At 46.0% G+C, this 72,089-nt stretch overlaps 1 protein-coding gene across 1 annotated transcript; it reads left to right on the top strand.

Annotated features, from left to right (window-relative positions):
- The first annotated feature begins 25,926 nt into the window (after nucleotides 1-25,926).
- On the top strand, nucleotides 25,927-69,796 carry LOC120027426 (E3 ubiquitin-protein ligase TRIM71-like). Its single transcript, XM_038972359.1, has 9 exons — nucleotides 25,927-27,842; nucleotides 56,284-56,451; nucleotides 63,588-63,722; nucleotides 66,126-66,230; nucleotides 66,374-66,511; nucleotides 66,989-67,324; nucleotides 67,486-67,647; nucleotides 68,460-68,654; nucleotides 68,758-69,796. Exons 1-9 carry the CDS (start codon nucleotides 27,111-27,113, stop codon nucleotides 69,274-69,276), a joined length of 2,490 nt encoding a protein of 829 aa, XP_038828287.1. The 5' UTR covers nucleotides 25,927-27,110; the 3' UTR covers nucleotides 69,277-69,796.
- Nucleotides 69,797-72,089: the final 2,293 nt, after the last annotated feature.

Below are 72,089 nucleotides of genomic sequence, written 5' to 3'. Positions count from 1 at the left end.
GGGGGTATACATAGGGGTATATTTAGGAGGGTGTATATATAGGAGTGTATATATAGGGGTGTATACATAGGGGCATATACATAGGGGTGTATACATAGGGGTATATGTAGGGTTATATATAGGGGTGTATACATAGGGGTATATATATATATGGGTAGATACAGGGATATAGGGGTATGTATAGGGGTATATATAGGGTAGAAATGGGGGTATGTGATATATGGGTATGTATAGGGGTAGATAAAAAGGTAGCTATAGGGGTAGGTAATAGGGGTAGGTATATAGTGATATGTATAGGAGTAGATATAGGGGTAGGTAATAGGGGTAGGTATATAGTGATAGTGGTAGGGGCAGATATAGGGTTATGTATAGGGGTAGATATGGTGGTAGATATGAAGGTGTAGGTATAGGGGTAGGTATAAAGGTAGGTATAGGGGTAGATATAGGGGTAGGTATAAAGGTAGATATAGGGGTAGATATAGGAGTATTTATAGGGATAGGTATAAAGGTAGGTATAAAGGTAGGTATAAAGGTAGGTATAGGGGTAGATATAGGGGTAGGTATAGGGGTAGATATAGGAGTATGTATAGGGGTAGATATAAAGGTAGGTATAGGGGTAGATATAGGGGTAGGTATAAAGGTAGGTATAGGGGTAGATATAGGGGTAGGTATAAAGGTAGGTATAGGGGTAGGTATAGGGGTAGATATAAAGGTAGGTATAGGGGTAGATATAAAGGTAGATATAAAGGTAGGTATAGGGGTAGATATAAAGGTAGATATAGGAGTATGTATAGGGGTAGGTATAGGGGTAGATATAGGAGTATGTATAGGGGTAGATATAAAGGTAGATATAGGGGTAGATATAAAGGTAGATATAGGGAATTTTGAGACAGGGAATTTTTACTAGGATTAAATGTCAGGAATTGTGAAAAACTGAGTTTAAATGTATTTGGCTCAGGTGTATGTAAACTTCTGACTTCAACTGTAAATGGGGGTATATGTATATAAGGGTAGATGTCGGGTTATATAAGGTATATATAGGGGTATACAGTGTACATGTAAATATATATGGGTAGCAGTGTCACAAACAATGTAATATATGTAGGGGTGGTAGGATGTCCTATATGTAGGGGTGGTGTGATGTACTATATGTAGGGGTGGTGTGATGTACTATATGTAGGGGTGATGTGATGTCCTATATGTAGGGGTGATGTGATGTACTATATGTCGGGGTGGTATGATGTACTATATGTAGGGGTGGTGTGATGTACTATATGTAGGGGTGATGTGATGTACTATATGTAGGGGTGGTGTGATGTACTATATGTAGGGGTGGTGTGATGTGAAGGGTTTGTATGAACATGTATATTCTCCATGTTCTCCATATTCTCCTGACTCAGATCCCTGTACGCCCTTTGGTTAATCCTGTCTATACGACACAGCATACACATAATATCGTTATTATGACTAGATAACGTGTGATACAGTATATGTTTGACGTGTCTGGGCTTGGGAACGTCATGGGAACGACATGAGAATGTCATAGGAATGACATAGCAAAGCAGGGACTCGATTTAATAAACGGGAGAATTCAGTATTATGTATAGGCTAGCTTCCGAAAGGAAGTATTCGATATTCAAAGGACATTAAATGTATATTTTGTATTTTTATATTATTCTGTACCTGAAGACTGAGAATAGCTGCAGAGACGGAGAGAGATACAGAGGGAGACGGGGAGAGAGAGAGTGAGAGAGGAGGAGAAAGGGAGGGGGAGAGAGGGAGAGGAGAGAGAAGAGAGACAGAAGGCCTAGTCTATGTTTAAAGATGGAGGCAACTATAACAAGCTGTGATTCTCTCCCTCCCTCTATGTATCAATCAATCAATCAAGTTTATTTTATATAGCCCTTCGTACATCAGCTAATATCTCGAAGTGCTGTACAGAAACCCAGCCTAAAACCCCAAACAGCAAGCAATGCAGGTGTAGAAGCACGGTGGCTAGGAAAAACTCCCTAGAAAGGCCAAAACCTAGGAAGAAACCTAGAGAGGAACCAGGCTATGAGGGGTGGCCAGTCCTCTTCTGGCTGTGCCGGGTGGAGATTATAACAGAACTATGCCAAGATGTTCAAAATGTTCATAAGTGACAAGCATGGTCAAATAATAATCATGAATAATTTTCAGTTGGCTTTTCATAGCCGATCATTAAGAGTTGAAAACAGCAGGTCTGGGACAGGTGGCGGTTCCATAACCGCAGGCAGAACAGTTGAAACTGGAATAGCAGCAAGGCCAGGTGGACTGGGGACAGCAAGGAGTCATCATGCCCGGTAGTCCTGACGTATGGTCCTAGGGCTCAGGTCCTCCGAGAGAGAGAAAGAAAGAGAGAAGGAGAAAATTAGAGAGAGCCAAGATTTTCAAAATGTTCATGAATGACAAGCATGGTCAAATAATAATCAGGAATAAATGTCAGTTGGCTTTTCATAGCCGATCATTAAGAGTTGAAAACAGCAGGTCTGGGACAGGTAGGGGTTCCGTAACCGCAGGCAGAACAGTTGAAACTGGAATAGCAGCAAGGCCAGGCGGACTGGGGACAGCAAGGAGTCATCATGCCCGGTAGTCCTGACGTATGGTCCTAGGGCTCAGGTCCTCCGAGAGAGAGAAAGAAAGAGAGAAGGAGAGAATTAGAGAGAGCCAAGATTTTCAAAATGTTCATAAATGACAAGCATGGTCAAATAATAATCAGGAATAAAAGTCAGTTGGCTTTTCATAGCCGATCATTAAGAGTTGAAAGCAGCAGGTCTGGGACAGGTAGGGGTTCCATAACCGCAGGCAGAGCAGTTGAAACTGGAACCGCAGCAAGGCCAGGTGGACTGGGGACAGCAAGGAGTCATCATGCCCGGTTTGCCGTGATGTATGGTCCTAGGGCTCAGGTTCTCAGAGAGAGAGAAAGAAAGAGAGAACGAGAGAATTAGAGAGAGCATACTTAAATTCACACAGGACACTGGATAAGACAGGAGAAGTACTCCAGGTATAACCAACTGACCCTAGCCCCCCGACACATAAACTACTGCAGCATAAATACTGGAGGCTGAGACAGGAGCGGTCAGGAGACACTGTGGACCCATCCGAAGATACCCCCGGACAGGGCCAAACAGGAAGGATATAACCCCACCCACTTTGCCAAAGCACAGCCCCCGCACCACTGGAGGGATATCTTCAACCACCAACTTACAATCCTGAGACAAGGCCGAGTATAGCCCACAAAGATCTCCACCACAGCACAAACCAAGGGGGGGGCGCCAACCCAGACAGGAAGATCACGTCAGTAACTCAACCCACTCAAGTGACGCACCCCTCCTAGGGACGGCAAGAAAGAGCACCAGTAAGCCAGTGACTCAGCCCCTGTAATAGGGTTAGAGGCAGAGAATCCCAGTGGAGAGAGGGGAACCGGCCAGGCAGAGACAGCAAGGGCGGTTCGTTGCTCCAGAGCCTTTCCGTTCACCTTCACACTCCTGGGCCAGACTACACTCAATCATATGACCTACTGAAGAGATAAGTCTTCAGTAAAGACTTAAAGGTTGAGACCGAGTCTGCGTCTCTCACATGGGTAGGCAGACCGTTCCATAAAAATGGAGATCTATAGGAGAAAGCCCTGCCTCCCGCTGTTTGCTTAGAAATTCTAGGGACAATTAGGAGGCCTGCGTCTTGTGACCGTAGCGTACGTATAGGTATGTACGGCAGGACCAACTCGGAAAGATAGGTAGGAGCAAGCCCATGTAACGCTTTATAGGTTAACAGTAAAACCTTGAAATCAGCCCTTGCCTTAACAGGAAGCCAGTGTAGGGAAGCTAGCACTGGAGTAATATGATCAAAATTCTTGGTTCTAGTCAGGATTCTAGCAGCCGTATTTAGCACTAACTGAAGTTTATTTAGTGCTTTATCCGGGTAGCCGGAAAGTAGAGCATTGCAGTAGTCTAACCTAGAAGTAACAAATGCATGGATTAATTTTTCTGCATCATTTTTGGACAGAAAATGTCTGATTTTTGCAATGTTACGTAGATGGAAAAAAGCTGTCCTTGAAACAGTCTTGATATGTTCGTCAAAAGAGAGATCAGGGTCAAGAGTAACGCCGAGGTCCTTCACAGTTTTATTTGAGACGACTTTACAACCATCAAGATTAATTGTCAGATTTAACAGAAGATCTCTTTGTTTCTTGGGACCTAGAACAAGCATCTCTGTTTTGTCCGAGTTTAAAAGTAGAAAGTTTTCAGCCATCCTGTAACGGCTTTCTTCCTGGGATGAAGGAGAGGACCAAAATGCAGTGCAGTTAGTGTTCAACATGTTTAATCAGACGTTACACGGTGAACATTAACACATAACAAAATAACAAAACGTGAAAGCCGAAACAGTCCTATCTGGTGCAGAACACAAACACAGAGACAGGAAACAACCACCCACAATCCCCAACACAAAACAAGCCACCTATATATGATTCTCAATCAGGGACAACGATTGACAGCTGTCTCTGATTGAGAACCATATTAGGCTGGACACAGAAACAGACGAACTAGACACACAACATAGAATTCCCACCCAGCTCACGTCCTGACCAACACTAAACAAGCAAAACACATAAGAACTCTGGTCAGGACGTTACACATCCACTTCCTTGTGTCTGAAACACAGGCTTCTAGCGAGGGCAATTTTGGGGCTTCACCATGTTTCATTGAAATGTACAGCTGTGTGTCATCCGCATAGCAGTGAAAGTTAACATTATGTTTTCGAATAACATCCCCAAGAGGTAAAATATATAGTGAAAACAATAGTGGTCCTAAAACGGAACCTTGAGGAACACCGAAATGTACAGTTGATTTGTCAGAGGACAAACCATTCACAGAGACAAACTGATATCTTTCCGACAGGTAAGATCTAAACCAGGCCAGAACTTGTCCGTGTAGACCAATTTGGGTTTCCAGTCTCTCCAAAAGAATGTGGTGATCGATGGTGTCAAAGGCAGCACTAAGGTCTAGTAGCACGAGGACAGATGCAGAGCCTCGGTCTGACGCCATTAAAAGGTAATTTACCACCTTCACAAGTGCAGTCTCAGTGCTATGATGGGGTCTAAAACCAGACTGAAGCATTTCGTATACATTGTTTGTTTTCAGGAAGGCAGGGAGTTGCTGCGCAACAGCTTTTTCTAAAATTTTTGAGAGGAATGGAAGATTCGATATAGGCCGATAGTTTTTTATATTTTCCGGGTCAAGGTTTGGCTTTTTCAAGAGAGGCTTTATTACTGCCACTTTTAGTGAGTTTGGTACACATCCGGTGGATAGAGAGCTGTTTATTATGTTCAACATAGGAGGGCCAAGCACAGGAAGCAGCTCTTTCAGTAGTTTAGTAGGAATAGGATCCAGTATGCAGCTTGAAGGTTTAGAGGCCATGATTATTTTCATCATTGTGTCAAGAGATATAGTACTAAAACACTTAAGTGTCTCTCCCGATCCCAGGCCCTGGCAGAGCTGTGCAGATCCAGGACAGCTAAGCCCTGGAGGAATACGCAGATTCAAAGAGGAGTCCGTAATTTGCTTTCTAATGGTCATGATCTTTTCCTCAAAGAAGTTCATGAATTTATTACTGCTGAAGTGAAAGCCATCCTCTCTTGGGGAATGCTGCTTTTTAGTTAGCTTTGCAACAGTATCAAAAAGAAATTTTGGATTGTTCTTATTTTCCTCGATTAAGTTGGAAAAGTAGGATGATCGAGCAGCAGTGAGGGCTCTTCGGTACTGCACGGTACTGTCTTTCCAAGCTAGTCGGAAGACTTCCAGTTTGGTGTGGCGCCATTTCCGTTCCAATTTTCTGGAAGCTTGCTTCAAAGCTAACCAGGAGGTGAGAGAGAGAGAGAGAGAGAGAGAGAGAGAGAGAGAGAGAGATGTGAGCGTGTGTTCATGCATGTCTGTGTTCTGTCTGGAATGTGTGGTCCTGTGCAGGTTTGTGGAGATCTGATGAGAAATAATGGAAAGTCTACTCTGACATCCGTAGGCCTACAAATCAGTCTAGCAGCAGTGTGAGTGAATTGCCACGTTGTTTAGTACATAATGCTCGGGAACACTAAGAACCGTCGTCGTAAGCAACAATTACACTATTAAACATTCCGGAACATCCCTGTAAAATGGACGCCGTGCAGACACACAGTCTGTGATGGCAGCCGGGAAGTTTCCAGTATTCTTGTCTCCCTCTTTCTCTACGTCTATCTCTCCATCTCTTTCTCTATCTATGAACGCCAGATCCGCTGTTCATCAAATATAACTTTTATGTTAAAATACATTTTCCCAATATAATGTATAAATACAATGTGCACATCTCTTGAGAATAAGATAGTCACTGTTAGCCAAAAAGTGCCACTGTATTTTTCCAGAAAACAACCTGTATTGCTGTCTGGGTTATGTTAAAGAGCTGACCTGGTAGGTTATTTAGAGCTTTACTCACACACACACACGCACACACACACACGCACGCACGCGCGTGCAGCGTTTTGCTATTAAGGAAAATACTGTGACTTTTGAAGTAGTTCATCAGGAAACCTCAGTCTACACTGAACTAAATGACTCTCCAACCTGGAAACCTCAGTTTACACTGAACTGAACTAAATGACTCTCCAACCTGGAAACCTCAGTTTACACTGAACTGAACTAAATGACTCTCCAACCTGGAAACCTCAGTTTACACTGAACTGAACTAAATGACTCTCCAACCTGGGAACCTCAGTTTACACTGAACTGAACTAAATAACTCTCCAACCTGGAAACCTCAGTTTACACTGAACTGAACTAAATGACTCTCCAACCTGGGAACCTCAGTCTACACTGAACTGAACTAAATGACTCTCCAACCTGATAACCTCAGTCTACACTGAACTGAACTAAATGACTCTCCAACCTGGGAACCTCAGATGACTCTGAGCTGAACTAAATGACTCCAACCTGGGAACCTCAGTCTACACTGAACTGAACTAAATGACTCTCCAACCTGGAAACCTCAGTCTACACTGAACTGAACTAAATGACTCTCCAACCTGGAAACCTCAGATGACTCTGAGCTGACCTAAATGACTCTCCAAACTGGGAACCTCAGATGACTCTGAGCTGAACTAAATGACTCCAACCTGGGAACCTCAGATGACTCTGAGCTAAACTAAATGACTCCAACCTGGGAACCTCAGATGACTCTGAGCTAAACTAAATGACTCCAACCTGGGAACCTCAGATGACTCTGAGCTGAACTAAATGACTCCAACCTGGGAACCTCAGATGACTCTGAGCTGAACTAAATGACTCTCCAAACTGGAAACCTCAGATGACTGAGCTGAACTAAATGACTGAGCTGAACTAAATGACTCTCCAACCTTAGCCCTTATCCTTTCTGCCACGATGCATTGTGGTGTGTTTTTATTTTATTGATTAGACTCCTCTTCCTCTGGATTGAATAATGCATGGAAGGAAATAAAGAATCTCTCTTTCTCTCTCTCTTTATCTCATGATTCTTCCAATATGGCTGAGTTCAATGGATACATTAGTTCACTATCTATTAATAGAGAGAGAGAGAGAGAGAGAGAGAGAGAGAGAGAGAGAGAGAGAGAGAGAGAGAGAGAGAGAGCAGGTGGGTTCCCTATGGAGATGTATCTTTAGCCAGTCTGACCTCTCTCTGTCTTTTTCTTTGTCTCTCCAGTTTTCTCTGGAGGGGACATGAGGACAGCAGGGGTCATGAGTCAGCTATAACTGTCTGTGTGTGTGTGTGTGTGTGTGTGTGTGTGTGTGTGTGTGTGTGTGTGTGTGTGTGTGTGTGTGTGTGTGTGTGTGTGTGTGTGTGTGTGTGTGTGTGTGTGTGTGTGCTCTGAGGGTGTGTGTGTGTGTGTGTGTGTGTGTGTGTGTGTGTGTGTGTGTGTGTGTGTGTGTGTGTGTGTGTGTGTGCTGAGGGTGTGTGTGTGTGTGTGTGTGTGTGTGTGTAAAGTGCATCAAGGTTATTATATTATTATAGGATTGTTATTATATTAATTTTTAGATTTTTATTTATAAATTCAGTTTTTTCCCCCAGTTAGTTTTCAGTTTGATTAAAAAAAAATGTTGATATTATTTTGTATAAGTTTTAGTGTCTTCGAGACAGAAAGTAGCCTTATATGTGATGTCAGGTTCTACTTCTCAGAGTAAAAAACTCTATGGACGCTATGAAAGCTTAACCAAGTTAATTCTTCCCAGAAGGTCAATACATTAGACAAAGACATTGTTCACACAAGCACTGATATTTAACCGCTCCTCCTAGACTGAGTCTCCTCCTACCCATCTGAACCAACATTGTATCTTTACTGCTAGGCAGCAAACTAAGTAATACGGCCATAAACTTTTATTTCTCCCTTAACGTGACCTCGACCCCCTTCATCACTAATCCATGGCTCTCTCCCCTTATCAATGCCTGCCACATGTGATCGCTTCCCTGCACTCAGTGCATCCCAAGATGAATTGTACCCGCTATATACCTTCCTCCTACAGATACCCATTAACTTCTGGTGTAGCCCCTCTAAACCTAAGCACTTCATATTTCAATAGAACACCTGATATCATGTAAACGCTAAACATTACCCTCTCTCCCTCAGGTAAAAAAATAAATAAAATGTTTGTACCTTTATTTAACTAGGCAAGTCAGTTAAGAACAAATTCTTATTTTCAATGACGACCTACAAACAGTGGGGTTAACTGCCTTGTTCAGGGGAACAGTGGGGTTAACTGCCTTGTTCAGGGGAACAGTGGGGTTAACTGCCTTGTTCAGGGGAACAGTGGGGTTAACTGCCTTGTTCAGGGGAACAGTGGGGTTAACTGCCTTGTTCAGGAGCAGAACGACAGATTTTTACCTTGTCAGCTCGGGGATTTGATCTTGCAACCTCCAACAGTGGGAGACTAGGAGACATTATGTGTTGTAGGCCTATAGCAGGGGTACTCTAGTACTATTTGAGATGGTCCGGTCACTCAAATGTCCAGATGGATATTGTCCTTTATCGATGTTGTAATAAACCCCCACCTCACAACCCATGAGACACCAACCTGTTCACACTGTTCACACCCTTTCTGGCAGAGAGAATCATTTGCAGTTTTAAATATCATCTTCAACAATTCAAAACAAAATGTACGTCTTATGTGTGTTCCTATGATACCAGGAGTCGAATCGCGACTGTATTCCAACACTAAAAGAATAGCTGTCTTACCTCGTCTTCATCCTGAAACGGTTTGTGGTGCTGTTCAGATTGAACTGTGAGGTTGGATGGGTTTTCCCTTTTACCTCTGTTCCACACGCTGCCATCTTTTGACACTACAATACATTTGCTTTTGTACATTCCAGCAATGTACTCAAATGAATCACGACCTCAGATTTCTTCCCTGTTAGCTACTGATAGCTGGTGATAGTGACGCACCAGTTAGGCCTTTCTGAAACATCGCCATCTAGTGGCAGCATTTACCTGCCTGATTCAGAAGCTCGAAAACCCCATTAGAAAAAAAGCTTTAAAACCCTGTTAGATTTTTGCCTAAAGTTTAGAAGGGAAATATAACTACAACTAAGCATATGATGGTTTTTATTTTAGTTTAGTAGTTTTGCAGTCAAAATACTAGTTTCAGTATAGTTTTTGTTTTTCAAGTGTTTTTCTTAATTATTAAAATTTTCTAACTTGTTTTAACCAATTGTATTTTTTATTTTATTTTTACGTTTCGTGTACTATAATAACCTTGGCGTGCATGCATGTGCATCTTTAGCTGAGAGTGCAACCTAGTCACCACTCTCCCCCCTCTACTCTGACACACCGAACACTTGAGATTGCTTTCTGCATTAAAAAGGTTTTGGCTCTCTAGCTCGCTCCCAGCTTCGACATCTCTGTTTTACAACTCAATCTACAGCAGCATTAGTGTTGAGGCGCGCCCAATGCAATCACCCTGTCTGTCTGTCTGTCTGTCTGTCTGTCTGTCTGTCTGTCTGTCTGTCTGTCTGTCTGTCTGTCTGTCTGTCTGTCTGTCTGTCTGTCTGTCTGTCTGTCTGTCTGTCTGTCTGTCTGTCTGTCTGTCTGTCTGTCTGTCTGTCTGTCTGTCTGTCTGTCTCTGAGTGTTTGAAGGGAAAATACAAAGTGCATCTCAATATTATAAAGTGCCTTCGTCTCCTCGTCTCATCTTTTTCATCTGGACTGAACGTTTACCAGATAGAACTGAATGTTACCAGATAGAACTATCGTTTTACCAGATAGGACTGAAGGTATACCAGATAGGACTATCATTTTACCAGATAGAACTGAATGTTTATCAGATAGGACTGAATGTTTACCAGATAGGACTGAATGTTTACCAGATAGAACTGAATGTTTACCAGACAGGACTGAATGTTTACCAGATAGAACTGAATGTTTACCAGACAGGACTGAATGTTTACCAGATAGAACTGAATGTTTACCAGATAGAACTGAATGTTTACCACACAGGACTGAATGTTTACCAGACAGGACTGAATGTTTACCAGATAGAACTGAATGTTTACCAGACAGGACTGAATGTTTACCAGATAGGACTGAATGTTTACCAGATAGAACTATCGTTTTACCAGATAGGACTGAAGGTATACCAGACAGGACTGAATGTTTACCAGATAGAACTGAATGTTTACCAGATAGAACTGAATGTTTACCAGATAGGACTGAATGTTTACCAGATAGGACTGAATGTTTACCAGACAGGACTGAATGTTTACCAGATAGGACTGAATGAACACCAGATAGAACTGAATGTTTACCAGATAGAACTGAATGTTTACCAGATAGGACTGAATGTTTACCAGACAGGACTGAATGTTTACCAGATAGAACTGAATGTTTACCAGATAGAACTGAATGTTTACCACACAGGACTGAATGTTTACCAGATAGGACTGAATGTTTACCAGATAGAACTGAATGTTTACCAGATAGAACTGAATGTTTACCAGACAGGACTGAATGTTTACCAGATAGAACTGAATGTTTACCAGATAGAACTGAATGTTTACCACACAGGACTGAATGTTTACCAGATAGAACTGAATGTTTACCAGACAGGACTGAATGTTTACCAGATAGAACTGAATGTTTACCAGACAGGACTGAATGTTTACCAGATAGGACTATCATTTTACCAGATAGGACTGAATGTTTACCAGATAGAACTGAATGTTTACCAGATAGGACTGAATGTTTACCAGACAGGACTGAATGTTTACCAGATAGAACTGAATGTTTACCAGATAGAACTGAATGTTTACCAGACAGGACTGAATGTTTACCAGACAGGACTGAATGTTTACCAGATAGGACTGAATGTTTACCAGATAGGACTGAATGTTTACCAGATAGGACTGAATGTTTACCAGATAGGACTGAATGTTTACCAGACAGGACTGAATGTTTACCAGACAGAACTGAATGTTTACCAGATAGAACTGAATGTTTACCAGACAGGACTGAATGTTTACCAGATAGGACTGAATGTTTACCAGATAGAACTGAATGTTTACCAGATAGAACTGAATGTTTACCAGACAGGACTGAATGTTTACCAGATAGAACTGAATGTTTACCAGATAGAACTGAATGTTTACCAGATAGAACTGAATGTTTACCAGATAGAACTGAATGTTTACCAGACAGGACTGAATGTTTACCAGATAGAACTGAATGTTTACCAGATAGAACTGAATGTTTACCACACAGGACTGAATGTTTACCAGACAGGACTGAATGTTTACCAGATAGGACTGAATGAACACCAGATAGAACTGAATGTTTACCAGATAGAACTGAATGTTTACCAGATAGAACTGAATGTTTACCAGACAGGACTGAATGTTTACCAGACAGGACTGAATGTTTACCAGATAGGACTGAATGAACACCAGATAGAACTGAATGTTTACCAGATAGGACTGAATGTTTACCAGATAGGACTGAATGTTTACCAGATAGAACTGAATGTTTACCAGACAGGACTGAATGTTTACCAGACAGGACTGAATGTTTACCAGATAGGACTGAATGAACACCAGATAGAACTGAATGTTTACCAGATAGGACTGAATGTTTACCAGATAGGACTGAATGTTTACCAGATAGGACTGAATGTTTACCAGATAGAACTGAATGTTTACCAGATAGAACTGAATGTTTACCAGATAGGACTGAAGGTTTACCAGATAGAACTGAATGTTTACCAGACAGGACTGAATGTTTACCAGACAGGACTGAATGAACACCAGACAGGACTGAATGTTTACCAGATAGGACTGAATGTTTACCAGATAGAACTGAATGTTTACCAGACAGGACTGAATGTTTACCAGACAGAACTGAATGTTTACCAGATAGAACTGAATGTATACTAGTTATGACTGAATGTATACCAGATAGGTAAAGGAAATGTCCTAGTAAATCACGCAATGCCTGAGACCTGAAGACTTGAGGAAGGTCCTAGATCCATTGCGTAGGGCTTTAGCTCAGTGGGCTAACACACTCTTATTTTGTGCAGAATGTGTCAAACCCAGTCAGTATGAGATCTAGGTGAAAGATTATGGAGAGTTTTATAACAGGAAGTTGCTCTCTCTCTCTCTCTCTCTCTCGCACTCTCTCTCTCTGTCTTTCTCTCGCTCTCTCTCTTAATTCCATTCAAAGAGCTTTATTGGCATGGGAAACATATGTTTACATCTCTGTCTCGCTCTCTTTCACACACAGACAAATTGATTTCACACCTACAGATGTAGGATCTTATTTTGAGACAGTTAATTTGAAAATAATCTTTCAGCAACAATAAATGTGAAATATTATGTGGATTATTTTTGTAGGCGTTGATACATTTTTCGTAAGGGAAAATCAACTCTGAAATTGGTGTGGAAATTACAAACTTCAGAAGCCTTTTTTAAACCTCAAATACACTACAAGTTTAAAATGTCCTGCATTGCAGGAAGGTTATTAGGAGATATTCAGGACAAACTTGGCATGAGAGAAACACACAAACACACACACAAACACACACACACACAGTCCAGACATATTCTGTCTATATGCACCCTGAAATTATAGATTGTTCATCCCCTATTCACCTCTTCAGAAGAAGAGGGAGGGAGAGAGAGAGAGAGAGAACACACACACACACACACACACACACACACACACACACACACACACACACACACACACACACACACACACACACACACACACACACACACACACACACACACACACACACACACACACACACACAATGACCAAAAACATCAATGTACGCATTAAACCAGCATCACCACCGGTGTGATTCTATACAGTACAAGTCAATATTTCTAAAAGCTCGAGGACATTCTCTTGAAGCTGGAGCCATGGCAACCATAGGATGTGGAAGGCAGGGCTATTTAAGGAATTCTATAACAACCATAGAATATGGAATCCAGGATGATTGAATGGAATTCCAGAACTGGTCCTTGTCTGTTCCATTTCTCTCCTGCCCTACACTGGCCAAGTATAGAACAGAATCAAATTCAATTGAATTACATTTAATTGAACTGAATGAAATATAATAAAATGCAGTATGCAATATGATATGATACAATACAATAAATGGAATGCAGGGAAAATATGTCCTTGGTCTGTTTCTCACCCTGGCTACAGGGTGTGTGAGCGATCGTTACAGTCCATTCCTCACTGAGACAGCTGCAGTTATCTGATCTCCTGTGTCTCCATCCCTCCGTTTAACACAATACCGATGATCAACTCTGTCTCTCCATCAGCTGTCCCTCCCTCTCTTTCTACTCGGCTCCTATGACCTTTCATCTTGACTTTGTGTTATTCTGATTTCATGGAATTTATTTCCATTTCGTTATCTGTTTAATCATTCTGTCCTCTCTGTCATTATAATATTCTTGTCTGTCTTATGACCATTCTCTGTTGTTTCAGACAGTGCTCAGGTCCTCAGGTCTTAGGCAAGGTTAGTGGTCATTATACGAGCATGGTCGCTTCCTACACACTGAAAACAGTCTGTGTGTGTGAATCAGAATATATGTGTTGTTCAGATCGGATTCATCTTAAGACAAGACTGTCAACATACAAAAGGAATAGCAGGAAGTTCCCTGATTGATTCTGCTTCCTGAGAGGAGAGCAGAGATGTTATGGTCCCCCTTTATAGAAACACAAGTCATCATTCACATGGTGCTACTCTGCAATACCCTGCAGCTCTGTTGCTCTTTAAATTAGGGAGTGTCTTTCTAGTGGGTCAACTCTGCAGCTCTGTAAATTAGAGCCACTCGACCTGAATAGGAACCTCCGGGCCCTAGTTATAATATGTGAAGGTTCTATGACAGCCTCCCCTTTAAGACTGTAACATTTACAAAGCACCAAGACCAATCCGTTTACATCCAACAATGTTAGGGACCTCATTGTGGACAGGTTGAGAAGTGCTTGAGGAAGAGAAAGACAGAAAGAGGAGAATGTAAGACAGGAGGTTGGGGGGCACCTTAATAGGGGAGGGTGGGCTCATGGTAATGACTGGAGCGGAATCAGTAGAATTGTATCAAATACATCAAAAACGTGGTTTCCATGGTTTCCAGGTGTTTGATGCCGTTCCATTTGCTCCGTTCCGGACATTATTATGAGCCGGTCTCCCCTCAGCAGATCCACTGGAACGTAAGGATGGTGGAACATAAAAATATATATTTATGAGAACTTAACTACCATTAACTAAGTTTAAGGACTCTTGGAAGATTAGTCCAAATGGGGACTAAAAGAGAATCAAATCAAATCAAACTAAGTTTCTCCCCGTCCGACAAAAACTGCCCCACTGGGAACAGACGTGAGTTCAACGTCTACTTTTGATTTACATTTGGTTGAGTTGTCAACTAACGTGAATCCAATGTGAAACCAACAACAAATGTCACCATCTCATTGGTTTTAGGTGAAAAGTTGGGTGAATAAAAGATGTAATGCCTTTATGTTGATGACTTTTCTGCAAATTCAATCCGTTTTTTCACGTTGATTCAACGTCTTCACATTTAATTTTGGTTGAAATGACGTGGAAACAACGTTGATAGAACCAGTTTTTTGGCCCAGTGGCAGCTGCTTTGCTTGTCCTTTAAGTCATGAGATTAGAAATGGTGCATGAAATGGTGCATGAAATGGTGCATGAAATGGTGCATGAAATGATGCATGAAATGGTGCATGAAATGGTGCATGAAATTGTGCATGAAATGATGCATGAAATGGTGCATGAAATGGTGCATGAAATGGTGGATGAAATGGTGCATGAAAGTCAGCCACAAAGACGAGTGACTGACTGACTTGTGTCTTTGACTCTGACTCTCTTCCCATTTATCTCAAACGAGTAGCTTACTAATCCCCAATCGTTTGAAATGCAAAGTAAAAGCTTATGTTCCCCTATAAACCTCTCCCACGCACACACAGGAACCTCTGTACCCTGATTATAAAATCTGCATAGGGAGCGGTGGGTGTCGTTTCGGCCTCAGAGTGTGATGGCACTACAGCAAGGGGTTGTAGGTCCCTCTCTGTCTTCCCCCCCCCCCCTCTCTCTCTCTCTCTCTCTCTCTCTCTCTCTCTCTCTCTCTCTCTCTCTCTCTCTCTGTCTTCCCCCCTCTCTCTCTCTCTCTCTCTCTCTCTCTCTCTCTCTCTCTCTCTCTCTCTCTGTCTTCCCCTCTCTCTCTCTCTCTCTCTCTCTCTCTCTCTGTCTTCCCCTCTCTCTCTCTCTCTCTCTCTCTCTCTCTCTCTCTCTCTCTCTCTCTCTCTCTCTCTCTCTCTCTCTCTCTGTCTTCCCCTCTCTCTCTCTCTCTCTCTCTCTCTGTCTCTCTCTGTCTCTCTGTCTCTCTGTCTCTCTCTCTCTCTCTCTCTCTCTCTCTGTCTCTCTCTCTCTCTCTCTCTCTCTCTGTCTCTCTCTCTCTGTCTCTCTCTCTCTGTCTCTCTCTCTCTCGCTCTCTCAGAGCACCACTTTATCCCTATCCCTATTTTCTTCTCTCTCTCTTCCTCAGGACAGAAGACCACCGTGTTTGGAGCTGGATCACCATCTACTGGTCAGGTCTGGTAGGGCGGAGCAGCTGGATCACCATCTACTGGTCAGGTCTGGTAGGGCGGGGCAGCTGGATCACCATCTACTGGTCAGGTCTGGTAGGGCGGAGCAGCTGGATCACCATCTACTGGTCAGGTCTAGTAGGGCGGAGCAGCTGGATCACCATCTACTGGGCAGGTCTAGTAGGGCGGGGCAGCTGGATCACCATCTACTGGTCAGGTCTGGTAGGGCGGGGCAGCTGGATCACCATCTACTGGTCAGGTCTGGTAGGGCGGAGCAGCTGGATCACCATCTACTGGTCAGGTCCGGTAGGGCGGAGCAGCTGGATCACCATCTACTGGTCAGGTCCGGTAGGGCGGAGCAGCTGGATCACCATCTACTGGTCAGGTCTGGTAGGGCGGGGCAGCTGGATCACCATCTACTGGGCAGGTCTGGTAGGACGGGGCAGCTGGATCACCATCTACTGGTCAGGTCTAGTAGGGCGGAGCAGCTGGATCACCATCTACTGGTCAGGTCTAGTAGGGCGGGGCAGCTGGATCACCATCTACTGGTCAGGTCTGGTAGGGCGGGGCAGGTGGATCACCATCTACTGGTCAGGTCTGGTAGGGTGGGGCAGCTGGATCACCATCTACTGGTCAGGTCTGGTAGGGCGGGGCAGCTGGTGTTGTGAATCAGGCCGCTGTGGTGTTGAGACCGGCTACTTCCCAACACCAGGGTCTCTCCTTCACATCTCACCTACGACCCTCAACTTAACCCCTGACCTCCAAAGCTGTGTCTACATTTTTTGTCAAATACCCTTACCCCCGCAGTGAAGGAGCTGGCGGCTACTTCCCAACACAAGGGGATCTCCCTATCCCTGACCTCTGGTGTTGTGTAATGCATGTTGTGGTTATACGTAATGAAAAGGAATGCAATTTAATTACTAAACACTTTAATTGTCAGCTATTGCTACCCTAGTGCTACTTGTTGTTTTCCAATGGTCTTGTAAATTGCCTTCGATGGACAATAAATACAGTATATACTGAATTGTAGTAATATTCCTGTGTCTATTTTTGTCTTTATACCATGTTATCAATATGAGGTGTTAAAAACCTACTAGGTTGTAAGGTTGGGGCTTTAACATGCAACATTCTAACAACATTTGAACAACATTTGAATAATGAATAATCCTCAGCATTCAAACGGTATCTTCTCTGTTGTTTTATCACCTCATATGTTTTACTTGGTCTTGATAGCGTGGCGTGAGCGGGTCCACTCCTTAGCTAGCTAACTAACTAGAACAGGGACGGGCAACTTTGATGTGGGTGAGAGCCACGAAAAAATCTGAACTCATGAGTGGCCGCAGTGGCTCGCAAGTCTGTGTACCCACATTCGTACCCACATCCGTACCCACATCTGTACCCACATCTGTACCCACATCCGTCCCCACATCCATACCCCCACCCGTACCCCCACCCGTACCCCCATCCGTACCCACATCCGTACCCGCATCCGTACCCACATCCGTACCCACATCCGTACCCACATCTATACCCGCATCTGTACCGCCATTCATACCCACATCTGTACCCACATCTGTACCCACATCCGTCCCCACATCTGTACCCACATCCGTACCCACATCTGTACCGCCATCCGTACCAACATCCGTACCCACATCTGTACCCACATCCGTACCGCCATCCGTACCGCCATCCGTACCCACATCTGTACCCACATCCGTACCGCCATCCGTACCGCCATCCGTACCCACATCTGTACCCACATCCGTACCGCCATCCGTACCGCCACCCGTACCGCCACCCGTACCCACATCCGTACCCACATCCGTACCCACATCTGTACCGCCATCCGTAACCACATCCGTACCCACATCCGTACCCACATCTATAACCACATCTATACCGCCATCCGCACCCACATCTATAACCACATCTATACCGCCATCCGTACCCACATCTATAACCACATCTATACCGCCATCCATACCCATATCTATACCCACATCTATACCCCATCCACATCCATACCCACATCTATATCCACATCTATACCCACATCTATACCCACATCCATACCCACATCCGTACCCACTTCCATACCCAAATCCATACCCACATCTATACCCGCACCTGTACCCGCATCTATACCCACATCTATACCCACATCTATACCCACATCTATACCCGCACCTGTACCCGCATCTATACCCACATCTATACCCACATCTATACCCACATCTATACCCACACCTGTACCCACATCCATACCCACATATATACCCACATCTGTACCCGCATCTATACCCACATCTATACCCACATCTATACCCGCATCTGTACCCGCATCTATACCCACATCTATACCCACATCTGTACCCACATCCATACCCACATGTATACCCACATCTGTACCCAAATCTATACCCGCATATATACCTGCATCTGTACCCGCATCTATACCCACATCTATACCCACATCTGTACCCACATCTATACCCAAATCTATATCCACATCTATACCCACATCTGTACCCACATCCATACCCACATATATACCCACATCTGTACCCACATCTATACCCACATCTATACCCACATCTGTACCCACATCCATACCCACATATATACCCACATCTATACCCAAATCTATACCCACATCCATACCCACACATGCGGGCCATTGCCTTTTGGGGGCCCTAAGCGAAATGTTGTTTTTAATATGATGTCTGAGTGACTAACAAAATCAATTTGGGCCCCACGGTCGGTAATTCAACCGTGATTACTACAAGTTTAGATAGCTGGCCGTTAGACTAATTTACCAATCTAGAAAATGTTAGCTGCATTGAGTGACTGTCAGTGACTGACATATAAAGAGAGTGACTGTCAGTGACTGGCATATAAAGAGAGTGACTGTCAGAGACTGACATATAAAGAGAGTGACTGTCAGAGACTGACATATAAAGAGAGTGACTGTCAGAGACTGACATATAAAGAGAGTGACTGTCAGAGACTGACATATAAAGAGAGTGACTGTCAGTGACTGACATATAAAGAGAGTGACTGTCAGTGACTGACATATAAAGAGAGTGACTGTCAGTGACTGACATATAAAGAGAGTGACTGTCAGTGACTGACATATAAAGAGAGTGACTGTCAGTGACTGACATATAAAGAGAGTGACTGTCAGTGACTGACATATAAAGAGAGTGACTGTCAGTGACTGACATATAAAGAGAGTGACTGTCAGTGACTGACATATAAAGAGAAAAACTGCTGCTGCACAACCACATTTCAAAATGGCACACCTTGTGAAGGTAAATTGCTACGTCCTCTGACCATCACCTGGGTCCTGTTCAGGGCCTAAAATTAACATCCACCACCTGCCAAATGCGGGTAGATTTTGGCCCACTCACACATCGTTTCTTTCACACTGTAAACTTTGCTCAGCTGTCATTTTTTCTTTTGAATTCTCATTCGATTTTTCCATTTTGATATCGTTTGCTCTATTTCACTTCTTGTTGCCTGTAATATTTGTCATTCAAAATAAAGCTGTGATAGAGAATCGCCTATAGACTGACTTTCACAATTGTTCCCATTTAAAAGCTGCAACTTTAGGACATTAAACACTTAATTAGAATAGCCTATTTGGGAAATACTTGTAATTATTTTAACTTGTCTTTATGCTTTTGATAGGCTATTTTAATGAGTAAGATTAGGCTTTTTTGCCGTTTGGTTTTCAACGGCATGGAGGGGGATGCATACGTCATCACACTAAACTTTGCTCAACTGTAAGGTTTGTTCAAACTACTCCTTCGATTTTTCTGTATTGCTATTGCTTGTTATATCTCTCATTATTACATAAGGGCCTATCATGTTTTAAGATGATTAAAAAACATTTAGGTAACTTCGTTAGATGCATTCATTGTTTAATTATAAAGTAGTGTGGCGGGAGAATGCCAGAAGCCAGGCACTCTAATGTACTTGTTCTCTTGCTCAGTTGTGCACCGGGGCCTCCCACTCCTCTTTCTATTCTGGTTAGAGCCAGTTTGTGCAGTTCTGTGAAGGGAGTAATACACAGCGTTGTACGAGATCTTTGGTTTCTTGGCAATTTCTCGCATGGAATAGCCTTCATTTCTCAGAACAAGAATACACTGACAAGTTTCAGAAGGAAGTTCTTTGTTTCTAGACATTTTGAGCCTGTAATCGAACCCACAAATGTTGATGCTCCAGATACTCAACTAGTCTAAAGAAGGCCAGTTTTATTGCTTCTTTAATCAGAACAACAGTTTTCAGCTGTGCTAAAATAATTGCTAAAGGGTTTTATAATGATCAATTAGCCTTTTAAAATTATAAACTTGGATTAGCTAACACAATGTGCCATTGGAACACAGGAGTGATGGTTGCTGATAATGGGCCTCTGTACGCCTATGTAGATATTCCATTAAAATCAGCCGTTTCCAGCTACAATAGTAATTTACATTAACAATGTCTGCACTGTATTTCTGAGCAATTTGATGTTATATTAATGGACAAAAAATGTGCTTTTCTTTCAAAAACAAGGACATTTCTAAGTGACCTCAAACTTTTGAACGGTAGTGTATATATACAGTGGGGAGAACAAGTATTTGAAACACTGCCGATTTTGCAGGTTTTCCTACTTACAAAGCATGTAGAGGTCTGTAATTTTTATCATAGGTACACCTCAACTGTGAGAGACGGAATCAAAACAAAAATCCAGAAAATCACATTGTATATTTTTAAGTAATTAATTTGCATTTTATTGCATGACATAAATTTTGATACATCAGAAAAGCAGAACTATATTTGGTACAAAACACTTTGTTTGCAATTACAGAGATCATACGTTTCCTGTAGTTCTTGACCAGGTTTGCACACACTGCAGCAGGGATTTTGGCCCACTCCTCCATAACGAACCTTCTCCAGATCCTCAGGTTCTGGGGCTGTCGCTGGGCAATACGGACTTTCAGCTCCCTCCAAAGATTTTCTATTGGGTTCAGGTCTTGAGACTGGCTAGGCCACTCCAGGACCTTGAGATGTTTCTTACGGAGCCACTCCTTAGTTGCCCTGGCTGTGTGTTTCGGGTCGTTGTCATGCTGGAAGAACCAGCCACGACCCATCTTCAATGCTCTTACTGAGGGAAGGAGGTTGTTGGCCAAGATCTCGCGATACATTACATGGCCCCATCCATCCTCCCCTCAATACGGTGCAGTCGTCCTGTCCCCTTTGCAGAAAAGCATCCCCAAAGAATGATGTTTCCACCTCCATGCTTCACGGTTGGGATGGTGTCGGCAAAAAATCGTCAGTGTATCAAATACTTGTTCTCCCCACTGTATGTATTTCACCTTTATTTGACCAGGTAGGCCAGTTGAGAACATGTTCTCATTTAGGTAGACCAAGATAAAGCATAGCAGTGCGACAAAAAACAACAACACAGAGTTACACATAAACAAACATACAATCAATAACACAATAGAAAATGTATGTGATCTATATACAGTGTGTGCAAATGTAGAAGAGTAAGGAGGTAGGCAACAAATAGGCCATACAGAGAAACAACAAGGTGAGTTCCCTCATTTAGAGAAAGACCCTAATCCAGTCAATTTTAGGTCTGTGCATAAGCTGATGTAAGAAGGGCTATATAAATACATTTGATTTTATTTTATTTGAATGTTCACTGAACTATGGGAAGGGAAAGGGTCTAGGAACAGATGGAACGGAGCACAAAAGTTTTTTAGGGGGAATCACATTGAACATGCTCAGGAATGGATTTTATCTGGTGTCTGTATGTCCTACATGAAATATTCATCTCCTAAAGTCTATTCTAAAGAATATATTTCTCTTTGTGATGCATGCCTGTTCTACATCATGTTTTTCTATCTGCGTGTTCTGTAGCATTGCACCCCACTGACTCCTAGCACGTCTGTCTCGACAGTGTGTATGTAGGCTTTTAAACCTCCCTCTCCTGTCATCTTTGGGGTCTTAGTATGGAGGGACACACGTAATCATGTGATTTAATGGTTTGAAAAATACAATGTTAGGACAGACGCTGGCACTCGAGTCAGCTGAGGAGAGCACAGACACACCGGTATATCTCCAAACCCTGTCTTCCTCCATCTCTCTCCCTATGTCTCCAAACCCTGTTTCCCCTGTCTCTCTCCCTATGTCTCCAAACCCTGTTTCCCCTGTCTCTCTCCCTATGTCTCCAAACCCTGTTTCCCCTGTCTCTCTCCCTATGTCTCCAAACCCTGTTTCCCCTGTCTCTCTCCCTATGTCTCCAAACCCTGTTTTCCCCTGTCTCTCTCCCTATGTCTCCAAACCCTGTCTTCCTCCATCTCTCTCCCTATGTCTCCAAACCCTGTTTCCCCCTGTCTCTCTCCCTATGTCTCCAAACCCTGTCTTCCTCCATCTCTCTCCCTATGTCTCCAAACCCTGTCTTCCTCCATCTCTCTCCCTATGTCTCCAAACCCTGTTTTCCCCTGTCTCTCTCCCTATGTCTCCAAACCCTGTCTTCCTCCATCTCTCTCCCTATGTCTCCAAACCCTGTTTCCCCTGTCTCTCTCCCTATGTCTCCAAACCCTGTCTTCCTCCATCTCTCTCCCTATGTCTCCAAACCCTGTTTCCCCCTGTCTCTCTCCCTATGTCTCCAAACCCTGTTTCCCCCTGTCTCTCTCCCTATGTCTCCAAACCCTGTCTTCCTCCATCTCTCTCCCTATGTCTCCAAACCCTGTCTTCCTCCATCTCTCTCCCTATGTCTCCAAACCCTGTCTTCCTCCATCTCTCTCCCTATGTCTCCAAACCCTGTCTTCCTCCATCTCTCTCCCTATGTCTCCAAACCCTGTCTTCCCCTGTCTCTCTCCCTATGTCTCCAAACCCTGTCTTCCTCCATCTCTCTCCCTATATCTCAAAACCTTGTTAACCTCCTTCTCTCCCTCTCATTCTCCAAACCCTCTCTTCTTTCTAATTATATCGGGCAATAAATAACATTCTAAATCACCTGACATTTTTTTATTGTTTTATCAGACGTAGGCCTATTTGCCTGTGCTTTTGGCACACATCTCAATCCCCAGCACTAGAGCCTTCCCCACCCCGGCACCCCCACGTGCAGCGCAAGCAATACGCTAAGCCCCTCCCCTCTTCCGAGCCACGGCTGAAGTGTGTGCCCATTCCTCCAAGTGGTATTAAAGGAGTTTTGTCTGGAAGGAATACAGTTTTTGTCAAAATTGGCATCTCATTGCAGGTTCAGGAGAATTTACGCAGCATGTTCGAATAATGAACGTTAAGTTTAGGAAAAGGGTTAAGGTTGGGGTTAGCAAAAAAAGATAAAACATCTACTTTTGACGTCAATTTGACAAAAGCTGTAACCCATCTAGACATGACTGTTTTTAGGGCCTGAACGAATTCACATCGGAAAACCGGTAAGGGATACTGGCAACGGAAGAAGTATCACCCTCTCAGACTCCTGAGCCTGTGTAGGGATCAGATTGGCCTTTGTGACTTTAAGAGAAGTAGAGTGAATGTTATTTAGCGTAAAAATCGAATAAAAATGTAAGGTAGTATGATTTATTTATTTGTTATTGTTATTGTTATATATACATTTTTCAAAACATACAGTATTTCGTTTTTGGGGGGGCTATTTTACTACCCCGTACAGTAGGTGGCAGCAATACACCTTATGGGTATTGTCTGCCAATAAACCTTGACGAAGAAGGAAAGATTCACGGTGTATGTGATGCTCGTCGTTTGATGCAAAGCAGACAGGGTGGGGAAACAGAAGAGTCATTGTCTGTTCTTTTGAGTTTTGAAGTTGTCTTTGCCCGACAAAGTGAACTTAGGATATACAGTTGAAGTCGGAAGTTTACATACACTTCGGTTGGAGTCATTAAAACTTGTTTTTCAACCACTCCACAAATGTCTTGTTAACAAACTATAGTTTTGGCAAGTTGGTTAGGACATCGACTTTGTGCATGACACAATACATTTTTCCAACAATTGTTTACAGACAGATTATTTCACTTATAATTCACTGTATCACAATTCCAGTGGGTCAGAGGTTTACATACACTAAGTTGACTGTGCCTTTAAACAGCTTGGAAAATTCCAGAAAATGATGTCATGGATTTAGAAGCTTCTGACAGGCTAATTTACATAATTTGAGTCAATTGGAAGTGTACCTGTGGATGTATTTCAAGGCCTACCTTCAAACTCAGTGTCCCTTTGCTTGACGTCGTGGGAAAATCAAAAGAAATCAGCCAAGACCTCAGAAAAAAAAGCATGGGGGGTGGCAGCATCATGTTGTGGGGGTGCTTTGCTGCAGGAGGGACTGGTGCACTTCACAAAATAGATGGCATCATGAGGTGGTAAAATTATGTGGATATATTGAAGCAACATCTCAAGACATCAGTCAGGAAGTTAAAGCTTGGTCGCAAATGGGTCTTCCAAATGGACAATGACCCCAAGCATACTTCCAAAGTTGTGGCAAAATGGCTTAAGGACAACAAAGTCAAGGTATTGGAAAGGCTGTCACAAAGCCTTGACCTCAATCCTATAGAAAATAAGTGGCAGAACTGAATAAGTGTGTGTGAACAAGGAGGCCTTCAAACCTGACTCCGTTACACCAGCTCTGTCAGGAGGAATGGGCCAAAATTCACCCAACTTATTGTGGGAAGCTTGTGGAAGGCTACCCAAACCGTTTTATCCAAGTTAAACAATTTAAAGGCAATGCTACCAAATACTAATTGAGTGTATGTAAACTTCTGACCCACTGGGAATGTGATGAAAGAAATATAAGCTGAAATAAATCAACTATTATTCTGACATTTCACCTTCTTAAAATAAAGTGGTGATCCTAACTGACCTAAAACAGGGAATTTTTACTAGGATTAAATGTCAGGAATTGTGAAAAACGCAGTTTAAATGTATTTGGCTAAGGTGTATGTAAACTCCGACTTCAACTGTATAAGTTATCATGTACGAGCAAATGTGCCGAATACATTACGATGTTACAGGTGTCAAGCTTATGGGCACGTGGCAGCAGTGTATTCGAGGGAGGGTCCAAGGTGTGAGAAGTGTGCAGAAGGGCATGAGACAAAGGAATGTGTAGTATTGGTGAAAGTAGTAGAATGTGTTAATTGTAGGGGTGTCCATGGAGCTGGGGATCAGAAATGTCCCGTGCGAGAGAGGCAGGTTGAGGTTTCCAGGGTTAGAGTAGAGCAGAAGTTGTCATATGCTGAGGCAGTGAAGAAAGTAGAGGAAGATGGGTCAAGGGGGAGGAGTAGTGAGAGTTGTAGATATATACCAGGAACAGAGGGATAGACCAAAAAGTGATACAAGTTTCAGTAAGATTGGATTTTTAGCATTTATATTAATGGTTATCAACTGTACTGCAGGGATGGAACGTAAGTCGCAGAAAATAGAGGTTGTGGTGGCAGCTGCAGAGAGGTATTTGGGTGTGTGAGATTTGACGTCAGAAGAGTTACAGGATGTGTTAAGTGGTGATGTCCCATCCTTTCAGGATGATGGCATGAGGTTGGAATAAATACATTTATTTAGTGGAGTAGGGTGGTGTTAATTGTATTTTATATCATTTAGAAATTAGTGAGTGTAGTGTTAGATGGTAGCGTATTTATTTACAAATTATTTTTTTTCAAGCAAAGTATAAGGGAGTTGTACTCCAGTCTAGTAGGTGGCGATAATGCAACAAATTGGATGTCAACCGCTGTTAAAACGCATAGAAGAAGTACACACGCCTATATACAGGACGGGACGGAGAGCGCGGTCAGCGGTAGAAGCGCAGCGGGTTGTGTGTGGTGTGTTTATGTTTTATACTCCGTTTATCAGAACGGAAAATAGAACTACAGACAGCCCGATTGGGCCTACAGATTTGTTTTAAACCAGCATTTTTATTGGAGTTCCGTTTGGCTCATGCGATTGAAGGGGCTCGAGGGCTCCTACCTTTCCCCCTCCAAGGTTCCAGAGAGGCGCGTGGAAAAGCCCTGTGCAGAGAAAGAAGGGGGGTCATAGCGTATGTACGTACCCTAAATGCATACATGCCTGGGTCTTCGACAGTGTGGTTTTAAAAACGGGAACGGTTGTGTTTATTTTGTCGCCAAACGGCAATGAGTGGCAATGAGATCGCGTTGCTGGTGAGCCAGTGCTTTGATGAATAATTTACGGTCTTGTGGTCCGAAAGAGAGCGAACCACAGCCACAGCCACTGCCGTTTGTAAACCTCTGACGACGTCGGAGAGGGCCCGGATGGTGGACTAGAGAGAGCCGACAAAACGGGTCTGAAACGGGACGAAGTATTTTGACATTGTCCGTAAATTCATTAGGGGCGGTGAGAAGGAGTGATGGTGTGTCGTTGGAGGAGGAGAGAATGAGCTTTGGGCACCTTGCGGAGGATCCTATACAAACTCTGCTTTCGGATTATTCTCAAACCCCGCCACATCTAAACCACAACAAACAAATCAAAACTAATATCAGTCAACTCTAAATTACTATTTTCGACATGCGCTCATTAATATAGTCCATCCAAGAAATCCTAGAAGAGGTGTATGTAAAGTTGACTATCATTGTAATGAATAGTGAGTAGTCGGTAGTTGTTCGAAAGCTTCATCCAGGTGTAGTGATTGAATCATTGTGAACTGAAATGAATATTGCACATTTGATTTTCTATAGGAGAATATTTAAAAATCATGCGATCCAGAATTTTAAAAGGGCGTTTCTCTCGGCCTGTATCTGCATATCTGGCGTCAGTTGAGGGTTATGTTTAGGAGAGAACACTTACAGGCCTATCCTATGTGGACTATTTTGACAAATGTTTACTTAAAAAAAAAATAAACATCTACCTCAAACCTCTGCCTGTTTTCCACAGAACACGACTGGAGAAACAAACTAATGTTTACTAAATGAATACCTCAGTCTCACTAATACCTCACAGGTTCTTATAAAGCGTAGCCTTGTTTAAAATACCTCTGATGGCTTCATTCTCAGACTCTGACCTGCAGACCTGTCCTCTCTGCAAGGAGCTCTGTGGCTCCTCCTCCGCTCCCATCTCTTGTAACTCCTCCACTTCCTCCTCCTCCTCTCACTCGTCGTCCTCCTCCTCCCGGCGCCTCCATGTCCTCCCCTGCCTGCACGCCTTCTGCAGGCAGTGTCTAGAGGGCCAGCGCAGTCATGGGGACCCTCTCAAACTCAGCTGCCCCACCTGCAACCAGAAGGTCTCCATCTCCGAGGCCGGAGTGGACTCTCTCCCTTCCTCCAACTTCCTCTTGAGTAACCTTCTGGACGTGGAGCAGCTCCAACTCGGCCAAAATAAGAACGGTCACCGGGGGGTCAGCGGGTGCTCCATACCCCGCTTCCACCGTGCCCATAGCGGGCTCCGCCCGAGCCGCCTGGGAGGGCCCCAGTGCAGCTCCTGTGACGAGGGGAACCCGGCCAGCTTCCACTGCCTGGACTGCCAGGAGTACCTTTGTGATAACTGCGTCCGAGCCCATCAGAGGGTCCGGTTGACCAAGGACCACTTCATCGAGAGGCTGGCAGAGAGCCTGCAGCATGCAAGCCGAGGCAAGGCCAGCCCCATCGCAGGTGGAGGAAGGGGGGTAGGGGGAGGTGTAGGGTTGTCCCTGACCCAGCCCTTCCAGTCCAACTCCTCCCTGCTGCCTTTGTTCCAGGATAGGATGAGTTTCTGTCAGCACCATGACAACAAGGTAGGGACACGGGAATGAAATGATACACACACACCCACATATACACACACACCCACATATACACACACACACACACACACACACACACACACACACACACACACACACACACACACACACACTCAAATTACTTTGAGGTCTGGTCCTTTTTGGCACAGGAGGTATTGCCTTCACTCTCTGGATCCAGATGGTTTCTGGTTGGAGAACCACTACGCTACACTGGCTGCAGCTATAGGTTCAACCCTTACAGCTGCTCTTCATATGGCCGGAGCTACACTGGCTGCAGCTATAGGTTCAACCCTTACAGCTGCTCTTCATATGGCCGGAGTTACACTGGCTGCAGCTATAGGTTCCTACCTTACAGCTGCTCTTCATATGGCCGGAGTTACACTGGCTGCAGCTATAGGTTCAACCCTTACAGCTGCTCTTCATATGGCCGGAGTTACACTGGCTGCAGCTATAGGTTCCTACCTTACAGCTGCTCTTCATATGGCCGGAGTTACACTGGCTGCAGCTAGAGGTTCCCACCTTACAGCTGCTCTTCATATGGCCGGAGTTACACTGGCTGCAGCTATAGGTTCAACCCTTACAGCTGCTCTTCATATGGCCGGAGCTACACTGGCTGCAGCTATAGGTTCCTACCTTACAGCTGCTCTTCATATGGCCGGAGCTACACTGGCTGCAGCTTATAGGTTCCATCCTTACAGCTGCTCTTCATATGGCCGGAGTTACACTGGCTGCAGCTATAGGTTCAACCTTTACAGCTGCTCTTCATATGGCCGGAGCTACACTGGCTGCAGCTATAGGTTCCTACCTTACAGCTGCTCTTCATATGGCCGGAGCTACACTGGCTGCAGCTATAGGTTCAACCTTTACAGCTGCTCTTCATATGGCCGGAGTTACACTGGCTGCAGCTATAGGTTCAACCTTTACAGCTGCTCTTCATATGGCCGGAGTTACACTGGCTGCAGCTATAGGTTCAACCTTTACAGCTGCTCTTCATATGGCCGGAGTTACACTGGCTGCAGCTATAGGTTCCTACCTTACAGCTGCTCTTCATATGGCCGGAGTTACACTGGCTGCAGCTATAGGTTCCTACCTTACAGCTGCTCTTCATATGGCCGGAGTTACACTGGCTGCAGCTATAGGTTCCTACCTTACAGCTGCTCTTCATATGGCCGGAGTTACACTGGCTGCAGCTATAGGTTCCTACCTTACAGCTGCTCTTCATATGGCCGGAGTTACACTGGCTGCAGCTATAGGTTCCTACCTTACAGCTGCTCTTCATATGGCCGGAGCTACACTGGCTGTAGCTATAGGTTCAACCCTTACAGCTGCTCTTCATATGGCCGGAGCTACACTGGCTGCAGCTATAGGTTCAACCCTTACAGCTGCTCTTCATATGGCCGGAGCTACACTGGCTGCAGCTTATAGGTTCCATCCTTACAGCTGCTCTTCATATGGCCGGAGTTACACTGGCTGCAGCTATAGGTTCAACCTTTACAGCTGCTCTTCATATGGCCGGAGCTACACTGGCTGCAGCTATAGGTTCCTACCTTACAGCTGCTCTTCATATGGCCGGAGCTACACTGGCTGCAGCTATAGGTTCAACCTTTACAGCTGCTCTTCATATGGCCGGAGTTACACTGGCTGCAGCTATAGGTTCAACCTTTACAGCTGCTCTTCATATGGCCGGAGTTACACTGGCTGCAGCTATAGGTTCAACCTTTACAGCTGCTCTTCATATGGCCGGAGTTACACTGGCTGCAGCTATAGGTTCCTACCTTACAGCTGCTCTTCATATGGCCGGAGTTACACTGGCTGCAGCTATAGGTTCCTACCTTACAGCTGCTCTTCATATGGCCGGAGTTACACTGGCTGCAGCTATAGGTTCCTACCTTACAGCTGCTCTTCATATGGCCGGAGTTACACTGGCTGCAGCTATAGGTTCCTACCTTACAGCTGCTCTTCATATGGCCGGAGTTACACTGGCTGCAGCTATAGGTTCCTACCTTACAGCTGCTCTTCATATGGCCGGAGCTACACTGGCTGTAGCTATAGGTTCAACCCTTACAGCTGCTCTTCATATGGCCGGAGCTACACTGGCTGCAGCTATAGGTTCAACCCTTACAGCTGCTCTTCATATGGCCGGAGCTACACTGGCTGCAGCTATAGGTTCAACCCTTACAGCTGCTCTTCATATGGCCGGAGCTACACTGGCTGTAGCTATAGGTTCAACCCTTACAGCTGCTCTTCATATGGCCGGAGCTACACTGGCTGCAGCTATAGGTTCCTACCTTACAGCTGCTCTTCATATGGCCGGAGTTACACTGGCTGCAGCTATAGGTTCCTACCTTACAGCTGCTCTTCATATGGCCGGAGCTACACTGGCTGCAGCTATAGGTTCCTACCTTACAGCTGCTCTCCATATGGCCGGAGTTACACTGGCTGCAGCTATAGGTTCAACCCTTACAGCTGCTCTTCATATAGCCGGAGTTACACTGGCTGCAGCTATAGGTTCCTACTTTACAGCTGCTCTTCATATGGCCGGAGCTACACTGGCTGCAGCTATAGGTTCAACCCTTACAGCTGCTCTTCATATGGCCGGAGTTACACTGGCTGCAGCTATAGGTTCAACCCTTACAGCTGCTCTTCATATAGCCGGAGCTACACTGGCTGCAGCTAGAGGTTCAACCCTTACAGCTGCTCTTCATATGGCCGGAGTTACACTGGCTGCAGCTATAGGTTCAACCCTTACAGCTGCTCTTCATATGGCCGGAGTTACACTGGCTGCAGCTATAGGTTCCTACCTTACAGCTGCTCTTCATATGGCCGGAGCTACACTGGCTGTAGCTATAGGTTCCATCCTTACAGCTGCTCTTCATATGGCCAGAGCTACACTGGCTGCAGCTATAGGTTCAACCCTTACAGCTGCTCTTCATATGGCCGGAGTTACACTGGCTGCAGCTATAGGTTCAACCCTTACAGCTGCTCTTCATATGGCCGGAGCTACACTGGCTGCAGCTATAGGTTCCATCCTTACAGCTGCTCTTCATATGGCCGGAGTTACACTGGCTGCAGCTATAGGTTCCTACCTTACAGCTGCTCTTCATATGGCTGGAGCTACACTGGCTGCAGCTATAGGTTCAACCCTTACAGCTGCTCTTCATATGGCCAGAGCTACACTGGCTGTAGCTATAGGTTCAACCCTTACAGCTGCTCTTCATATGGCCGGAGTTACACTGGCTGCAGCTATAGGTTCCATCCTTACAGCTGCTCTTCATATGGCCGGAGCTACACTGGCTGTAGCTATAGGTTCAACCCTTACAGCTGCTCTTCATATGGCCGGAGCTACACTGGCTGCAGCTATAGGTTCAACCCTTACAGCTGCTCTTCATATGGCCGGAGCTACACTGGCTGCAGCTATAGGTTCCATCCTTACAGCTGCTCTTCAAATGGCCGGAGTTACACTGGCTGTAGCTATAGGTTCAACCCTTACAGCTGCTCTTCATATGGCCGGAGCTACACTGGCTGCAGCTATAGGTTCAACCCTTACAGCTGCTCTTCATATGGCCGGAGCTACACTGGCTGCAGCTATAGGTTCAACCCTTACAGCTGCTCTTCATATAGCCGGAGCTACACTGGCTGCAGCTATAGGTTCAACCCTTACAGCTGCTCTTCATATGGCCGGAGTTACACTGGCTGCAGCTATAGGTTCAACCTTTACAGCTGCTCTTCATATGGCCGGAGTTACACTGGCTGCAGCTATAGGTTCCTACCTTACAGCTGCTCTTCATATAGCCGGAGTTACACTGGCTGCAGCTAGAGGTTCCCACCTTACAGCTGCTCTTCATATGGCCGGAGTTACACTGGCTGTAGCTATAGGTTCCTACCTTACAGCTGCTCTTCATATGGCCGGAGTTACACTGGCTGCAGCTATAGGTTCAACCTTTACAGCTGCTCTTCATATGGCCGGAGTTACACTGGCTGCAGCTATAGGTTCAACCCTTACAGCTGCTTTTCATATGGCCGGAGTTACACTGGCTGCAGCTATAGGTTCCTACCTTACAGCTGCTCTTCATATGGCCGGAGCTACACTGGCTGCAGCTATAGGTTCAACCCTTACAGCTGCTCTTCATATGGCCGGAGCTACACTGGCTGCAGCTATAGGTTCCTACCTTACAGCTGCTCTTCATATGGCCGGAGCTACACTGGCTGCAGCTATAGGTTCCATCCTTACAGCTGCTCTTCATATGGCCGGAGCTACACTGGCTGTAGCTATAGGTTCAACCCTTACAGCTGCTCTTCATATGGCCGGAGTTACACTGGCTGCAGCTATAGGTTCCATCCTTACAGCTGCTCTTCATATGGCCGGAGCTACACTGGCTGTAGCTATAGGTTCAACCCTTACAGCTGCTCTTCATATGGCCGGAGCTACACTGGCTGCAGCTATAGGTTCAAGCCTTATAGCTGCTCTTCATATGGCCGGAGCTACACTGGCTGCAGCTATAGGTTCCATCCTTACAGCTGCTCTTCATATGGCCGGAGCTACACTGGCTGTAGCTATAGGTTCAACCCTTACAGCTGCTCTTCATATGGCCGGAGTTACACTGGCTGCAGCTATAGGTTCAACCCTTACAGCTGCTCTTCATATGGCCGGAGTTACACTGGCTGCAGCTATAGATTCCTACCTTACAGCTGCTCTTCATATGGCCGGAGTTACACTGGCTGCAGCTATAGGTTCCTACCTTACAGCTGCTCTTCATATGGCCGGAGCTACACTGGCTGTAGCTATAGGTTCCATCCTTACAGCTGCTCTTCATATGGCCGGAGCTACACTGGCTGCAGCTATAGGTTCAACCCTTACAGCTGCTCTTCATATGGCCGGAGTTACACTGGCTGCAGCTATAGGTTCAACCCTTACAGCTGCTCTTCATATGGCCGGAGCTACACTGGCTGCAGCTATAGGTTCCATCCTTACAGCTGCTCTTCATATGGCCGGAGTTACACTGGCTGCAGCTATAGGTTCAAACCTTACAGCTGCTCTTCATATGGCCGGAGTTACACTGGCTGCAGCTATAGGTTCAACCCTTACAGCTGCTCTTCATGTGGCCGGAGTTACACTGGCTGCAGCTATAGGTTCAACCCTTACAGCTGCTCTTCATATGGCCGGAGTTACACTGGCTGCAGCTATAGGTTCAACCTTTACAGCTGCTCTTCATATGGCCGGAGTTACACTGGCTGCAGCTATAGGTTCCTACCTTACAGCTGCTCTTCATATGGCCGGAGCTACACTGGCTGCAGCTATAGGTTCCTACCTTACAGCTGCTCTTCATATAGCCGGAGTTACACTGGCTGCAGCTATAGGTTCCTACCTTACAGCTGCTCTTCATATGGCCGGAGCTACACTGGCTGCAGCTATAGGTTCAACCTTTACAGCTGCTCTTCATATGGCCGGAGTTACACTGGCTGCAGCTATAGGTTCAACCCTTACAGCTGCTCTTCATATGGCCGGAGTTACACTGGCTGCAGCTATAGGTTCCACCCTTACAGCTGCTCTTCATATGGCCGGAGTTACACTGGCTGCAGCTATAGGTTCCTACCTTACAGCTGCTCTTCATATGGCCGGAGCTACACTGGCTGCAGCTATAGGTTCAACCTTTACAGCTGCTCTTCATATGGCCGGAGTTACACTGGCTGCAGCTATAGGTTCCTACCTTACAGCTGCTCTTCATATGGCCGGAGTTACACTGGCTGCAGCTTATAGGTTCCATCCTTACAGCTGCTCTTCATATGGCTGGAGCTACACTGGCTGCAGCTATAGGTTCAACCCTTACAGCTGCTCTTCATATGGCTGGAGCTACACTGGCTGCAGCTATAGGTTCAACCCTTACAGCTGCTCTTCATATGGCCGGAGTTACACTGGCTGCAGCTATAGGTTCCTACCTTACAGCTGCTCTTCATATGGCCGGAGTTACACTGGCTGCAGCTTATAGGTTCCATCCTTACAGCTGCTCTTCATATGGCCGGAGTTACACTGGCTGCAGCTATAGGTTCCTACCTTACAGCTGCTCTTCATATGGCCGGAGTTACACTGGCTGTAGCTATAGGTTCCTACCTTACAGCTGCTCTTCATATGGCCGGAGTTACACTGGCTGCAGCTTATAGGTTCAACCCTTACAGCTGCTCTTCATATGGCCGGAGTTACACTGGCTGCAGCTATAGGTTCCTACCTTACAGCTGCTCTTCATATGGCCGGAGCTACACTGGCTGCAGCTATAGGTTCAACCCTTACAGCTGCTCTTCATATGGCCGGAGTTACACTGGCTGCAGCTAGAGGTTCCATCCTTACAGCTGCTCTTCATATGGCCGGAGTTACACTGGCTGCAGCTAGAGGTTCCTACCTTACAGCTGCTCTTCATATGGCCGGAGTTACACTGGCTGCAGCTATAGGTTCAACCTTTACAGCTGCTCTTCATATGGCCGGAGCTACACTGGCTGCAGCTTGAGGTTCCTACCTTACAGCTGCTCTTCATATGGCCGGAGTTACACTGGCTGCAGCTATAGGTTCAACCTTTACAGCTGCTCTTCATATGGCCGGAGCTACACTGGCTGCAGCTATAGGTTCAACCTTTACAGCTGCTCTTCATATGGCCGGAGCTACACTGGCTGCAGCTAGAGGTTCCTACCTTACAGCTGCTCTTCATATGGCCGGAGCTACACTGGCTGCAGCTATAGGTTCAACCCTTACAGCTGCTCTTCATATAGCCGGAGTTACACTGGCTGCAGCTATAGGTTCCTACCTTACAGCTGCTCTTCATATGGCCATAGTTCTTCTACTGTATACTGGACATTGACCTTTTCACATTCACTCTGTGTACACACACACACACACACACACACACACACACACACACACACACACAGAGCTATGTCGAAAACAAACACAAACATGAACTGTGTATAACCCCCCCCCCCCCCCCCCCCTGTACCACAGCAACTTTTAAAAAAACGGTCACTCATTATAGGTGTTGTTTACAAGATGGCTGCTGTTGTAAATATTAACACACATCCAGTAAGAGTTAACTTTTCCAGTAAGGGCTCTGTTTTCCACTCATTTCTCTCTCACACATCAGGTTAGAGTGTGCGTGTACCCTGCATGTCTCTGCTTTTTTAGATTTTATATATATATATATATATATATAAAACTCAGCAAAAAAAGAAATGTCCTCTCACTGTCAACTGCGTTTATTTTCAGCAAACTTAACATGTGGAAATATTTGTATGAACATAACAACATTCAACAACTGAGACATAAACTGAACAGGTTCCACAGACATGTGATTAACAGAAATAGAATAATGTGTCCCTGAACAAAGGGGGGGTCAAAGTAAAAAGTAAGTCAGTATCTGATGTGGCCACCAGCTGCATTAAGTACTGCAGTGCATCTCCTCCTCATGGACTGCAACAGATTTGCCAGTTCTTGCTGTGAGATGTTACCCCACTCTTCCACCAAGGCAGCTGCAAGTTCCCGGACATTTCTGGGGGGAATGGCCCTAGCCCTCACCCTCCGATCCAACAGGTCCCAGACGTGCTCAATGGGATTGAGATCTGGGCTCTTCGCTGGCCATGGCAGAACACTGACATTCCTGTCTTGCAGGAAATCACACACAGAATGAGCAGTATGGCTGGTGGCATTGTCATGCTGGAGGGTTATCAACGTTTGAAGCACCTGGCGCGCAGCATAGGGCTCCTGCCTCACCCCTCTCACCCTGCAGGGGTTGGTGGGGCAGTGTCGAGGCAGGGGTTGGGTTGGGGGGGGGCGGTGTCGAGGCAGGGGTTGGTGGGGCAGTGTCAAGGCAGGGGTTGGGGGGGCGGTGTCGAAGCAGGGGTTGGGTTGGGGGGGCGGTGTCGAGGCAGGGGTTGGGTTGGGTGAGGGGTGGTGTCGAGGCAGGAGTTGGGGGGGCGGTGTCGAAGCAGGGGTTGGGGGGTGTCGAGGCAGGGGTTGGGTTGGGTGAGGGGTGGTGTCGAGGCAGGAGTTGGGGGGGGCGGTGTCGAAGCAGGGGTTGGGGGGTGTCGAGGCAGGGGTTGGGTTGGGTGAGGGGTGGTGTCGAGGCAGGAGTTGGGGGGGCGGTGTCGAAGCAGGGGTTGGGGGGGGGTGGTGTCGAGGCAGGGGTTGGGGGGGGGCGGTGTCGAAGCAGGGGTTGGGGGGGGGTGGTGTCGAGGCAGGGGTTGGGTTGGGTGAGGGGTGGTGTCGAGGCAGGAGTTGGGGGGGCGGTGTCGAAGCAGGGGTTGGGGGGGGGGTGGTGTCGAGGCAGGGGTTGGGGGGGCGGTGTCGAAGCAGGGGTTGGGGGGGGGGCGGTGTCGAGGCAGGGGTTGGTGGGGCAGTGTCGAGGCAGGGGTTGGTGGGGCGGTGTCGAGGCAGGGGTTGCGTTGGGGGGGCGGTTTTTCGAGGCAGGGGTTGCGTTGGGGGGGCGGTGTCGAGGCAGGGGTTGGGGGGGCGGTGTCGAGGCAGGGGTTGGTGGGGCGGTGTCGAGGCAGGGGTTGGGTTGGGGGGGCGGTGTCGAGGCAGGGGTTGGGTTGGGTGAGGGGTGGTGTCGAGGCAGGAGTTGGGGGGGCGGTGTCGAAGCAGGGGTTGGGGGGGGGGTGGTGTCGAGGCAGGGGTTGGGTTGGGTGAGGGGTGGTGTCGAGGCAGGGGTTGGGTTGGGTGAGGGGTGGTGTCGAGGCAGGAGTTGGGGGGGGGGGGGGGTGTCGAGGCAGGGGTTGGGTTGGGTGAGGGGTGGTGTCGAGGCAGGAGTTGGGGGGGCGGTGTCGAAGCAGGGGTTGGGGGGGGGGTGGTGTCGAGGCAGGGGTTGGGGGGGCGGTGTCGAAGCAGGGGTTGGGGGGGGTGGTGTCGAGGCAGGGGTTGGGTTGGGTGAGGGGTGGTGTCGAGGCAGGAGTTGGGGGGGCGGTGTCGAAGCAGGGGTTGGGGGGGGGTGGTGTCGAGGCAGGGGTTGGGGGGGGCGGTGTCGAAGCAGGGGTTGGGGGGGGGCGGTGTCGAGGCAGGGGTTGGTGGGGCAGTGTCGAGGCAGGGGTTGGTGGGGCGGTGTCGAGGCAGGGGTTGCGTTGGGGGGGCGGTGTCGAGGCAGGGGTTGCGTTGGGGGGGCGGTGTCGAGGCAGGGGTTGCGTTGGGGGGGGCGGTGTCGAGGCAGGGGTTGGTGGGGCGGTGTCGAGGCAGGGGTTGGTGGGGCGGTGTCGAGGCAGGGGTTGGTGGGGCAGTGTCGAGGCAGGGGTTGGTGGGGCGGTGTCGAGGCAGGGGTTGGGTTGGTGGGGCAGTGTCGAGGCAGGGGTTGGTGGGGCGGTGTCGAGGCAGGGGTTGGTGGGGCGGTGTCGAGGCAGGAGTTGGTGGGGCGGTGTCGAGGCAGGGGTTGGGTTGGTGGGGCAGTGTCGAGGCAGGGGTTGGTGGGGCGGTGTCGAGGCAGGGGTTGGTGGGGCGGTGTCGAGGCAGGGGTTGGTGGGGTGGTGTCGAGGCAGGGGTTGGGTTGGTGGGGCAGTGTCGAGGCAGGAGTTGGGGGGGGCGGTGTCGAGGCAGGGGTTGGGGGGGGCGGTGTCGAGGCAGGGGTTGGGTTGGTGGGGCAGTGTCGAGGCAGGAGTTGGGGGGGCAGTGTCGAGGCAGGAGTTGGGGGGGCGGTGTCGAGGCAGGGGTTGGGGGGGGCGGTGTCGAGGCAGGGGTTGGGGGGGCAGTGTCGAGGCAGGGGTTGGTGGGGCGGTGTCGAGGCAGGGGTTGGTGGGGCGGTGTCGAGGCAGGGGTTGGTGGGGCGGTGTCGAGGCAGGGGTTGGTGGGGCGGTGTCGAGGCAGGGGTTGGTGGGGCGGTGTCGAGGCAGGGGTTGGGTTGGTGGGGCAGTGTCGAAGCAGGGGTTGGGTTGGTGGGGCAGTGTCGAAGCAGGGGTTGGGTTGGTGGGGCAGTGTCGAAGCAGGGGTTGGGGGGGCGGTGTCGAGGCAGGGGTTGGGGGGGCAGTGTCGAGGCAGGGGTTGGTGGGGCGGTGTCGAGGCAGGGGTTGGTGGGGCGGTGTCGAGGCAGGGGTTGGTGGGGCGGTGTCGAGGCAGGGGTTGGTGGGGCGGTGTCGAGGCAGGGGTTGGTGGGGCGGTGTCGAGGCAGGGGTTGGGTTGGTGGGGCAGTGTCGAAGCAGGGGTTGGGTTGGTGGGGCAGTGTCGAAGCAGGGGTTGGGTTGGTGGGGCAGTGTCGAAGCAGGGGTTGGGGGGGCAGTGTCGAGGCAGGGGTTGGGGGGGCAGTGTCGAGGCAGGGGTTGCGTTGGGGGGGCGGTGTCGAGGCAGGGGTTGCGTTGGGGGGGCGGTGTCAAAGCAGGGGTTGCGTTGGGGGGGCGGTGTCAAAGCAGGGGTTGGGTTGGGGGTGCGGTGTCAAAGCAGGGGTTGGGTTGGGGGGGCGGTGTCGAGGCAGGGGTTGGGTTGGGGGGGCGGTGTCGAGGCAGGGGTTGGGTTGGGGGGGGCGGTGTCAAAGCAGGGGTTGGGTTGGGGGGGTGGTGTCGAGGCAGGGGTTGGGTTGGGGGGGGCGGTGTCGAGGCAGGGGTTCGGGGGCAGTGTCGAGGCAGGGGTTCGGGGGGCGGAGTCGAGGCAGGGGTTGGGTTGGGGGGGGTGGTGTCAAAGCAGGGGTTGGGTTGGGGGGGGTGGTGTCAAAGCAGGGGTTGGGTTGGGGGGGGTGGTGTCAAAGCAGGGGTTGGGTTGGGGGGGCGGTGTTGAGGCAGGGGTTGGGTTGGGTGGGGGGTGGTGTTGAGGCAGGGGTTGGGTTGGGGGGGCGGTGTCGAGGTTGGGGTTGGGGGGGCAGTGTCGAAGCAGGGGTTGGGTTGGGGGTGCGGTGTCGATGCAGGGGTTGGGTTGGCGGGGGGGCGGTGTCGAGGCAGGGGTTGGGTTGGGGGGGTGGTGTTGAGGTTGGGCTGGGGGGGCGGTGTCGAGGTTGGGCTGGGGGGGTGGTGTCGAGGCAGAGGTTGGGTTGGGGGGGGCGGAGTCGAGGCAGAGGTTGGGGGGGCGGAGTCGAGGCAGAGGTTGGGGGGGCGGGGCGGTGTAGTGTAGAGTGTTGGTTGGTATTCAAGCAGGGTTGGTGGGTCTGTAAAACGAGGAATGCTAGTTGTTTGGAAATGGTAGTTTGTGTTAGACACACACACACCCACACACACACACACACACACACACATGTAGCCTACTCCCCTCTTGGAAGTATTGGATTGGGGGTGGGGATGTTGGGGGGTGGGAATGCTGTGTGTCTAGAATCCATTGTGGACATTGTATCCAGTTTTACACCCGTTTCCACAACACACAAGTCACTCTCATTGTTGCTCTTTGTCACACACATCCTCCAACCTTTGTCCATGTAAAAGGAGAGAGCCAAGAGACCCGTTCCCTTGTCTACTGGTTGAACACTATCTTCTGCTTGTGGTTGTTAGGCTGAAACCAGACGTGAAAACACACGCGCAGGGAAATTGAGAGGGGGAAGGGGTTTGCCTCTTAATCAACGATAACTGGTGTGCTCACTCGAGCGCAGTGGGAAGTGTCGACCCATTGGTCACCCATCTTGGAATACCTGATGGTTAAATGCCGACCCTTCTACCTCCCGAGGGTATTCCACCTCGGGACAAGAAACATTACAAGCTGGCACAACTGTACGAGGTTATAAACAAGCCGGAAAATGTACATCTGGATGTTGTTTTATCTGGTTACTGGTGACTTTAATTCTGCGCCATTAAGACACATGATGCCCAACTTTCATCAACACGTCTCACCTCGCCACTAGGGGTGATAAAATCCTACACCACTGTTATTCTACCCACAAGCAAGCATTACAAGGCCCTCTCTCGTCCCCCTTTCGGCAATTCAGATCATGACTCCGTACTTTAGCTTCCTGTTAACAAGCAGAATCTCAAACGGGAAGTACCCGTGACTCACTCCGTTGAGAAATGGTCACCAGAATCAGGTTATGCTACAGGACTGATTTTTTGCTAGCACTGATTGGAATATGTTTCGTAACTCCGCCGATAACATCGACCAGCTTAACCACCTCCGTCACCGGCTTCATTAGGAAATGCATCGTGACGTTGTCTCCACGGTGACGGTACACTGCTTCCCCAATAAAAGGCCCTGGATCAACAGTGAGGTTGGAGCTAAACTAAAGGACAGGGTTACCACACAGGGCGATCAGACAACCCTGATGCTACTGCTGAGGACAGGAACAAGTACAAGAAGTCCCATTATGACCTCCGCAGAGTCATCAAATGAGCAAACGGACAATATAGGAATGAGTTGGGAATCCTATTACACAGGCTCCAACGCCCGCCCAATGTGGCAGGGGGCTACAGTCTGTTCTGGATTTCAAAGGAAGACCCAGCCATGATCTGCCCAACGATGCCTCTCGACCACACAAACATAATGCATTTTATACACGGTTCGACAATAACAACATCGTTCCGGGTGTGAGGGCTGCAGTAGCCGAGCTCCTTGCCATCCAGGACCTCTGTCAGGTGGTGTGACAGGAAGGCCCAGAAAATCGTAAGACTCCAACCACCCAACCCATAGACTGTTCTCGGTACATCAAGTCTGACACCAGCAAGCTCCGGAATAGCTTTTATCCCCAAGCCATAGCTATTTAGCGAACTAAATAGAAAACAAAATGGCTACAAGGATATGCACATTCACAGTACCCTACACACTGAGCCTGTATATAGCTTGCTTACTTTTGCTTACTTTCTCATGTTCTTCTTATTTTTATTTCTCATGTGTTTTTGTTCTACCTTGTTATTTATAGTATTACATTAATATTGATTACTGTATTGTTGGATTTAGAGCTGCAAGAAAGGCCTTTCAGAGTACTTGTGTTGTTAGTACCCAGCAGAATTGTAGTGCAGCAGCTGTATCTGGCCTCCCACAGAGTCACTTCCTGTGTCGCGCTGAAATGATTCCCCAAGGGAACGACTGGCTTTAGGTTCATACAGCCGTAACATGGACCTTTTCTCATTTGAGGAAAAAAATCTGTCCTCCATTCTTGCTCCGCCGTCCCCTCTCCTCCGTGACCAGGAAACTGATGAGTTGTTGAGATGTCAGTTCGTTAGTAGGCGACTTGAAGTTTTACCAAGGATAGGTTGAATACATAAGACTAAGTCCTTCATGGAAGAGTTTTGAAATCTGCCACAACCCCTTTTGAATCAGCTTTTGTTTTGTCAGCGGAGAAATGCATACACACGTTTAAAAACGATACGCTACTTAGCGTTTTATCTAGAAAAGGTCTTGCACAACTAACAATTCGTTTTTTTTGTATCTTTACATATTTATTTGGGGATCTACCCCTGTAAACTTCATCTGCCTGATGAGTCTCAGTTCATACGAGCACATTTTCGTCCAAGTTCCGTCTCTTCGATTACCTTCTGACCTTTGTCAAAAGGAGGCGCGAGAGGATGCAGGAGTTGAGCCAATCTAATTGAGAAAAGGCCCTGATCAGAGAGACATCGGAAAGGAGAGCCATATCTGACACACACGGACAGTCAGTTTGTGAGGCCTTAGGAGGAAACTTGACCCAGGGCTGAGACCGATACAACAGCAAAGGAATTCTCGTAACTGAATTTTGGCCTCAAGTTTCTCCCTCTACACTCGCACACACACACATCTGGGATTCCCTAGCTCTCTGCAGCTCTGTGTTTCTCATCAGCAGTATGTTGAAGACAGTAGTTATGAATGTGATGGAGTAGCTGTTGACTGTCCATACACCTCATGGAATATACCTTTGTCTGGTCTGGGCTTTGCACACAGACAGACACACACACACTGTATTAACTTTCGGTGCTGTGTGTTTGTGTGTAGGACAGGCATTGAACTTTGAGTTTCTTTTTCTTCCTGAATCTCCCATCTGTGGGCACTTATCCTACGAAGATTTGTGTGTGTTTGTGTTTCTGAGCGGCCAGCAGAGTTTGATTATGTGAAGTCTGACTTCCAGGGTATTAATTCACAACATGTGCCTCACAATTTGGAGAACTGCCCCAAAGTTTCCTCAGTGTCTCCCTCATGGTGTGTCAGGGCAGCTTTGATGTTGATCTGTCTGCTGTATTGACTTAATGGATAGAGAGAGACATTTGTGGAGTCTGACCGATTTATAACAGTTCACCGATTTTTGTATTATCGGTAATGGACAAACTCAACCGATATTCAATAAATATAATGGAAAAAAGGGGAATCTCATGCTGATCAGAACACTTGCTGCCATTTTCCATGATGTCATTATTGTCACAATGTATGAAATCAACGTTTGAAGCATAGTTAATGGACAATTGCTGTTTTGAATGGACATCTAGGACGATTCAGTGTAGAATAATGACACTTTCATTATCAGTTAGTTTTGTCCCCCAAGAAATGGGTATCGGGACCCCCCCCCCCCCCTCCCCCCAAAAAAACATATTGGTCGGGCTCTAGACGTTGGTCATATTTCCCGCTGTCGCCTCTGACCGCACGCTGTCGCCTCTGACCGCACGCTGTCGCCTCTGACCGCACGCTGTCGCCCCGGACCGCACGCTGTCGCCCCGGACCGCACGCTGTCGCCCCGGACCGCACGCTGTCGCCCCGGACCGCACGCTGTCGCCCCGGACCGCACGCTGTCGCCTCTGACCGCACGCTGTCGCCTCTGACCGCACGCTGTCGCCTCTGACCGCACGCTGTCGCCTCTGACCGCACGCAGTCGCCTTTCTGCCTTAGAACGCTCCTTTCTCCTTAGTCTTCTCTCCTTTTTTGTCGTCCTATAATCTCATGAGGATTACAAATATTTGTGAGTAGTTCTGTTGATGTTACACTCTGTCATTAATATTCTGTTTAATTATAACAATTTTCCGTGTGTGTGTGTACACTATGATTCTCTTCCCACACCCAAGGCATGCACTCATGTGGAAGTGTCAGCTTCCCTGTGTAAGCCGGACACTTCCGTGTGTAAGCCGGACACTTCCCTGTGTAAGCCGGACACTTCCCTGTGTCAGCTTCCCTGTGTAAGCCGGACACTTCCCTGTGTAAGCCGGACACTTCCCTGTGTAAGCCGGACACTTCCCTGTGTAAGCCGGACACTTCCCTGTGTAAGCCGGACACTTCCGTGTGTAAGCCGGACACTTCCGTGTGTAAGCCGGACACTTCCCTGTGTAAGCTTCCCTGTGTAAGCCGGACACTTCCGTGTGTAAGCCGGACACTTCCCTGTGTAAGCTTCCCTGTGTAAGCTTCCCTGTGTAAGCCGGACACTTCCCTGTGTAAGCCGGACACTTCCCTGTGTAAGCCGGACACTTCCCTGTGTAAGCTTCCCTGTGTAAGCCGGACACTTCCCTGTGTAAGCCGGACACTTCCCTGTGTAAGCTTCCCTGTGTAAGCCGGACACTTCCCTGTGTAAGCCGGACACTTCCCTGTGTAAGCCGGACACTTCCATGTACGGGCCACTCTCTTTAGGTTGACATACTGGTTTGTGTCAGGTCTCATGGCGTCCCTGTGATGGAGGATAGTTGCCTGACCCTCGAATTTAGATACAACACACACACACACTTAGCATGCATGTCAGACGAGCAAAACAAAATACCTACCAGCTGCTTCACTACTCTTTCACCCACCCCTCTCCTTCCTTCCTTCCTTTCTTCTCTTATCTCCATTGATCTTTTTCTCCTCCCCTCTTTCTCACTCCCTTTTTATCTTTCCCTCTTTCTTTCTCCCCAGTTCTCCTGTCTTTGTCTTGTTCTCCTTCAATCTCAAATTGCATCTATATATTTTTTCCTCTTTCCTATTCCTCATATTTCTCTTATTTTCCTCGTCCTCTCGTCCCCCTCCTGTTTTCCGCTCCACCCCTCCATCACCTGCTGCCTGGCTGAAGAGGCCAGCTCACTGTTGTAACCGGCCAATCATATTGCTCACTGCCAGCCGCCGCCCCCGTCTGTCGTATCTGGACCAGTTTACATCATCGTTTGTGTGTGGCAGCAAGCCAACGGGAGTTCCCTAATGGGATTGTGAGCAGGAGTGTTGGAGAGGGAAAGGGAGGAATTGTAACAGGGCTGGATTGTCAGGATTGGAATGGGGGCAGGCTCTCTCTCCTTCTCCCCCTCTCCCATATATTCTTCTCTTTAATCAGGAAAGCCCAGATAAGACCTTGATAAGGGCCGAGCAGGAAGCTATGCATCTGTGTGTGACAGCCCGATCAGGGTATGGGTCATAGAGCGTGCATCAGTGATCCCTTCTCCTCTGGCACCTGCTTCTAACGTTGTTAGAATGGTACGTGCCCCATCACACCAGAGCCACATAGTCAGACTCCCTCTCTATACCCTCATCTTTCCCTCCCTCCCTCCCCTTCTCCTCTCCTCCCTCTCGATACCCTCATCCCTCCCTCCCTCTTTCTCCTCTCCTCCCTCTATACCCTCATCCCTCTTTCTCCTCCCTCTCTATACCCTCGTGCCTCCCCTTCTCCTCTCGTCCTTCTCTATACCCTTGTCCCTTCTCTTCTATACCCTATCTAGAGGAACTGTATCTTGTTGTTGACCCTGCTGGGCTGAGACATGTAAACAAAGTGATAGAATTTCCTTACAGCTTGTGGTGGAGTATATGTTTGTGTTGACGTGTGTGTATGTGACAGACCGAGAGGGACAGTTTGAAACGATCTAAACCTGTGAATTCTGTATTCAGAGCAATATACTCGATTGGTGAATTTATATGCGGGCCGACACCCGTGTCTCACTGGGCAATGGCTCCTGCAGACCTGCTCCGATTTGGTGCCTAGGCCACTGCTACTTTTCAGCTTTCATTCACATTACAATGGCTCACTGTGAACATGTGTTAACACCTTCTTACAAAGAGCTGTCTTGACAAGTCCTCGGTGTCAGCCCTAGCGATATGGAAACACCGTTCCCCCAGAAATAACACTAGGGCTACTTGAACATAATCATTGGTGACATAAGTGACCATAAGTAAACTATTCTTAGCCCTTGGGGACAAATGGCAGTATTTGGCGCTAGCCTTTGTGTCCACCCGGCTGTTAGTCACGGTTCCATGCAATCTGGCATTAAGGAGTACACCACATCAGTCACTTGCTTCATCAAGAAGTTAAATCGATGACGTCGTCCCCGCAGTGACTATGCGTACATACCAGAAGCCATGGATTACAGGCAACATTCGCACTGAGTTAAAGGGTAGCGCTGCCGCGTTCAAAGAGCGGGACTCTAACTATGCCCTCCGACGAACCATTAAACAGGCAAAGCGTCAATACAGGACTAAGATCGAATCGTACTACACCAGCTCCGAAGCTCGTCGGATGTGGCAGGGCTTGCAAACTATTAGACTACAAAGGGAAGCACAGCCGAGAGCTGCCCAGTGACACGAGCCTACCAGACGAGCTAAATAACTTCTATGCTCGCTTCAAGGCAAGTAACACTGAAACATGCATGAGAGCATCAGCCGTTCCGGACGACTGTGTGATCACGCTTTCTGGAGCCGATGTGAGTAAGACCTTTAAACAGGTCAACATTCACAAGGCCGCTGGGACAGACGGATTACTAGAACGTGTACTACGAGCATGCGCAGACCAACTGACAAGTGTCTTCACTGTCATTTTCAAACTCTCCCTGACTGATTCTGTAATACCAACATGTTTCAAGCAGACCACCATAGTCCCGGTGCCCAAGAACACTAAGGTAACCTGCCTAAATGACTACCGACCCATAGCACTCGCATCTGAAGACCATGGAATGCTTTGAAAGGCTGGTCATGGCTCGTGTTAGAGGAAGGCCCTAAAAATGGACAAAGACTCGAGCCACCCAAGTCATAGACTGTTCTCTCTGCTACCGCACGGCAAGCGGTACCGGAGCGCCAAGTCTAGGTTCAAGAGGCTTCTAAACAGCTTTTACCCCCTAAGCCATGAGACTCCTGAACATCTAATCAAATGGCTACCCAGACTATTTACATTGTCGTCCCCCCCCCCCCCCCCCCCCCCCACCATTCTACGCTGCTGCTACTCTGTTATTATCTATGCATAGTCATTAACTCTACCTACATGTACTTATTACCTCAATTACCTCGACATCGGTGGCCCCGCACATTGACTCTGTACTGGTACCCAATCAATCAATCAATCAAGTTTATTTTATTTTTATTTCAATCAAGTTTATTTTATATAGCCCTTCGTACATCAGCTAATATCTCGAAGTGCTGTACAGAAACCCAGCCTAAAACCCCAAACAGCTAGTAATGCAGGTGTAGAAGCACGGTGGCTAGGAAAAACTCCCTAGAAAGGCCAAAACCTAGGAAGAAACCTAGAGAGGAACCAGGCTATGAGGGGTGGCCAGTCCTCTTCTGGCTGTGCCGGGTGGAGATTATAACAGAACTATGCCAAGATGTTCAAAAATGTTCATAAGTGACAAGCATGGTCAAATAATAATCATGAATAATTTTCAGTTGGCTTTTCATAGCCGATCATTAAGAGTTGAAAAACAACAGGTCTGGGACAGGTGGCGGTTCCATAACCGCAGGCAGAACAGTTGAAACTGGAATAGCAGCAAGGCCAGGCGGACTGGGGACAGCAAGGAGTCACCACGCCCGGTAGTCCCGACGTATGGTCCTAGGGCTCAGGTCCTCCGAGAGAAAGAAAGAGAGAAGGAGAAAATTAGAGAGAGCCAAGATTTTCAAAATGTTCATAAATGACAAGCATGGTCAAATAATAATCAGGAATAAATCTGTTGGCTTTTCATAGCCGATCATTAAGAGTTGAAAACAGCAGGTCTGGGACAGGTAGGGGTTCCGTAACCGCAGGCAGAACAGTTGAAACTGGAATAGCAGCAAGGCCAGGCGGACTGGGGACAGCAAGGAGTCATGCCTGGTAGTCCTGACGTATGGTCCTAGGGCTCAGGTTCTCAGAGAGAGAGAAAGAAAGAGAGAACGAGAGAATTAGAGAGAGCATACTTAAATTCACACAGGACACTGGATAAGACAGGAGAAGTACTCCAGATATAACCAACTGACCCTAGCCCCCCGACATAAACTACTGCAGCATAAATACTGGAGGCTGAGACAGGAGCGGTCAGGAGACACTGTGGCCCCATCTATATACCCCCTGTATATAGCCCTGCTATTGTTATTTTACTTCTGCTCTTTTAATCATTTGTTATTCTTATCTCTTACCTAAAAAAAAATATTTTATTAAAACTACAATGTTGTTTAAGGGCTTGTAAGTAAGAATTTCACTAATGTCTACAACTGTTGTATTTGGTGCATGTGACAAATAACATTTGATTTGATCTGTCAGGGTTTGGAAATATCTGCTATGTGGGGCTAGTAACATATTATATTATTATAGGAAAGGACTCAATGTGAACAATAATGGTGGTTCCACAGAAAAGTAATTTTTATTCAATTTTTAATTTTTTTGTGTTTCCCAAGGCAGCAGTCCCCCCTCCACTATATCCCTGTTGCTACAAGGAATGTAAACTCTGGTTCCAAAATACCCTCACAATGCTATTGCTAACCCTAGTAGTAACGTCCGGTGCACTAATGAAATACAATAACTCACTTCCCCATTTTTTATGGGTGTGGTTGAGCGTGTGTGACATTCATCCCCTTCCCAGAAGGCCCCCGGGCTCCCCAGTCCACACCCCATTTCACACATCATCCAGGTTTTCCTTTCTCTGGTGTGTGTGTGTGGATGCATTTGCATAGGTTTTATGTGTAATGTAACTGCTTTTGGGTGTGTCTGCATGTGGGATCAAGTGTTATCTTCTCCTGTCATTGGCAGTTGTACCTCTGAGTTTGTTTTAACATCACACACCAGTTGTACCATCTAGGATAGGGATCAACAACTAGATTCAGCCCCAAACAGGTATAATTTGACAAAAAATATAGTCATTTCAGACCTTGCTTACATGTGTATACGAGCACATACAGTATCTCTCTATTATGGATGGGATTACTTTGGAAAATATTTCCTAAAATAACTTGACTAGCTGGTGTTTTTAGTCCCAAAAAAACAACTTGCTCAGAAAACCACCAGTTTGGGAACCCTGATCTAGGGGTTGCGCCATTGCACACCATGTAGGGGTTGCGCCATCGCACACCATGTAGGGGTTGCGCCATCGCACACCATGTAGGGGTTGCCCCATGTAGGAGTTGCCCCATGTAGGAGTTGCCCCATCACGCGCCATGTAGGAGTTGCCCCATGTAGGAGTTGCCCCATCACGCGCCATGTAGGAGTTGCACCATCACGTGCCATGTAGGGGTTGCGCCATGTAGGAGTTGCCCCATCACGCGCCATGTAGGAGTTGCACCATGTAGGAGTTGCCCCATCACGCGCCATGTAGGAGTTGCACCATCACGCGCCATGTAGGAGTTGCCCCATGTAGGAGTTGCCCCATCACGCGCCATGTAGGAGTTGCGCCATCACGTGCCATGTAGGGGTTGCGCCATCGCACACCATGTAGGGGTTGCGCCATCGCACACCATGTAGGGGTTGCCCCATGTAGGAGTTGCCCCATCACGCGCCATGTAGGAGTTGCCCCATGTAGGAGTTGCCCCATCACGCGCCATGTAGGAGTTGCCCCATCACGCGCCATGTAGGAGTTGCACCATCACGTGCCATGCAGGAGTTGCGCCATGTAGGAGTTGCACCATCACACACCATGTAGGAGTTGCTGTAGCGATGGCTATTTGAAATGTCACTATTCAAAGAAGGGCAATTCCATGGTAACTGAATTATGCTGAGACTTTAAAATGTAAGCCCAGCAAACTGTTGATTTCACATTTTAACAAACCATTGCACTCAATGCATATTTACGCAGTAAAAAAAACACTAATTTACTGGGAGCAACTGCAGAAGCATCCAAACAGTTTTTCCAGTAATTTTTTTTTTTTTACATTTTCTGTGTAAATTGTTAAAAGTAGTCCTTGTGCTTAGAGGTCTATGGTTTGTTAAACTTTTGAAATCAATGGTTTTTGTTTGGTGTACATTTTATTCACATACTGGAACCACGCCCATCCCTAATAACGTCTCTTCTTTCTTTTGAAACGGTAATTTGTCATTTTTATTAGGATCCCCATTAGCTAACGCCGTAACGCTAGCTAATCTTCCTGGGGTCCAACACCAATTAACAAGACATTACAAACAACAACAAATCGACTTCACAAACGTTCAACACAGACAATTAAAATACCTGACAGGAAACACATTTAAAATTCAGTTGATTCTTTCTATTTCCTGTCCAGTCATATGGTCTATCACATTAGATGTTCTTTCTATTTCCTGTCCAGTCATATGGTCGATCTCATTAGATGTTCTTTCTATTTCCTGTCCAGTCATATGGTCGATCTCATTAGATGTTCTTTCTATTTCCTGTCCAGTCATATGGTCGATCTCATTAGATGTTCTTTCTACTTCCTGTCCAGTCATATGGTCGATCTCATTAGATGTTCTTTCTATTTCCTGTCCAGTCATATGGTCTATCTCATTAGATGTTCTTTCTATTTCCTGTCCAGTCATATGGTCGATCTCATTAGATGTTCTTTCTATTTCCTGTCCAGTCATATGGTCTATCTCATTAGATGTTCTTTCTACTTCCTGTCCAGTCATATGGTCTATCACATTAGATGTTCTTTCTATTTCCTGTCCAGTCATATGGTCGATCTCATTAGATGTTCTTTCTATTTCCTGTCCAGTCATATGGTCGATCTCATTAGATGTTCTTTCTATTTCCTGTCCAGTCATATGGTCGATCTCATTAGATGTTCTTTCTATTTCCTGTCCAGTCATATGGTCGATCTCATTAGATGTTCTTTCTATTTCCTGTCCAGTCATATGGTCTATCTCATTAGATGTTCTTTCTATTTCCTGTCCAGTCATATGGTCGATCTCATTAGATGTTCTTTCTATTTCCTGTCCAGTCATATGGTCGATCTCATTAGATGTTCTTTCTATTTCCTGTCCAGTCATATGGTCGATCTCATTAGATGTTCTTTCTATTTCCTGTCCAGTCATATGGTCTATCTCATTAGATGTTCTTTCTATTTCCTGTCCAGTCATATGGTCTATATCATTAGATGTCCTTTCTATTTCCTGTCCAGTCATATGGTCTATATCATTAGATGTTCTTTCTATTTCCTGTCCAGTCATATGGTCGATCTCATTAGATGTTCTTTCTATTTCCTGTCCAGTCATATGGTCGATCTCATTAGATGTTCTTTCTATTTCCTGTCCAGTCATATGGTCCATCACATTAGATGTTCTTTTATTTTTTTCTTGAAGGATTTTATTTTTTCCTGAGAAATATGGATTGATAAAGAGTTCCATTCAGCTATGGCTCTATATAAAACTGTAGATTTAAGGCAATTTGTCCTTGGCTTTGGTCGTCTTCACCGACCCTGAATTTGCCTGTCTGGTTTGGTGGTTATGCGTGTTATGGTAAAGCTTTATTGGGACCTGAGCTGAACACAGGGAGCTGCTCTTAGCTTTATGGTCGAGGGTGACACAGCCTGCGTGGAGGGGTCATAAACAGTTAAAAAGCAGCTATTATGGCTACAGACCATCCCTAGCAAACACCTGGTTGGGATCAGGAGTGGATTGGGGTGGTGGTGTCGTGACTTTTGTTGGTTAATCATTTTCCCCTAAAGTCCTTGTCTGGTTTTAGAATTTCCGGTGTGGATTTGACCCCTTTACCTTGGTAGTACACCTATGGCGTCTGTTTTTCCCAGAAACACACCTCCTGTTTTTCATGTTTCTGTCTGTTTTGTTTGTTGTGACTCAGGCTCATGGAATGCCTAGAGAGAGTGTGTGTGTTGGAGGCTATATGAAGCTACTCCTCCTGCTGCATGGGTGGGCAACTCCAGTCCTCGGGGGCCTGATTTGGTGTCACTTTTTTCTCCATCCCTAGCAAACACCTGATTAATCAAATTGCATTCTAAACTGAAGATCCTGATTAGGTGATTATTGGAGTCAGCTGTGTCAGGTGTCACAGTTTTGCCCCAGCCCCAGCTATCAGGCCCTCGAGGACTGGAATTGCCCACACCTGTGATAGTCAGTCAATAATATTGACTCCATTCCAGGAACCGTGTAATATAATCCACAAGAAACTCCAGCCGTGTGTGTGTGGTGTGTTTGACAGGTTTAAGGACTCATTGTTGAAGCTGACACATGATAGTGGTGGTGAAGACTCTATAGTAAGTAGCAGCTGACATGATAGTGGTGGAGAAGACTCTATAGGAAGTAGCAGCTGACACATGATAGTGGTGAAGACTCTATAGTAAGTAGCAGCTGACACATGATAGTGGTGAAGACTCTATAGGAAGTAGCAGCTGACACATGATAGTGGTGAAGACTCTATAGGAAGTAGCAGCTGACACATGATAGTGGTGAAGACTCTATAGGAAGTAGCAGCTGACACATGATAGTGGTGGAGAAGACTCTATAGGAAGTAGCAGCTGACACATGATAGTGGTGGAGAAGACTCTATAGTAAGTAGCAGCTGACACATGATAGTGGTGGAGAAGACTCTATAGGAAGTAGCAGCTGACACATGATAGTGGTGGAGAAGACTCTATAGGAAGTAGCAGCTGACACATGATAGTGGTGGAGAAGACTCTATAGGAAGTAGCAGCTGACACATGATAGTGGTGGAGAAGACTCTATAGGAAGTAGCAGCTGACACATGATAGTGGTGGAGAAGACTCTATAGTAAGTAGCAGCTGACACATGATAGTGGTGGAGAAGACTCTATAGTAAGTAGCAGCTGACACATGATAGTGGTGGAGAAGACTCTATAGTAAGTAGCAGCTGACACATGATAGTGGTGGAGAAGACTCTATAGGAAGTAGCAGCTGACACATGATAGTGGTGGAGAAGACTCTATAGGAAGTAGCAGCTGACACATGATAGTGGTGGAGAAGACTAGTCACGTTATACAGCTGGCCGTATAATTTATCTCCAGTTAAAACGTGACACCACTGTTTTCACAAACATCGGTCTTCTCTGCAAGTCTCTTCTCCCCATGTTAAACTCTACTAGGTCATCTCATTTCAACATCTCAACCGTGCTTGACACAACAATGGTCAAAATCCTTCAGCCAGTTTCTCTCTTCTCAGAAAGGTGAAACATGTTCTTGTCTAATGATCAACTGGAATATGGGAATATTAATGATCAACTGGAATATGGGAATATTAATGATCAACTAGAATATGGGAATATTAACGATCAACTGGAATATGGGAATATTAACGATCAACTGGAATATGGGAATATTAACGAGCAACTGAATATGGGAATATGAACGAGCAACTAGAATATGGGAATATGAACGAGCAACTGGAATATGGGGATATCAACTAGAATATGGGAATAAAGTCATGCTCATCTACTTGTTTTCCGTCGTTTGTATATCAAAGTTGTTGTTTTGGTTAGTCTAATCTCTCAAAGGTTTTGAAGTAAATGAAAAACATGACAAGTGGGACGAGAGTGTTTTAGGATCTAATGATCAGGATGTGTGGATCGGTTTCAGTGCCAACCGATTGTATTTGAATTCCATAATTCAGAATTTGTATTAGGATTTTGAATTTGTTAGGATATTGAGTTTGAATTTGTAATACACATTGAATCATTGAATTCATAAATGTAACTTCATTATTTGAAACTGAATTGAAGGAATAGTGCATTGAATATTCAAGTTTAATATTTATATATTCAGTTTTAGTATGTTAGATATTGCATTTATTGTCTCTGTATCGAGTTTACAAACTGTTGATCAAAGTTTCATATTCCTTCCCAGATGCATTCAGTTTTCAAATTCACTTTCAAAACCAGAGACAACATCCTGGTACTTTGCGAGCCAGGTGAGGTAGTGGTAAACAGACATTTCTGGTGGTTTCTGAAGACAAAGTGGCATGTTGAATATTTTTTTTTTCTTCCTATGAATTTGGCTCTAGCATTTGAACCGTTTTGGCTATACGCTATTGTAAGACTCTCTGGAACAAGGAAGTGCCTTCTGTTTCCCTCTATGATGATTACAGGCCACGCAGGACACAGAAAGGAGTGTCACAATTTTTTTTGTTGCCCCCATAAGAATATAGTTGAATAGCCCTGTCTTCTAAGGATAGCCTTTCCACTCCCTATTTAACCTTGTTGTGACTGACTGGGTTCGAACCAGGTCCTCTGCATGTCACAAGACTGTGTTAGCTCACTTAGATAAAGCCTATAGGGATTAGTTCAGGAAGTTAACACAAGTCTTCAGCAAGGTTCATCGAACCACCCCGGTAACATTTCCACCCCCCTTTGACTAAGATCCCGGCACCAATATACATTTAAAAATATATATTTTTGTATTTATTTAACCTTTATTTAACTAGGCAAGTCGTTTTAAGAACAAATTCTTATTTACAATGACGGCCTACCGGGGAACAGTGAGTTAACTTTTCGGTTACTGGCCCAACGCTCTAACCACTAGGCTACCTGCCTCGTTCCAAAACAGGCCTACTGCACAACACCACTTTCTGTGACAAGCAGAAAGATCTGTGCACCCCATTTTTAATGAGAGTGCAACAGAGGTGGTTTGGTGATCCATTTGTGTGATGAGCAACCTTGTAGACGTGTTAGTTTGACTGATGGGGATCTAACAGACAATGCAACTTTTCATGTCTCAGACAAGTTACTCATCACCCGAGCGGGGTCACCGGACCACCTTTGTTACACTTCAACCCCCCCCCCTTTGACCTCCTCCTTGAAGAAACTCATCCAAGTCACAGAACCAATGCCTAGGCTTTAGCTCAGCAGGCAAATGCAGTCTTAACCCTGTAAGTCACATGTTACCCTTATGACTACCCTTGCCGGAAGAGACTTGAAACGAACATGCCTAACACAAACTTCCACATGTCAAACGAACACGTCTTCAGGTCTCAGGCAAGGTTGCTCATCACGTTGGCATGGATCACCAAACAGCGCTCTTTTGATGAGTAACCTTGCAGGCTCTTGAAGACTTAGTATTAGTGTAGCAGATGGGGTTCTGGGAAACTCCGCTTCAAGTGTCACCCCTTTGCGCAATTGAAGAAATACGTTGGTTTTTTAAAATAGCAAGATGTGTTGAAATGCTTCAGAAGGGCGGTCACGTTTTGTTTTTGAGTCCTGAGTTCAAGTCTCCGTATGAGCTTAACCAGGGGGGAACTAGTACTTGCTAAGCAGACATCGTGATGTCCTTTACAATGGTGCCATTGGACTCGTAATCTACAGTTGTGCTGATTCCACCACTGGCGTTGCTGTGAAGTGAGTTTGGGAGGTAAAAGGTAGCAGATGGGGATCTGTGAAGCTCAGCCTGAAGTGTTGAAGAAGGCCTTTGTTCAATAGCGCGGTGGGTTGGAACGCTTCGGGAGTGCGGTCACGTGTGTTTGCGAGGCAGAGTTCGAGTCTCGTTATGAGCTGAATCGGGGAACTGGTACAAGCAGTCCTTTTTACATTAACTTCCAGAACTTATCCCTATAATTAAATACACTGTATAGGCTTTAGCTAAGTAGGCTAACACAGTTTGGTGACATGTATGAGAGCTGGTTGGAACCCAGTCATTCACAAGAGCAATATGAAATAGGGAGTGGAAAGGCTATCCTTAGAAGGGCTATGACAGGGCTATTCAGCTATGTTTTTGTGACACTCCCTTCTAACCTGTCCTGCACGGTCTTTGATCACCATAGAAGGCACGTCCATTTTCCAGAGTGTCTTAACTTTCAGGAATGGGGTTGTAATAGCTAATAGCCAAAACAGTTCAAATGCTAGAGCCAAATTCACTGGAAGAAAATACATTCAACATGCCACTTTGGCTTCAGAAACCGACAGAAGTTTCTGTTTTATCTGTTTTTGATTCTATCTGTTCTCCTCTACCTCTCCTGGCTGTTAAAGTACCAGGATGTTGTCTCTATCTGTTCTCCTCTACCTCTCCTGGCTGTTAAAGTACCAGGATGTTGTCTCTATCTGTTCTCCTCTACCTCTCCTGGCTGTTAAAGTACCAGGATGTTGTCTCTATCTGTTCTCCTCTACCTCTCCTGGCTGTTAAAGTACCAGGATGTTGACTCTATCTGTTCTCCTCTACCTCTCCTGGCTGGTAAAGTACCAGGATGTTGACTCTGGTTTTGAGTCTGAATTTAGAGAACTGAATTTGAAAACTGAATCTGAATGCATCTGAGAAGTTGAATATGAAACTTAAAATGATAGTTGGTAAACATGATGCAGACAATGAATGCAATATCTACCATATTAAAACTGAATATATAAATATAGAATTTGAATATTCAATATTCAGTTGAATATTTTTTAAACTGAATTAAATATTTATTAAATTCTGTTTCAAATCATGAAATATAAGTTCAGTTTATGAATTCAATTTGTGCATTACAAATCCCAAAATATTTTGTTCAAATGAAATATCCTAATACAATTTGAAAATGATGGAATTCAAAAACTATTTTCTTTTGGCACTAAAATCGCTCCAAAATGATGATTGAGACCCTTGGTTGGAGATGTTAGACTTTCCCTGCTGTCAGACCCTCACCCATCCCACAATCCATACCTCCCCTCCTCCACCAAATTCAGCTGCATTCCATCCCTTTGTTCTGCCCCTCCCCTTGGAATTTTGGAGAGGTTGAAGAAGGCGGAGCTAGAAGAGGAGAAGAGCGGGATGGAGGAGAAAAGAAAGAAAGGGGAGGGGCTCAAAGGAGCAGACAGGAGTGTGCGCATGCCTCATTACATCATGCCTCCCCCTGGGACTGTAGCCATTATCAATGGATTGATTGCGGTTCCCACCCCCTCCCCTCAGCTCTACTCCCATTGGACAACATTGATCCCTGTCGCTCTGGGATTTTATGTTTGGTGCATATTTAATTAGTGTCTTGTTACAACCCGTCAGTGTAGAGGAGATTTTGGTCATGCTAATGGTTACGTGTGACCTATTAATGAGTCAACATCAAATATTTATATTTGTTATTTTATGAAATGTGATCGTGTTTAGTATTACAGATTGATCAATGCATTTTGTTATGATTTAGTTGTTGATAAACCAGGTTCTTAAACCGTGTGTGTGTGTGTGTGTGTGTGTGTGTGTGTGTGTGTGTGTGTGCGCGCATTAAGTCCTCTGATTTGGTGTATTGATCCGTAAAGCCCCAGAATGCCCGGTCTCATCTCAATGTCACCCCTCTGAGCCTGAACAGAACCAGGGGATGTATTCAATCAAACATGCGCTGCAGAAATGTACACGGCAACACACCTCATAGTCAATAACAAACCATTTCCCTCAATGGTGTCTGGTCTCATATACTCACCATCATGGTTCATTGTTTAACATATTAAAGCACTTAAACCCTTTTAAATAGTATGTTCTAATGTATGTTTTTTTTTTGGATCAAGTTTTGATAGGAGGATTGAATGAACTCTCTCCCTCTCTCGTTTAGGTGTTTCTGTTTTTCTGTGAGACGTGCTCTGTGCCTATCTGTAGAGAGTGTAGTGTGGGCAGACACATGGGCCACAGCTTGGTCTATCTACAGGACGCTGTCCAGGACTCCAGAGACATCATCATCCAGCTACTGGCCGATGCACAGCAAGGAAGACAGGCTGTACAGGTGAGCGTGTCTGTGTCTCAATGCATCTGTGGTATTTTTGACCCATTACCGGTTCAGAAATGTGGTATATTCTGCATATCATTCACACTCTCCTTTAGGCTGCACTGAAGCCTGTGGTTAGAGGTACCCAGCTGGCCCAGGAAGGGGGTGGGTTGCCTGGGGTGACGGGGGTCAAAGGGGAGTGACAGGGAAGGGAGGAGAGGAAGGGGAAAGGTCATCTAGGAATAGAATCTTAGACCCTTCCACCCTTCTCTTTCTCTCACACACACACGCACACACACACACACACACACACACACACACACACACACACACACACACACACACACAGAGAGGGACATATTATCTCTATGTAAATGCTTGTAGAGTAAATAGATTCTCTGACTCTGTTTTGTCTCTAGCAGTGGTCACTAGAAGAAGTTACACACGTGAAAGGAAAAAAGAGATGGGGGAGGAGAATGGGAGATGGAAGAAGGGAGAGACGAGAAGGGTAGAAGATGGACGTTACTAATAATGTTAAATGATCTATTCAGTCACGGTGTTGATACCCATGTCCTCCCTCACAACCACGTGCTCACTGACAATCACCTGGGACTGAGAACTCTTACACATAAATAGTATTGTATTCATTCTAGTTCTATGGTTTTAAGAAAAGTTTTCCTCTTAAAAACAGACGTTATTGTTATACAGGGGTGTGTTATCGGTAATGGATTCTGAGACATTCACAGTTCCATTCACTCCCCATGATCTGTTGAGAATGGTTTTGAAACGGATGGGTATGTTGCTGAATGAGATGCTTTGTTACAGTACTTCCTGGAAACCAGAGTTACCAGGAAGTGTGAGATGTTGTGTAATCGCCCTGGAAGGTGCGTGTCTGACACTGGTCAGGACTCAGCGTAACCCTGAAACATGATCTAGTTCAGCGAGCCAAGGTTACGTTACGTCATAACTGTGCACATTGTCACTGTTCAACCACCGCCTCGTCCCTCTATCTCCTGATACAGAACTTGGACAGGCGCACACACACACACACACACACACACACACACACACACACACACACACACACACACACACACACACACACACACACACACACACACTCTTTCTCGGGCAGGATATTTCCGCCCACTCCACACCCATTATCTCCCATGACCTCCGACTCTGAACTTGTGACCTGCTGGTTGAGTAAGCTGCTTTCTGATTGGCCAGTTTGACCTCCTTTGTGTTCCAAGCTGCTACTGTATTGGCCTGCCACGGACCAGCAATAGCTTTGTTTCACAATGATATGGGCACTAAACAGTTAAATGATGAAATGTCATTAGTTACACATTTGAGCTTACGTTTTAGTGCCAAATCTTTCTCTCTCTCTCTCCTATTGCTCTCACGCTACCTTTTTCCTCTCTCTCCCTCTCCATCTTCCCCCTTGCTCTCTATTTCAGTATTGATGAAGCCCCTCCCCTCCCTTCCTGCTGTTCTCTCCAGACGTCCTGATTATAACTGACCCTTTAGCGGTCTGTCCCAAATGGCCAGCGAGAGAAGGGACCCTGCTGCCCAGGGGGAGGGTCTTCAGCCATGGGTCAGGAGGTCAATGACCTCAGGGGGATTTGGGTGACCTTTGATCCCCCCCCCCCCCCCCCCTCTCTGGGTAATGTCACAAAGGACCCCTCCCCCCTCGGCCCTGTGCGGTCCAGACCGCCCTCTAACCACCCAACTCGGAGGGAAACAGAGTGTAAAGTGATAGAAAGGAACGAGAGGGAGAGACATAAATGACAAAAAAATATAGAAAGAAATCTCGAATTTAATGTGTTAGAAAATCAATTTAATGCTTTTTGACAATGAAGCCAAACTATTTCCATTAGGTCCCCTTGACATTGACGTTTCTACAAAACTTTTGCATTTTTCTTAAAATGTCACTCTCCTCTCATATACAGTGAGAACAGCATGGCGGTCAGTGACACTACCTCTCTCTACTAGCTCCTATCTCACACTCTGACTTCAAAGGCCACTGCTCATGTTTTTTTTACATTTTATTTCACCTTTATTTAACTTCTCTAGGATAGGGGGCAGCATTTTCACATTTGGATGAAAAGCATACCCAAATTCAACTGCCAGCTACTCATCCCCAGAAGATAATATATGCATATTATTAGTAGATTTGGATAGAAAACACTCTGAAGTTTCTAAAACTGTTTGAATCATGTCTGTGAGTATAACAGAACTTAATTAGCAGGCGAAACCCCGAGGACAAACCATTCAGATTTTCTTTTTTGAGGTCACTCTCTTTTCAATGGATTTTCATTGGGAATACAGATTTCTAATTGACCTTCTTGCAGTTCCTACCGCTTCCACTGGATGTCAACAGTCTTTAGAAATTGGTTGAGGTTTTTTCCTTTGTGTAATGAAGAAGTACGGCCATCCAGAACGAGGGTAACTTAGTGTACTGTTTGTTAGAGGCGCGTGACCAGAAAGCTAGCTACAGTTTGTTTTTGTCCTGTATTGAACACAGATCATCCCGTCTTCAATTGTATTGATTATTTACGTTAAAAAATACCTATAGTTGTATTACAAATGTAGTTTGAAATGTTTTGGCAAAGTTTACAGGTAACTTTTGAGATATTTTGTAGTAACGTTGCACAAGTTGGAACTGGTGTTTTTCTGGATCAAACGCGCCAAATAAATGGACATTTTGGATATATATCGACGGAATTAATCGAACAAAAGGACCATTTGTGATGTTTATGGGACATATTGGAGTGCCAACAACAGAAGCTCGTCAAAGGTAAGGCATGAATTATATTTTTATTTCTGCGTTATGTGTCGCGCCTGCAGGGTTGAAATATGCTTCTCTCTCTTTGTTTACTCTGTTGCTATCCTCATAATAGCATCGTTTGCTTTCGCCAAAAAGCCTATTTGAATTCTGACATGTTGGCTGGATTCACAACAAGTGTAGCTTTAATTTGGTATCTTTCATGTGTGATTTAATGAAAGTTAGATTTTTATAGTAATTTATTTGAATTTGGCGCTCTGCATTTTCTCTGGCTTTTGGCCAAGTGAGACAGTAGCATCCCGCCTAAACTCAGATTTTTGGATACAAATATGAACTTTACCGAACAAAACATACATGTATTGTGTAACATGAAGTCCTATGAGTGTCATCTGATGAAGATCATCAAAGGTTAGTGATTCATTTTATCTCTATTTCTTGTTACTCCTCTCTTTGGCTGGAAAAATGGCTGTGTTTTTCTGTGACTTGGCTCTGACCTAACATAATCGTTCGGTGTGCTTTCGTCGTAAAGCCTATTTGAATTCTGACATGTTGGCTGGATTCACAACAAGTGTAGCTTTAATTTGGCATCTTTCATGTGTGATTTCATGACAGTTAGATTTTTATAGTAATTTATTTGAATTTGGCGCTCTGCATTTTTACTGTTTTTTGGCCAAGTGGGACGTTAGAGTCCCACATATCCCAGAGAAGTTAACTAGGCTACTCAGTTAAGAACAAATTCTTATTTGACGGCCTACCGGGGTAACTGCCTTGTTCAGGGGCAGAACGACAGACTTTTACCTTGTCAGCTCGAGGATTCGATCCAGCAACCTTTCAGTTACTGACCCAACGCTCTAACCACTAGGCTACCTGCCGCCCCTACACTCTAACCACTAGTCTACCTGCAGTCCCTACACTCTAACCACTAGGCTACCTGCCGTCCCTACACTCTAACCACTAGGCTACCTGCCGGCCCTACACTCTAACCACTCGGCTACCTGCCGTCCCTACACTCTAACCACTAGGCTACCTGCCGGCCCTACGCTCTAACCACTAGGCTACCTGTATACCTTAGCTGGCGACATTGCTATTGTGGTAGATTGTAACCAATGATAGTCAAAATTAACCATAACTCTTACCCCTACGAGGTCCGGAGCCTGCTGGTGTCTGTTCTACCTAATAATGAATTGCACCCACCTGGTGTCCCAGGTCTAAGTCAGTCCTTGATTATAGGGGATTTTAAAGCAGTGGAACTGGCTTCGAGTTCCAGAGTTGAACACTCTAACCACTAGGCTACCTGCCGCCCCTAATGTTGAATAAGATGAGTGAAGTGAGGAGTTGGTGTCTACCCCTTAATGTTAGGAGGGGTGTGAGGTTATGTGGTAATCCTCAGAATTCCTGTGTACTGTCTACTTCCTGTATTTTAGTGTGTCATAACAGAGCAGGTGCATGAGATGGTCATATAACCTGTCTTTAAGTCATATTTCCAGGTCACTTCCTGTTTCATGCATGACGTAGTCGAAATTCCTGAGTTGACTATTGGCCACCCAGGACGTGCTGTGTGATAACTCCTGTTTTATTCTATTACCCTGCTGCAGTTTTCATTTTAGCAGCTATTTTAGATTTTGTTTTAAGATATATATTTTATCCTTCGTTAGTTTTAGGTATTATCAGTTGACTAAAACCTTGGACAATTTTAGTCAGTCATTTAGTAACATAATAGTGCTTTTTTTTTCTTCATTTAAATATGTAGCTCGTAACTTCCATTTTTATTTTACCTTTATTTAACTAGGCAAGTCAGTTAAGAACAAATTCTTATTTTCAATGACGGCCTAGGAACAGTGGGTTAACTGCCTTGTTCAGGGGCAGAATGACAGATTTGTACCTTGTCAGCTCAGGGATGTGAACTTGCAACCTTTCGGTTACTAGTCCAATGCTCTAACCACTAGGCTACGCTGCCTCCCCATCATGTGCACAGATAGCCTTGTCCAACAAGGCCTATCCCCTTGTATACCTTAGCTGGTGACATTGCTATTGTGGTAGATTGTAACCAATGCAAGTCATAATTAACCATATAACTCTTACCCCTACGAGGTCCGGAGCCTGCTGGTGTCTGTTCTACCTAATAATGAATTGCACCCACCTGGTGTCCCAGGTCTAAGTCAGTCCTTGATTATAGGGGATTTTAAAGCAGTGGAACTTCGAGTTCCAGAGTTGAATTTGAGGGTAAAGAAGTTATACAGTGCCGTGAAAAAGTATTTACCCACTTTCTGATTTTCTGTATGTTTGCTACCGAATGTTATCAGATCATTAACAAAAACCTGCTATTAGATAAAAGGAACCTGAGTTTAAGTATATATTTTTTTGTTATTTGTATTGTATTTATTTAATTAACGAAGTTATGCAACACCTCAATGTCCCTGTGTGAAAAGGTAATTGCCCCCTTAAACTCAGTAACTGGTTGAGCCTCCTTTAGCTGCTCTAACCAAACACTTCCTGTAGTTGTTGATCAGTCTCTCACATCGCTGTGGAGGAATTTTGGCCCACTCTTCCATACAGAACTGCTTTAACTCAATGACATTTTGTGGGTTTTTGAGCATAAACGGCTCGTTTCAAGTCCTGCCACAATATTTTAATTCGGATTAGGTCTGGACTTTGACTAGGCCATTCCAAAACTTAAAATATGTTGCTTTTTCACCATTTTCATGTAGACTTGATTGTGTGTTTTGGATCATTGTCTTGCTGCATGACCCAGCTTCACTTCAGCTTCTGCTTCCTTGACAGATGGCCTGACATTCTCCTGTAGAATTCTCTGATACAGAGCAGAATTCATGGTTCCTTCTATTAAGGCAAGTGGTCCAGGTCCTGAGGTAGCAAAGCATCCCCAAACCATCACACTACCACCACCATGCTTGACCGTTGGTGTAAGGTTCTTAACGTGGAATGCAGTGTTTGGTTTTCACCAGACATTATGGGACCCATCTCATCCAAAAAGTTTACTGAAGTTTGCCAAAAAGCATTTGAATGATCTTCAAGACTCTTGGATGGACAGAAAAGTCAAAAGTATAAAGTTTTTTGGACGACAACGGTCCCATTTATGTCTGGCGAAAACCAAACAGGAAGCATGAATTCTGCTCTGTATCAGAGAATTCTACAGGAGAATTTCAGACCATCCGTCTGTGAACTGAAGAGCATCTGGGTCATGCAGCAAGACCATGATCCAAAACACACAAGTCTACATGAAAATTGTTAAAAAGCAACACGTTTTGGAATGGCCTAGTCTAAGTCCAGAGATAATCCTAATTTAAAATGTTGTGGCAGGACTTGAAACAAGCAGTTCTGTATGGAAGAGCGGCCAAAATTCCTCCACAGCGATGTGAGAGACTCATCAACAACTACAGGAAGTGTTTGGTTAGAGCAGCTAAAGGAGGCTCAACCAGTTACTGAGTTTAAGGGGGCAATTACTTTTTCACACAGGGACATTGGCTGTTGCATAACTTTGTTTAATAAGAAATAAGTATGTCATTGCTGTGTTATTTGTTCACTCAGGATCCATGTATCTAATATTAGGTTTTGCTTGAAGATCTGATTTACATTTAGTATAACAAAATATGTAAAAGTAGAGAATTTGAAAGGGTGGCAAATACTTTTTCACAGTACTGTACAGCTTGGCTACAGGTTAAACAATCTATCTTATTTTCTCATCGTAACCATTGGAACGGGGTAAATAAGTGATTTCCTTGAAAGGGGGAGAGTCTGAGCTTTCCCTGCAAAATGGAGCTTCTGATGTGATCAGCGCAAACAAATTGCCTATATGAAAGCAAAGTTGATCAAATACCTTTTATTGTTTTGTACAATTGTGTCCTGTGTCCTGGCTGTGCATCAGTTCAAAAGAGACACCGGGGATTGAAATGACCGCCTAGCTGTGTGTTTGGAAGGAGCCCGTGCAAATGAAAAGACGTTATTGGCCAATGAGTGGATTGATTGCATTAGATATTCTGTGACGGCATGGACAAAACAGATGGAAAAGGAGATTCATGTCCATTTGAATGTTGATTAGTGTCACGTGGACTTTTCATCTCGTTACATTTTCATCAACTAAAGTCATTTGTAATAGTGTTTTTTTTTTCAGGCGTCTCGTTATTAGTTTTTGTCTGGAAAAATAGTTAAAGATTTTGTCATAGCTGGGTAGAAGTGTTATGTGGGTATTTTTAACCTGGTTAGTTCTTGTTAATCTGAGAATGGCGAAGGTCCAGTGATGTTGTATTATATGTTTTGACCCTATACCCCCAGTTGGTCCTGTATGCTAGAGATCAAGGTGGTGTGTGTGTGTGTGTTATTTCTAACCCTGTAATATCCCCTGTTCTAGTTGAGTATGGAGAAGGTCCAGGCCATAGCAGAGCAGGTTGACATCAAGGCCAAGGTGGTTCAGACAGAGGTGAAGAACATGGTCCTCAGACTCCTGAAAGCCTTGGAGGACAGAGAGAGTCAGCTACTCTGGAAGGTAAGCTTTTCTCCAACTGTGTTGGTGTGTTTGTGTGTCTCTGTCTCTCTCTGTCTCTCTGTCTCCGTCAGTCTCTGCCTGTCAGTCTCTGCCTGTCAGTCTCTTTCTCTCTCTGTCTCTCTCTCTCTGTCTCTCTCTCTCTCTCTGTCTCTCTCTCTCTCTCTGTCTCTCTCTCTCTCTCTCTCTCTCTCTCTGTCTCTGTCTCTCTCTGTCAGTCTCTGCCTGTCAGTCTCTCTCTCTCTCTCTCTCTCTCTCTCTCTCTCTCTCGCGCTCTCTCACATATTTACGTGGTTAGAGGGCTCATCCAACAGCTGTTGTCACTGTTTGACTAACATGTTTTGAAGACAAGGTGTTTTTACAGTAGACGTGTTCTACATGTTTGTATACACACTTCACGTTGCATGTCCTGATTCTCCCTGTCCGCCCACATGACTTATGCCTTTTCTGTTGCTTTGTATGTGTGTTTATGACTCATGACTGGGGGTTTAGTCCTTCCCTTTAACATGGAACCAGACAGGCTGGGGGTTTAGTCCTTCCCTTTAACATGGAACCAGACAGACTGGGGGTTTAGTCCTTCCCTTTAACATGAAACCAGACAGGCTGGAGGTTTAGTCTTTCCCTTTAACATGGATCCAGACAGGCTGGGGGTTTAGTCCTTCCCTTTAACATGGATCCAGACAGGCTGGAGGTTTAGTCCTTCCCTTTAACATGGAACCAGACAGGCTGGGGGTTTAGTTCTTCCCTTTAACATGGATCCAGACAGGCTGGGGGTTTAGTCCTTCCCTTTAACATGGATCCAGACAGGCTGGGGGTTAGTTCTTCCCTTTAACATGGATCCAGACAGACTGGGGGTTTAGTCCTTCCCTTTAACATGGATCCAGACAGGCTGGGGGTTTAGTCCTTCCCTTTAACATGGATCCAGACAGGCTGGAGGTTTAGTCCTTCCCTTTAACATGGAACCAGACAGGCTGGGGGTTTAGTCCTTCCCTTTAACATGGAACCAGACAGGCTGGGGGTTTAGTCCTTCCCTTTAACATGGAACCAGACAGGCTGGGGGTTTAGTCCTTCCCTTTAACATGGATCCAGACAGGCTGGGGGTTTAGTCCTTCCCTTTAACATGGAACCAGACAGGCTGGGGGTTTAGTCCTTCCCTTTAACATGGATCCAGACAGACTGGGGGTTTAGTCCTTCCCTTTAACATGGATCCAGACAGACTGGGGGTTTAGTCCTTCCCTTTAACATGGAACCAGACAGGCTGGGGGTTTAGTCCTTCCCTTTAACATGGAACCAGACAGGCTGGGGGTTTAGTCCTTCCCTTTAACATGGATCCAGACAGACTGGGGGTTTAGTCCTTCCCTTTAACATGGAACCAGACAGGCTGGGGGTTTAGTCCTTCCCTTTAACATGGAACCAGACAGGCTGGGGGTTTAGTCTTTCCCTTTAACATGGAACCAGACAGGCTGGGGGTTTAGTCTTTCCCTTTAACATGGAACCAGACAGGCTGGGGGTTTAGTCCTTCCCTTTAACATGGAACCAGACAGGCTGGGGGTTTAGTCCTTCCCTTTAACATGGAACCAGACAGGCTGGAGCTTTAGTTCTTCCCTTTAACATGGATCCAGACAGGCTGGAGGTTTAGTCCTTCCCTTTAACATGGAACCAGACAGGCTGGGGGTTTAGTCCTTCCCTTTAACATGGATCCAGACAGGCTGGAGGTTTAGTCCTTCCCTTTAACTTGGAACCAGACAGGCTGGGGGTTTAGTCCTTCCCTTTAACATGGAACCAGACAGGCTGGGGGTTTAGTCCTTCCCTTTAACATGGAACCAGACAGGCTGGGGGTTTAGTCCTTCCCTTTAACATGGAACCAGACAGGCTGGGGGTTTAGTCCTTCCCTTTAACATGGAACCAGACAGGCTGGGGGTTTAGTCCTTCCCTTTAACATGGAACCAGACAGGCTGGGGGTTTAGTCCTTCCCTTTAACATGGATCCAGACAGGCTGGGGGTTTAGTCCTTCCCTTTAACATGGAACCAGACAGGCTGGGGGTTTAGTCTTTCCCTTTAACATGGAACCAGACAGGCTGGAGGTTTAGTTCTTCCCTTTAACATGGATCCAGACAGGTTGAACTTTTAAGTGTTGTGTAGTATTGTTAACCTCTAGTTTTTGATTCACCTCACACCCTTCATCCCCCTGTTGAATGGCCTGTTTTGTCTGTTAGTCAATGCTGTCACTATATGTCCAATATCCCACTGTAACCGGTACACTGATCTACAACAATCTGAGATTTAACAAACTACTGTTTTCACACTGCTGGATTTGCCCATACTTGTACACCCACATGAATTAATCTCTCTCTCTCTCTCTCGCTCTCGCTCTCTCTCTCTCCCCCTTCTCCCTCCCTCTCCCAGGTTGAGAAGATCCACCAGCTGAAAGCCAAGTCCCTGTACCTGCAGGTAGAGAAGCTGCATCAGAACCTGACCAAGCTGGACAGCACCATCGCAGCCGTCACTCAGGTATGTTAAAAGGTCCGGAGGGGAGGGGGGGGGGGGGGGGGGGGGGGGCGCAAGACGACCAGGTTTCTAAATACTATGTTGAAAGTCATTCATGATTATTGCTAACGATGGCATCCATGTCTCCTCACCTCATAACTCATCAGGTGCTGGATGAGGGTTGTCACCTGGACGTGTTGCTGGCTAGAGAGCGCACGCTGACCCAGATTCAGGAGCTCAAGTCTCTCAGAGGCCTGCTGCAGCCACAGGAGGACGATCGTTTAATGTTCACCCCTCCAGACCAGGTAAATAACAGGTTCCTGTTCGCCCCTCCAGAACAGGTAAATAACAGGTTCCTGTTCGCCCCTCCAGAACAGGTAAATAACAGGTTCCTGTTCGCCCCTCCAGAACAGGTAAATAACAGGTTCCTGTTCGCCCCTCCAGAACAGGTAAATAACAGGTTCCTGTTCGCCCCTCCAGAACAGGTAAATAACAGGTTCCTGTTCGCCCCTCCAGAACAGGTAAATAACAGGTTCCTGTTCGCCCCTCCAGAACAGGTAAATAACAGGTTACTGTTCGCCCCGCCAGACCAGGTAAATAAGAGGTTCCTGTTCGCCCCGCCAGACCAAGCGAGAGGGGTTAGAGACTCTTGTGGCTCTTTGGATGACTGGAATTATCGACATGTCAGCCAATTTCATATACATTATATTAATGTTGCTATTTCCACTTGTCCCTAGTTCGTGGCATATTAATAGTATTATTGATGATATTGTCTTCACCAGGCCCTGTACAAAGCCATTCAGTCCATGGGGTTGATCAGTAGCGGAGCGTTTGCTCCCGTCACCAAAGCTCACGGCGAGGGCCTAAAGACCGCACTCCGTGGCAAGACCGCCTCCTTCACCGTAATTGGCTACGACCACGACAGGGAGCCCTGCCTCTCGGGCGGTGACGCAGTGTCAGCGGTGGTGATGGCAGCCGCGGATGGTAACCTATCGGCTGCGGAGGTGTGTGACAACCAGAACGGGTCGTACACCGTCAGCTACTTGCCCAAGACTGAGGGAGAAGATTTGGTGTCAGTTCTGGTCTGTAACCAGCACATCATGGGCAGCCCCTTCAAGGTAAAATGTATAGTATTATAATAAATGTAACAACCAAGTAATATATTTACACTCCAACATATTCTATGCACATCTCTTAAGCAACAACTAAGTAATACAACTTGAAAATTGATGTAGATAGGATGAAATGCTAAGTAGCATTCTCCCTGCCTATGTTCCAGGTACTGGTGAAGTCTGGGCGACGCTACGGGGCTCTGGGTTCACCGGTGTCTGCGTTTGGCAGCGAGGGGGAGGGTGATGGTCAGCTGTGTCGTCCCTGGGGAATCAGTGTGGATAAAGAGGGATACGTGGTGGTGGCCGACCGCAGTAACAACCGCGTACAGGTGGGTTTCATTAATTTAATGTCGTGGGTTGGTGTCGACTCAGCCGTAATACTAAGGAGAAAGGGTTTTATGATGCTAGAAAGCTAACTCTTGCTAAATCAGTGTCAGTTTGTTTGCTTTTAACTTGCCAGCTATCTGTCTCTCAGTAGCCCTCTTCTTGAGAGCTGAAGCACAGCGTGTACAGTGCCCTAGCTAGCCATCTTTAGAACAGTGAAGCACAGCGTGTACACTGCCCTAGCTAGCCATCTTTAGAACAGTGAAGCACAGCGTGTACACTGCCCTAGCTAGCCATCTTTAGAACAGTGAAGCACAGCGTGTACACTGCCCTAGCTAGCCATCTTTAGAACAGTGAAGGACAGCGTGTACACTGCCCTAGCTAGCCATCTTTAGAACAGTGAAGCACAGCGTGTACAGTGCCCTAGCTAGCCATCTTTAGAACAGTGAAGCACAGCGTGTACAGTGCCCTAGCTAGCCATCTTTAGAACAGTGAAGCACAGCGTGTACAGTGCCCTAGCTAGCCATCGTTAGAACAGTGAAGCACAGCGTGTACACTGCCCTAGCTAGCCATCGTTAGAACAGTGAAGAACAGCGTGTACAGTGTCCTAGCTAGCCATCTTTAGAACAGTGAAGCACAGCGTGTACAGTGCCCTAGCTAGCCATCTTTAAAACAGTGAAGCACAGCATGTACAGTGCCCTAGCTAGCCATCTTTAGAACAGTGAAGCACAGCGTGTACAGTGTCCTAGCTAGCCATCTTTAGAACAGTGACTCTTTAATTATTTCCTTTCTTCTGCGACTACCTCCTACTGTCCAGATCTTCAAGCCGTGCGGTGCCTTCCACCACAAGTTCGGCTCCCTGGGCTCTCGCCCCGGTCAGTTTGATCGTCCAGCGGGCGTGGCGTGCGACAGCCAACAGCAGATCATCGTAACGGACAAAGACAACCACCGTGTGCAGGTGTTCACCTTTGACGGACAGTTTATGCTCAAGTTCGGCGAGAAGGGCACTAAGGTACAAACTCTTTCAATCGCGCGCTCTCTCACGTACAGTAGTATAGACACACACACTCATCAGAGCTGAACTAATAACTATATTCTACTGTACTCTATTGTAGAACGGTCAGTTCAACTACCCCTGGGATGTGGCAGTGAACTCTGCGGGGAAGATCTTGGTCTCTGACACCAGGAACCACCGCATCCAGCTCTTTGGCCCTGATGGCTCGTTCATCAACAAGTACGGCTTTGAGGGCGCCCTGTGGAAACACTTTGACTCGCCGCGTGGCGTCGCCTTTAACCATGAGGACCACCTGGTCGTCACCGACTTCAACAACCATCGTCTGCTGGTGATTCGGCCAGATTGCCAGTCTGCCCGGTTCCTGGGCTCTGAGGGTACCGGTAACGGGAAGTTCCTGCGTCCCCAGGGCATAGCGGTGGACCAGGAGAACCGGATCATCGTTGCCGACTCGAGGAACCACCGGGTGCAGGTGTTCGAGCCCAACGGGAACTTCTTATGCAAATTTGGCACCCATGGTAGTGGCTTCGGACAGATGGACCGCCCCTCCGGTGTTGCTGTGACACCTGACGGAGTCATCGTGGTCGTCGACTTCGGAAATAACCGCATCCTCAAGTTCTAATCACTTTTCGCTTTCTTTCTTTCTCTCGCTCTGTTTTCTCTCCGTTTCTCTGTTAGGGAGAGGAAATTGAAGAGCGAGGAAAATGATTCAACAAACACACAAAGAGAGGACAGTTTAAAGAGAGATAATCAGAGCAGGTAGAAATGCATTATTACAAATGAAGGGGAAATGAATTTGTTCGTTTTTAAATTATTTTTTACTTTTAGGTTTTAGTTTGTGGAATCATATTCCTGTGGTATACTGTATGACAAAGGGGACCACTAAGACTAGTTGATAATCAGTAGTGAAAGTAACAAGGAAGAGATCACGATTTCCCTGTCTTCTATCTGAATTGCTCTCTCTCAACTCTCCTCACGTCGCCTTCTCAGGGATTTTTCTCACTTTTTCTTGAAATATTGAATCCTCTGCTCCGGCACCTACCTCATCTAGTTCTTAATGAATGTACTCACCCTCTCCGAGCAGAGGTCTACTCTAGTCTGTCAAGTTTTACAAAGAAGAAAATAAAAAAAGTCTACCTCAATACTTTTTTTATTTAAAGAGAGACATAAAAATGAAAAGCCGTTTTGACCTGACCTGTAGTGGAGTCTAGTGTGTTCAGTGATGTTTAGGGTAGCTTGTTCTGTAGATTTTGGTTTAGTATGTCCCCTCATCTCTCCATGTGTAGTGTCACTGCAGACTGACAGAATAGAGGTAAGAACGGAGGGTTTTATGTAATGCCAAACCCGTTAGACTGACTCTGTGTTAGTTAGCTCAGGTCACAGTACCAGATGGACCAGAAGAATCTCCTTTTAGCTTGACTGGTTTATTGATCACAGCGGAGCCGGGAGTCTGTCCTTGGACAGATGCAGTTTGATGATTGGTTGAAATCATGAGCTAGTCGTTGTTGTTGTGGGGAGATTCTCTTTTCTGTCCCAAAGTATCCAATTATCAATTGAACATTGTTGATTCCTTTCAGGCATCAGCAAGCTGGTCTGATTATGAGGAGAAAAATAATGAAAATCAATATGAAAAAGCAAAAACAGCATTTGTGTACTCTCAAACGAAGGGCTCACCAAAGTATTTTACAAGTTTATCAGGAGTTATCAGGATGTATTGGTTGTTGATTAGGAGATTGATTATGAATTCTGTCTGACATCTCATTGTGAATGATGCGGAAGAATAACAATGCCTCCAGAAAGCAGGCGTCTTGATTGGCTGTCCACAGGAGTGAGAGCCAATCAGAAATCAGTGATCCTGAGTGGTTGAATTGTGGGGCACTGATTGGCTCTTGGGGGCTAGGATTTAATCCAATCCCCTTCTGACGTCACTGCCCCACCCTAGTTATTGACGCCCATTCTGAAATGCCGGAGAGAGAGTGTTCCGGAACATGTGCATGCTGACCAGACCTCTGAAAGATGGAGGTCTAGAGACCAGCTAGTGGAGTCAACCAAAGGTAGAATTTCGGCCAACTGTATGTTTGGCGTCGAAAGAACTACAAGTCCCATTGAAGACATTTTGTTGTTTAATCATTTATGTTGGAGGTCTAAAATGCTCACCAGCTGTCACCAAAAAGATCTGTTCAAAGCACTGTCAATGGGGAGAAGAAGAATATAAGGCCTACTTTTAGCTTTTAAAATGGAAGTACCTTTCAAGCCTACTTCCCGAGGAGAACGTTGTAGACAGGTCTGAAAACAAACCACATCTCACAGCAACCAAAGAGTATCTTTCCAGGCCACTTTCCATCTCACAACCCTGAGAGGTTCAATCTAGCTCCACCACCCATGCTAACCGTGACACCGCTTCATGTCTAGCATCCCTTATTTAGCATTAGCATCTCAACCCATTTAACCATTGAGTGCAAACAGATTCCTGATTTATCACCTGTGGTGGACCTTTTTGGAGGGGTTGTAAATCTCCCTTTCTCTTGTGAAGTTAGCCACTTTAGCGTAGTCTAGCCTAGCGGTATGGGCGTTTTTATTAGTGTGTTTCTGACTGAGCTTCTTACCTCAGAGGAAAGTGCAGACCTGCACTTTAAATCCTAATTTACGTAAAACTTTCACATCCCATCGTTTACCTTAACTGTCAGATACCTCAACATTTTATATACTTTCATATTCCTCACAGTTACTCATGTGTAACTCAATTGTAATACAGCCTACCTTAACCAGTAACTGGCTACAGTACCTCAATTCTCAGACCTCATCAACATACAAATGTAATTTTACAAATCTACCTCAACACACCTTTTACCTAACTTTAAATGCCTCATGTTACATACTGTGTGTGTGTGTGTGTGTGTGTGTGTGTGTGTGTGTGTGTGTGTGTGTGTGTGTGTGTGTGTGTGTGTGTGTGTGTGTGTGTGTGTGTGTGTGTGTGTGTGTGTGTATATATCAGTTGAATTCGAAAGTTTACATACACCTGAGCCAAAAACATTTAAACTCAGTTTTTCACAATTCCTGACATTTATTCCTAGTAAAAATTCCCTGTCTTAGGTCAGTTAGGATCACCACTTTATTTTAAGAATTTGAAATGTCAGAATAATATTAGAGAGAATGATTTACTTCAGCTTTTATGTCTTTCATCACATTCCCAGTGGGTCAGAAGTTTACATACACTCAATTAGAATTTGGTAGCATTGCCTTTAAATTGTTTAACTTGGGTCAAACGTTTCAGGTAGCCTTCCACAAGCTACCCACAGTAAGTTGGGTGAATTTTGGCCCATTCCTCCTGACAGAGCTGGTGTAACTGAGTCAGGTTTGAAGGCCTCCTTGCTCACACATGCTTTTTCAGTTCTGCCCACACATTTTCTGTAGGATTGAGGTCAAGGCTTTGTG

This window comes from Salvelinus namaycush, chromosome 32 (genome assembly GCF_016432855.1).
Source record: "Salvelinus namaycush isolate Seneca chromosome 32, SaNama_1.0, whole genome shotgun sequence".
NCBI classification, from domain to species: Eukaryota; Metazoa; Chordata; class Actinopteri; order Salmoniformes; family Salmonidae; genus Salvelinus; species Salvelinus namaycush.
This window is presented reverse-complemented; position numbering and strand designations above follow the sequence as displayed.

Excerpts from the sequence above, each read along its gene's own strand:
- LOC120027426 (XM_038972359.1), top strand. The coding sequence starts at position 27,111 with ATGGCTTCATTCTCAGACTCTGACCTGCAGACCTGTCCTCTCTGCAAG. Across the intron at positions 63,723-66,125 it reads AGAGTCAGCTACTCTGGAAG|GTTGAGAAGATCCACCAGCT; the intron begins GTAAGCTTTTCT and ends TCCCTCTCCCAG. Across the intron at positions 66,231-66,373 it reads CCATCGCAGCCGTCACTCAG|GTGCTGGATGAGGGTTGTCA; the intron begins GTATGTTAAAAG and ends ATAACTCATCAG.